At 34.9% G+C, this 72,089-nt stretch overlaps 2 protein-coding genes across 2 annotated transcripts; one reads left to right on the forward strand and one right to left on the reverse strand.

The window, feature by feature from the left end:
• The first annotated feature begins 11,370 nt into the window (after nucleotides 1–11,370).
• Nucleotides 11,371–35,186, forward strand: LOC128998970 (protein tyrosine phosphatase domain-containing protein 1-like). Its single transcript, XM_054425327.1, has 12 exons — nucleotides 11,371–11,439; nucleotides 11,653–11,852; nucleotides 12,912–12,992; nucleotides 14,749–14,864; nucleotides 16,975–17,097; nucleotides 17,893–18,040; nucleotides 20,512–20,623; nucleotides 21,359–21,536; nucleotides 22,546–22,619; nucleotides 23,955–24,233; nucleotides 24,909–25,056; nucleotides 35,068–35,186. Exons 1-12 carry the CDS (start codon nucleotides 11,371–11,373, stop codon nucleotides 35,184–35,186), a joined length of 1,647 nt encoding a protein of 548 aa, XP_054281302.1.
• Nucleotides 35,187–43,259: 8,073 nt separating this feature from the next.
• LOC128997852 (uncharacterized) lies at nucleotides 43,260–57,136 on the reverse strand. The gene is made up of 7 exons (XM_054423614.1): nucleotides 57,005–57,136; nucleotides 54,468–54,643; nucleotides 53,552–53,658; nucleotides 52,309–52,515; nucleotides 49,325–49,466; nucleotides 44,618–44,723; nucleotides 43,260–43,559 (listed from the first exon to the last, which is right to left on the reverse strand). Exons 1-7 carry the CDS (start codon nucleotides 57,073–57,075, stop codon nucleotides 43,556–43,558), a joined length of 813 nt encoding a protein of 270 aa, XP_054279589.1. The 5' UTR covers nucleotides 57,076–57,136; the 3' UTR covers nucleotides 43,260–43,555.
• Between the last annotated feature and the right edge of the window lie 14,953 nt (nucleotides 57,137–72,089).

Raw genomic sequence — 72,089 nt, forward strand, 5'->3', positions numbered from 1 at the left:
GGGGTCTCCTTCATTGACCAAACACAGAACAGCACAGCACACTGCCGATGCCGCAGAGAGCGAGGCGACGACCAACTAAACGGCTGGCCTGTTATATTGGTATGTTGTTTGTTACGAATATTAAATATAATTATTTACATAGCGTTATCGCATTGATACAATTAATGAATGAGCAGGTTTTAAATTAAATTATACTCCTATAATCCATCTCAGCCACTTTTTTATTCAAGAAATTTTGATAAACTTAATGGAATGAAGTTTTGTTTATCACCATTGCTAGTTCCATCAAAACGAATTTTTAAATAAAATATGGTTCCAATTGATCTATTGAAGGGAACTTTTACTTTGGAACTATTTTGCTTTTGAAATCGAGAAATCATTTTAAGATTTAAAAGTTGAATCTATTTGGAATAATATAAGTTCCTATCATTATTTTCAATGCTTACGATTTACTATTACTGTACCGTAGCACTGTTTAATACATGTTTTTAAATCAAAAGCACTGCGTGAATAAAAACCATTATTTATTAATTTGTCAGGACCCTTAAATTTGTTGTGTAAATAACCTACTAAAAAAATAACCTACTAGTGGCTGAACAACAACATAGGTTAGAGAATACATCGTATATTTCTCGATCACTCATCATTAAAACCCATGTTATTCGTCACCTGCATTTAAAACATTGGTTAGTTAACATTTGTTAGCTTAACATAAATATCAACTATTTGACTACCACATCAATCACATTAAATTACTATGTTTAAATTCAGCAATCCTGCATGGTAAATAACAAATACTATTGTTGTAGTCATTTTGTGGTTTTGGACGCAACGGACACGAGTAAATTTACTAATAGATGTATTATTATATTATATTATTGTCGAACTATATTACTTTCTTTTGTAACTTCCCAAAAATAATAAGAATACATATTATTAGATGAACCGTATTAAAAATGTTCCTGGCCGATCAAGTGTAGGCCATTTTACTCATCGTAGATCCCTGTTCTCGAGAATCAAAATTGGTTTAACTTAGATATAATGGAGTTCAGATGGTTCAAATATACCCAATATAATAGAGCTATTAATAAATCATTCACGTCCAAGGTTCTGAGAGCCATTTGAAGCACTCCTCGATTTGAAGATTCTTAACTACTGTATTTGCTCTTTATGATCATGGCGTGGTGGAACAGACGTTTGTTATAAGCACAAAAATAGAAGTTTCCCTGTTTAAAGCTATATTGTCTGCAAGTAACACGACAAACGTAGACTCTTGCGTGCTCTCGACTCGTCTCTGAATAAATTAGCACTCTAATGAACCATTACTCCAATACTCCCCTACAGATGCAAAAGCTATTACATAATACGAAAAGGAACTTTGTGGATTTAATACTTGAAAATGTAAAGACATAATGTCCGTTGTTCACTTTACAATAAAAATAAGGAAAGATAAATATAAAGTAGAAAAGCATTATTGTTAAATATTAATTTTCATTTGGGAATTTGCATCTCAAAGTTTAACATTGCTCGACTGTTCAGTAAACTTGTAAACGTTTATTTAAAACTCTGCGTTTTACTTACTGTACACCTCTCTAACATGTGCTATAATTACATTTATTAACACACTGTTAAACACATATTTTACATTAAAGCTCAAATAAAACAGTTAGTTTTCTTGTAAACATTAGTTTATTTCTTTCTCTCTCACATATTCTTTCAATTTTAACTTTACCCCTCTGGTCCTTCAAACTATTTCTCATAACCTTTTCTAATTTAACTCTCTTATATCTCGATCATTAACTTTATTTTCTTAAAATAATATTTCATTTCCATACCAAACATTGGTACTTCGAACCCAGGTACTGAATATCAGTCTTTCCTTTAAACATTGCTTAACAAAGAACCGGAATTTATTGTAATTCTCACATAATCTTACACCAGTCCAAACCAGGCAAAATATACAACTTAAATCACAGGTATTCTCAATGGATAATATTGATAAATTTAGTAAATCTGAAAACATAATTTTCACCACGATTCAGGATCTGAAATCTGGTCCAATCTACAAGTTGCCTGGTTTGTTAAGTCATCTTCCGATATCCGGAAATACTACTTAGAAACCGGGTCATATCAGAAACGCCGAGAAACTTCTGTTTTAATATACAGTGATACAATATAAACGTTGATGGTCATTTTAACAATACAAACCCAACATGACCAGTATTTAACTTGGTACAAAAAGAATATTACAGGGTTGAAATAAGGGGTGAATCCTAGTGATATTCAAGTGGGAGCGGGATAGGCCGAAAGTCACATCCTCACTAGGTTGAAAAACAATATGCATCACTAAATATTACGTAGCGTATATGAACGCTATGATAAAATAATCCTGCAGTATTTAGGATTTGATTCAATCTTAAATTGTAAGGAGCACAAATTTGCTTTCGTTTTCTGGCACAACTATTTTCTGCGTTACTTATGCTACATTACATTCACACGCATTTCAGACACCTAAGATTTAACCAAACGACGCTCCACCACCGGGTACTTTATGAAGGTAATAAACCTAAGCTTGTTAGAAGTTTGGTATGTGATATTTTGAAAGAGTTACACAATAAAGAGTCAAACTAAACCTAACATTAATTTATCTATTTCCATCGGCATAGTTAACTCTTAATCGAAGAAACAACCATGCATTATTCGCTTTCTAGTGACTAGTGAGATCCACAGCCCTATGTACCCCTTGCTTACCACACTATCCTGATTAGCCTATAGGATACGCCCTAATTACTGGCATGCCAAATCCAGGCGACAGTAACTCTAATCTCTAGGGATCGCCTTCCTTCGGACTTGAACGATTAAGTATGTCCTACTTCTCTACATTTGACGATCTATTGAATCTATAGATTCGGGGTATCTATTCGGGGATCTATTTCAATAGATTTGATCTATAGATCAGATAAATAAATCGCATTGCTTTAGGTTTGGTCCCGATTATTGAGTATTAGAAACAGATGATTAAATAAGAATAAGCAAATTGTGATTGATCTCTTTTAGGGAACTACCCCATATAACGCAATTAAATAATTAATTGTTAGTAACTACAAATATATATATATATATATAATACTATTCTAAAGGTTGTGAGAATAAGTTCCTTAGTTTTGATATAGCCTAGGGCAGATTCATAATTATCGCTGAAGTAGAACCAAAGAACACTATAACCTCACTAACTCGTCACACGACAGTCAACAGAGGGAGCACGCAAAAATAAGAAATTTAAACACACGCTGTAATTAATACATTTGTTTGAAATTTCTTCAATTTGTTTTGATTTTCTGTTTATATTTTGTTGTTATTTCGTCACCAGCATAGCAACCCCTTAAGGCCCATGTTAATTTTTTAAAATTTTATATTCATTTTTTGTTGTTATTTTTGAGCCTATTTTAATTTCTAAAGGTATTCTGCACATCTGCAGGAAAATATCTTTTTAACATTATGCGTAAATTCTCCCTGCAATGCACACAAGCTGAGAATAAAGGTTTTAAAAAAACATGCTTGCCTATAGGCCTATAGATATACATTCAACATGTAATATTCAACATTTCTTTAAAGATTGTTTACACAATATGTGAAAATACCCTTGTAAGTAATAAATTTAAATGTAAAAATTAGTCTGTTATGGATTTATTTATTAAAACATGTTAGAAATTTAAATGTTCTGGATAACTTGACAACCTCCGAATCTAGTAGGTTACTCGCTATTGAGGTTTTACTAATCAAAATATCAGAATTACTTTAAATCAGTAATGATAAATAAGTTTTTTTATAAGGTGTATATGTTAATAAAACCGCTTTGCAACTTAAGTTTGCAAAATTATGTTTCATAAAATTAAGAGTAAAAGTAAGAGGTAATATGGGTGGTTGAGATTGATTTGTACCAGAGTGTGCGATTGCGATATCTTATAGCCTATATTAAACCGTAACAGGGTTTGTTTTTTAATTCAAGATTCTGACTCAACCACATAACGGATTCTCGTGATTTTTTGTTGTAAGATTATTTCGAAAGCAAGGGAATGTTAATGCCGATTCTAGTTTAGGATTTCAGTTTTTTCGAAATTTAAGTAAAATATTTTTAAAGTCTAGCAGCCGACACTAACAATTTAAAACCGTTTCGGTGCTGTTTTAACAAACATATAATTTCAAACTGCCATTGCAATTTTTTATGTTACTTGTCTGCAAAAATATTGGTGTTTGCCTACATACTATTTCACTTTAAAATGTTGTTTTTTTCTATCGTAATGGATCTGCGTTGTCAGGTAATGTGTAGATTATAACTATACATGTTTTAACTAACACTTCAACACTTGGGTAAAATCAAAATAAATGAAATCATAAAATCAAGTATTGTCTTACTTAGATACAATCTATGTTAGTATACGTTTATGCCATCACATTTTTAACTCATGTTTGGGAAATATATTTTCAGTAAACTGTAGCATAATCGTTTAAGATATAAGTGGTTTACGTGTCGATCCTTCTTTTTCTTGACTTTTGAATGTTTGTAGTCTATGTCTGCATACCAACATTTTGATGGTTATAAAAATGTGAACCGGTGTAGTAGGTCTCTAGAAGACACTGTAGCAAAGCCCCTACCGTATTTTGAGCTTATTATTAGCGAATTTCCCATATAGGGAATAAACTATTACAACAGGTGTCATGGTAAGACCTGAACCCGGGACCGATTTACTTTTTGGTTTTGATGTCCCCATAGGCCAAAAACACAATCCGTTCAAATTAATATATATGTGTGTGCGTGGGTGTGTGTGTGTGTGTGTCCATTAGCACGATAACTTGAGCAAAAATGATCCGATTTTGATGACATTTGGTACAAACGTGTAAACCTACGAAATGGTGTATTCGAACCACCATACACCAACTAATGAACCAGACTCCCCATGTGGAGTTGGTTAATGGTTGTTTGTGGTGTACGTGGTGTATTCGAACGAGTTCGCGAACCAGCATGATCGACCATGGGAACCGGGTTTTATGGGGAGATGTATGTGGTAAAAATAGGTTTTTCTAAATTTTAACTTTCAAAAAATAACATTTCCTAATTTTTCTATAGAACATTTTGAAGAGCTTAGAAAAAAATAATTTAGAATACTGACATGTTTTTGTATGGTTATTGGTTTTGGATTAAGTGCAAACATTGTTAATTTAAAATTCCCATTTTATTCTTATGGAGAATAAGTACACTGTTGTAGTTTACTTGTTTATGTATATATTTTTATGAAACTTGGCAAATCTATTTCTTTTATACTTAACTATTTATGTTTTATTAAAAAAAAAACACTTTATTGCCTTCCCCCTGTAGCAGCAAACCTAGGTAATCGTTATGCCTAATGTTATTGAAATAGATTTAATTGAAAATCAAATCAGGCAAATGGAAATTCGCTTAGTCTGCAGGTTTGCTGCGGCGGGGGTATCCTATACTCTAATACGAGCAATGTTTGCTTGTATGTATGTATGTATGTTTGCAAAAAGATTTCAAAAACGGCTTCGACGATTTTCTTCAAATGTTGTACATAGTTTATTTCTGGCCTAAAAACGAGTTTACTGCAGTTAGAAATTCCAATTAGTCTTATGGGTTGCTAAGTAACCATGTTGGTTGAATTAAATAACAAGGAAAAAGTAAACAAAAGACTTGTAAGTTGTAACACGTGTTCATAATAAGCCATCTACCCACAGTATACTAGCAAATTACAAAATACAGAACAAAAGGGAAAACATCACTTCTTAGCCTACTATTGAGCAAAGATTATACCATTATACTGAAGATTACTCGATACATTGTTGAGTAGGCTAGCAGTGCGGAGTGTGGAATCTGTTTCTGACAATTAGATTAAGGTATCTGCAACCTTAAAATGCTATGGGAAGGGAGGGAAGCAGGTCCGAGACGTAGGAATTGGTGAAGGAAGTAGTCGAGGCGAGCTTTCCGGAGTGTGGGAACTGTTTATGACGATTAGATTAAGGTATCTGCAATCCTAAAATGATATGGGAAGGTAGGGAAACAGGTCCGAGACGTAGGAAGTGGTGAAGGAATTAGTCAAGGCGAGCTGTCCAGAGTGTGGGAACTGTTTATGACGATTATATTAAGGTATCTACAACCCTCAAATGCTATGGGAAGGGAGGGAAAGGGATGCTATGGGAAAGACTGCTTTCAGAGTAAACTAATGATTTCCCCCGAGCAAAGCTTGGTCACCAGGTACTATTGTTAGTATGACGAGTATCCCTTTTAAAATGATACCAAAATCTTAAAAATCGGTTCATAACTTGAGGAGGAGTTTTGTTCACAAAATAACCCCTTCCAAATTAATTATGTATAGGCTAGATAATACTGATGATGACAAATTATGTAGGCCTACATTTACAAATTATGTAAAACTTTAAGCCGACTGAAAGATAATTACTATTGGCAGATCACATTTCAGTTAGATTTATTATTTATTATCATGGGCCAGGCTTACAAGTGACCATGAGATTGCATCGCAGCTGGAACAGTTTATTGTGCACCCTCATTCTCCGTCAAATCCCAGGTCCTTAGTGAACCATGGGAACCTTTTGACTATGGTTACCTGTTCTTCCCATTTATCTCTCGTCAATAGGCCAAGGGATCTCATACGCAGACCTTGTAGGGCTGGGCACATATTATCTTGCCGTCTTTGCCACGAATGGCCCACCTGGACAGCTAACCCTTGATTTTGTTGGCTTCAGCCTCCGTTCGTTTCCTGTCCGGGTGTTAAGTTCTGGCGATGCCATCTTCTCCACGGACAGTGTCTCCGAATAGGTGGGTGCCGGTGCTCTCCGTGAAACACCCGAGCCCTCTCCCTCTTTCGTCCTCGTCTTCCTTTTCTCGCCCCAGACAGAATTGAGTCAGCTTTGGGGGTGCCGCCCTCGCCGTGACTGGCTTAGCAGGGAGCAGAGTTCGAGTGCTTGGAAGCCCACACCAGCCTCCTCTCACTTCTCGATAGCACCTTTTCGCCTTTGGCTAAAGCATCCGCAATCCTCCGTCTTCACCTCTGGAACTCGCAACTCGCCCCTGGAAAGTCGTTTTTTCGTTCCTTTCCGGTTTCCGCAAGCTTGTCGTCATCGTCAGATTTCAGTAGACTTTCCTCCTCCATTGGGGTCAGATCGTGTACGTTGTTCCCATCCCAAGGATACCGGGTATCTAAGGTCCAACTCCCCAGTGACCCGATTAGAGAGGTAAGGGGTACATACGACTGGGTTCCCCCTGGTTCCCAGAAGGCTCCGTTAAGACACTGAACATTATTTCCCCAGTGCCACGAGACTCTCAGCATGGATCGCATAACACCTTAGTCTAGGGCCCCCTCACTTGGTTCTGTGGGTTCTGTAGGTGGACCAACACCCAGGGGCAGAAGGTAGCTCTCCGCAGCTAACTTGGAGTTTAGGTGCAGCCAGTCTGTCGGAACGGCGCGAAAGGTTCTCCTACTCACTAAACCCCCATATTCCTGTTCCTAGTATGTAATTTCAAAACATGTGTTTTAATATTAAAATGTTTGTTATTTTTTTATATTCAAATATCTTTCTCGCTGGATTTGGTACCATACGAGTACGGTAATCACATTTTGGACAATAACGGACGATATTCTTTCATATTTTAGAATTAAGTTTAGTGTACATTTTGTTAAGTTGATAATTATTTATGTTACGAAATATATGAGGTTTTCAATAACTAAAAACAATCATTATCAGGTGGCGTCCGGCAAAATTCCTTACCATACACTTGTACGTATGAAATCCTATTTGATTATAAGCAGACGGTAAACAGCTGTTTTCCGGACTAAACTCGTGAGTGGAAAAAAAAACATAGTAGTGTGGAAAAAGGATTTTATTTTAGAAAGTTAGGATGACATTAGATATGGTAGACATTGAGGCTTTGTAAATAAACCATAATCAATCGATATCAATTACGGTAAGTGATCTGTCAATACCTTGAATGACAAGGTTATACTGACAATTTCCTTAAGACGTCATGCTTAGGTTCATCCCTAATCAATACAGCGTAGGGTTGATTAATTTATACATTCATATGGATTCGACAAATTATAATTTTTTATGGAATATGTAATGCAGATTCTAAAAATAAAAAAATAAAAAAACATTATATGTTGGGTAAAAGTTGAAAACATTAAGTTTTAATAGGCCGTCGCAACAAATTTTTGAATAAAATATAATACCCCGCCGGAACAAACCTGCAGACTAAGCGAATTTCCATTTGCCTGACTGGATTTACACTAAAATTTATCCTTAAAAATATCACATTTATTCCCTATTTAAATAACATTATTTTAACGAGTACTTAGGTTTGCTGCAACAGGGAGGGTAAAAAGGTATTTTTTTTTTATGTAATAGTCTAGTATGAAATGAATCCATTTTCCAAATTTGATCAAAATATGTTCATAAACAAGCAAACTACAACAGTTGACTTAACATGGGAATTTTAAATTTACAGATTTTTAAAATTTGTTTCGTAACCATTAGGTGCATAATAACGCTTCAATATACTAAATTATTTGTTTTTTTAAGCTCTACAAGATGGTTTGGATTGCTAAATTTTAAGTTTTAAGGGTCAAAAATGGGAAAAAACAATTTTTACCCCATAAAACCCTCATAAACCCCTGTTCCCATAGTTGGATCATAATGGTTCGCGAACTCGTTCGAATAAACGTAGGTTTACACGTTTGTACCAAATTTCATCAAAATCGGATGATTTTTACTCGAGTTATCGCGCTAACGGACACATATATAAATATATATACATATATATATATATATATATTTATATATATATGAATTTCAACGGATGGTATTTTTGGTCTCTAGGGACCTCAAAACGAAAAAGTAAATCGGTCCCGGGTCCAGGTCTTACCATGAGTACTACGGTAATAGCTTATTTAGGGGAAATTCGCTAAAAAATACTCTTATTTAAGGAGGAGTCAAGGGACTTCTGTCCCTGAGGCTTTGTAAATAAACCATAATCAATCGATATAAATTACGGTCCAAAATATATGTAAAAATGTGAATGTCGTATTCTTATCACTATTTGCGTGCATAAATAATGCTTGATATCTTTGACACTGACTACCAAACACCATGTATGTATATATTAAGCCTACATCAAAACATTCTGCTTGTCCCTGACATTATTGACGAGAAGGTAAAAAATACTGCGAATTGTATTATATTCTTCCACTAAAATATTCATTTGGGTAACTAGCGCACAAAGTGGCATTTTGTTGCATTCTAGTAAAGATGAATAGCACATTCATGAACACTCTGGCATGAATAGCACATTAACTTTTTCCTACAGTTGCCAAACATAATAAGCCATATTGTGGTAGTGTTTTAGGTTTTTTTACGCACCAACAAAATGCTCTTTCTTATTCTATGCATTGCTCATCGTTGATATATTATCGATGTAGGTCCTTTTATAAGGTTTGAAGAAACATTATTTTATATTTTCATGAACTTTTCTGGTTTTATCACTCTAACCAATGTCACAACTATTATTATTTGAACTTATTTACATAAACTTCAAAAGTAATAAATGATTTTTACCCTTTAGGCCAATAAATACTTGCGTCGGGTTGAAGTCGCGCTCAAAACGCCCGGCAACAATTATAGTGAACAGATGAGTCACAGACAATATAATCTGAGTATTCAGTCATTGTTGCGAAAGCGAAGTGGTTTCCATGCGTACCCGCATGAAATAAGCTATCCCCGTATTATAATCTGTCGGAAAATACCTCTTTGTCCACATGTGTTAAATTAGACATCTAAACAGAGTAACACTTACACTTGCACTTCCATTGCAACCACTATTAACATGTTATTGGGAGCGAGCTGGGGGGTTAAAACGCGGGACTTCAGTCCCTGAGGTCTCGGGTTCAAATCCCGCCAAGTCACCAATGGATTTTATCTAAGTGATAATGCCGCAACCCCTAGGTCTAGCCTGAACTAATGTGAAAAACAATCCCGGGCTTTAAACTATCACTCACTTTTTAGTACTTCGCGAGTAGTTAGAAATTAACCAAGATGGTACCTACCTATAAGAAAATATAAGTGATTTTTTAGCACAACTGTTACTATGATATCTATGTATGGGAAAATCAATGACTCATTTTTGCCTGACAACAAGTTTCTTCGCATGAAGCGTCTCATTAAGGCTCATCAGCATCACGATCAATCGCCCACATCTTTTAATTGACGTGTTTATCTTTTAATCTTAATCAATGTTTTGGCACAAGGGGAACCTCCGATCACATGTTATAACTCGCTATCACAACATGTACTTCATAAAACTCCATCCATGTCCATATGTACTCCATTGATTTAGTTTTTATTTTTTTATTTCCCTGTTTTTGTAGGCTACAGGTTAATTGACCAAGCAACCCGAAATATGTTGTGTTTGTTTTCAATTCTGCCTGCAATTTTTATTTTTTTAATTGATATAATATAAATGCTCATTCTGTAAATATGTTTATAGTTGCGATTTACTGTCATGCAAATGCAATTTAGTTTGGTGTTAATGTTGCCGATCATGTGTTAAAGATATGATGGTGAAAACGTCTATGATTTTTTTCAAAATGATAAAGATAGGTTTTCCTCTTTTCCAGTTACCCATCAGGCACAGTTAAGTACTCAGAAAAGGGAAGGGGGCTCAAGAATAAAACCCCCTAAAATGAACAGCCTAAGTGTGTTTTATATAATTTTTTTCTAATAGAGTGTCTACAAAAATTGGATATCAGTTTTTTGGTAGATCCATTGATCGATCGTGGAAAGATAAGAAAGTGCCTTGCCTGATTCCAAGGCTTAGTTGAACGTGGTTAAACAGACCAATGCAGATTTTTTGCAATAGATTTGGGATGTTCAAAACCCCCTGTGGCTGGATTTCCTAACCCCCTGTGGCTGGATATCCTAACCCCCGGTGGCTGGAATTTTCTAACCCCATGTGATTGGGATGTTCTAACCCCCTGTGGCTGGATTTCCTAACCCCCTGTGGCTGGATATCCTAACCCCCGGTGGCTGGAATTTTCTAACCCCATGTGACTGGAATGCTCTAACCCCCTGTGACTGGAATGTTCTAACCCCCTGTGGCTGGAATGTTCTAACCCCCTGTGGCTGGAATGTTCTAACCGCCTGTGGCTGGAATGTTCTAACCCCCCTGTGCCTGGAATGTTCTAACCCCCTGTGGCTGTAATTTTCTAACCCCCCTGTGGCTGGAATGTTCTAACCCCCTGTGGCTGGAATGTTCTAACCCCCTGTGGCTGGAATGCTCTAGCCCCCATGTGGCTGGAATGTTCAAACCCCCCTGTGGCTGGAATGTCCAGCTCTAGACCAGAGAAGGCTGGGAAGGTGATGTTGAGGCCAGAGGAAATCAAATAAAAGGGTGTCCTTCAGCTATTAGGACTTAATGAGATCCTAATTTTATGGAAATATTAGAGAGCTGCTACAAAAATCCACAAGGTTGAAGTAGCCAAGGGTAGCTATAGTCCCCATCATTAAAATGTGTGTGTTTGTTCTGTTAGATGATTTCTTCTATTCAAATAATTGTAATTTATTTTCCAGAGGGCAATGAGGGTCGAGGAAGAGGAGTGTGGAGAGGAGGATGTGGAGCCTCAGTACAACTTGTTATCAGACAACCTGCGTCGCAGAGCCCCTGCGGTGCTGCAGTGTTCTATGTTCTGCGGAGGGCGACGCTGCAAGTATGAGACTCCAGAGAACTGGGACTCATCTCACATGGCTATCAGGGGCATTTACTCACATTGGTAAACCTCACTGATTGGCCCTAAACATACGATGCACAGTATATAAAGAATTGGTAGCTCTATAAGACTGTTTGGGGGGAATGAGTTTTTATTGAACATGGACAAGATAAGTAAAAAAAGAGTAAATTTGTCATCAGATTATATAAATATTTTAAAATCGATCACTTTTTTAAATTATCAGTTAATTCCCGAGCAGACAGTCATTTTTTACTTTCTCCTCCCATAGATATTATAGTGTTATAGGACAGAATCTGGTATCTGACCCTGTCCTCTGGTGAGAAATTACCCAAAACCAGCCAAAGGCGGGAAATAACATTAGATAAACCACACCAAGAACTGTTCAGTCAAACAAGGAACAACAACAACAAACATGAAAACCCACCAATGACCTCTCAAATAACTACTCAATAACTTACCATCACCATCACCCAAGTGCCAAGGTCCAAAAATGAACTTACTAATAACAGACATACGTACTTTAAATTTTAAACAGTTTAAAATTACAAGTAATTAGCAGCTGTTATGAGCATAGATAACAAAATTTATAGCCTAACTGGCACCATTGGCTTCGTAAGCCAGGTTAACCCCCCTTCTCAGAAAAATCAGACTAATATTGTGCGTAAATAACTTATGTTAGACTTAAAAAATTACATGAAGCTTATAATATCTATAATTAATATTAACGATAGACCAGCAATATTGATTTAGAACCAAAATAATCACGAGTGTTTCATGAAACATTTGTAAGTCATATGGGCTTTAATTATTCAAAGCCGTAATTTAAAAGCCACTATCCACGATTGATCGTCATTCATTCAAGAGTCTGTTATGACAATCATCAGAATATATTGTTTAGATCGGAAAAGTATAATTTTCTTGCAACTTAATATCTCAGTTTCATATTGATAATATTATTTTTTTATTGATTATCTTAAGGTTACAAGATAACTGGTGTAATATTTAGAGTAAATACAGTATTGTTTTTTTAGTCATTGTGTGTGGTATAATCATTGTAAAATTTTTTTGAGAGATAAATTTGAATAATTATTTCGATGTTAGGATAACTGATGATATACTAGCCATGGCTCGACCTTGTACTGAAATCATCATGAAGAAGAATGTCATCAGACAATTTCAAAGGTTAGTTTGTCCCTTACAGTAAGTACTTCAATAGGGTCAAACTCGAGTAAACCAATATGTGTTAAATTTTAACGGGTAATAAAAAAAATGGTTTCATTTTATGATATAACTAGTCATTGCCCGTCGGCTTCAAACTACTCTTTCAGGAACAACAACGTAATGTGTTTTCCAAGTTACAGCCATTCTATCTCATTGCAGTAACAGTTATTAAGGATTAAATCCAAGCTTATATAGCTATATGTTACAAAGATAAATAAATAGAAACATTTGTTTTGACAGGAGCAACCATTTAAACATGGCATCTGCTCCAGCTGTCATCTCTTTTTTTTATCAAAATCTGTTGGGAGTCGGGTTAGTACTCATGCTTGATTTAATTTCACTCTGTATACATTTGTTTAACGGAAACTATCACTATTTTACTTTAGGTTGGCTAGTGGTAACATCAAGAACTAAAAAAGGTTATTATTGGAAATTGTTCAATGTTTTTATGAAGTTTACAGGTTTTATTCGGTATATCTGATGTACCCGTGCTTTGCAACAGGGAAAACAAAACAAAAATAATAGTGCTGCATTCTGTTGGTAAACCTTGTAACTTTTTAACGCTATTGAACATCATAGAACCCAACTTGTTGGTTTATTTGAATCAGCTGTCAGTAATATTCTTCGGTTCTTTTTAAATATTCTTTCAAAATCCCTGACAAGGGTACCTTTAAGATGGTCCCAGGGCTAAGCTCTGAACGTTATCACGAAATTTATGGTGTATAAACCTATTCCATGAAATTATACATGTATGTACCAAGTTTTGTGGCCATCGGTCCAGTGGTGTCTGAGTTTATCACTGCCAAATATAAATACAAACAAATATACAAACAAACATCCTCTTTTATATTAATAGATAATGTGCAACCCAAATCTTTTTATCTGAAAAGACAAATCTGATAATTGCACTCGGATGCTTTGTATTCGCCATACTCCAATTCTTTACAAACACATGTTTAAGATGAATTTATTCACGAATATGCTGTTGTTATAAATATGCAACAAAACGATAAATATCTACTTGCCGGGTTGTTGAAAAGTAAATCACATTTTTGTATAACATAAACGCACACTGTGCAGGGAATAAGAAACTGGACAGAGACAAACTGAAGGTAGAGAACAAGAAAACGTAACTAATGGGCTTACTATTAAACAAGATACAGTATATCCTTAAGGGAAAACAAAACCATTTAGTTTAAAATAACTCGTATACAGTACAAAAATATTACTTTTTAACCATGAGCCGTTATTACCAAGGAAAGATAAATTATTAACAAGTGATATTTTTTTTTGTTATTTAGAATACAAATTTATCTGAACATTTTGGTTATTTTTACTAACTTTTAGTTATTAAATTTCAATATTTAATATTCAATCCATACAAAGGTCTTCTACTTTTTTAACTGTATTAAATGTGTAAATTATGATTGATCACTAAGAAAGTACTCTGAGCCCATGTATAATTATTTGACATAATTATTTGTTGCTAACACTACAATATTTTTAATAATTTACTGGGAAATCCTAAACCATACACGAAATCCTAACCATGCACTTTCTAGGCAACTTGTGTTTCACATTCACATGAAAATGTAATAATTGTTAATCAACATAAATGGGAAATTTCAGCATTAAACTTATCATAACTTATAATAAAACTAGAGTAATTGTAAAATTAAATGAATATTGAAGAAACTGAAAATGCAGTATTGGCCAGTTTAGGAGTAAAGTCTCTGATAAATCTTCAAGAGCCAGGAGAGCATAAGAACTGTGGATGTCCACTTGAACCCAGCGGCTTTACCTACGAGCCCACAACCTTCATGGACTATGGCAGTAAGTTTGTTAACTATACTCATTACATCACTATCGAAGTCATTTTTATAATATCTTTTATTTGTTAGCCAGCCTGACCATGATCTTGAACCTAAACTCGATCCTAAAAAACACATTGTTAATGGGGATATGAAGGAAAAATAGACAGTAGTATCCGTCTATTACTTTTCCCCTTTTTGAAAAATTGCAAGATGTGAAAATAAATTTACTTTGGCATGCTTTATTGAAATAATTTAATGCAACATTGTCCTTTAAATTGTGTTTGAGGGATTGAAGCGGAAATTTTCCACTACAGTTAGTAAAAACAAGTTTTCACAACATTTCAGGATCTGCAATGGGGTAGCGGATTTCTATCCCCCTGGAATCTTACCCCCTGGGCAAAACTGACGTCACAAACCAGGGGGTAAAATTCCGGCCGCGAACTTTTGAGCTGCACAACATCTGTTTGATGGATTAAAGGGGGAGTTAAACGTATGTTTTTTTCAAGGTTGTGAATTTAATCAGAACACATCAGATTATAAAACCCTAGAGTGTACGGCCCGGATATTTACCCCCGGAAATTTAGCTCCTGGCTAGACATAGAAATAAGTGAGAATGATTAATTTTATTCTTTCAGTTTTAATTTAATACTATATACACATTTTATTATTAAGTAGCTTATCTTAATTTATTTTTAACCTTAACCAATCAATCAGGGTTTGAATTTTAATTTTAATATTCGAGTTTCGGGATTCGTTTTTGTGGCCAACTGTTGGTTAATATATGTATACAAATATTTGGGTTTCCTTGCAGTAGTCAACACAAAAATTGGTCGACTACTTTGTACCGGATGCCCACAACTACATTTTACAACAGGTATTTCGATTTCTTTTCTCCCTACAAACCCTCATGGTTTGTGCCTGATGAAACGAAAAGGCATATATTGTGTTATTGTAGGACTACAACAGAAACTAAATACATTTTTTCCACGGCGGTATAATAAATTGTTAAAGAAATGTTCACCCTATTATCATTTAAATTTGATAAGTTACTCAGTTTATTATACATAATTAGGTAATATTAATCAACAGTTGGCCCCAAACCCATATCCCGAATTTCAAAATTAAATAGCGAAACCTGTTTACTTAGTTAAGGGTACAAATAAATTAAGATAGACTACTTAATAATAAAATGTTTACTATTAAATTAAAACTGAAAGAAGAAACTTATCATTCTCAATAATTTCTATATTTGGCCAAGAGTAAAATTCAGGGGGTAAAAATCCGGTGGTAAAATTCTGGGGGTAAAAATCTGGACCGTACATCTACAGTTGTCTAAACGCTGGTTATATGGACAGGGGGTAAAATTCCGTTTTTTATTGCTAATCTAATTTATCACGCTCTGTTTGTTTTCATTAGACTTCCAAATACGCGGGTAAAATTAAGCCCGCGAACAAACTTTGGAGCGCTCAGGTTACTACGTCATAGTGACATTAGCTTTGCCCAGGGGGTAAAATTCCAGGGGATAAAATTCAGGCGACCCTCTGCAATCTGGTCCTGTCCTCAAAGTGAGGAAGAATCTAAAACATGACAAGTTTCTTACCAAAATCATGTAGACCTCCTCACACCTCACACCCTCACAGAACCTCACAGACCTCACAGAAAACTATAAAGTAGTCAGAAAAACATGCAAAAACAAAAACGATTATGATGGAAAATGTCAATGCAATAATCCCTCAAACACCATAAACCCGCCATCACAAAAAATGATTTTCAGGCACCTGTAATTACGATCGTACGCTGTGAGATATATCAGTCATTGAATGTGTCACAGAGTGTAGTTTGAATTAAATTGTTGAGGTCAGTACGTGGGAAGATTGACTGTAAGAAGTAGAGGGGAAAATACCACCCAGAATATATAGGGTCATATTAGGCATAAATATAACATTAATTTACCGATGTATTGTTCATATTCCTCTAAGAGTGGAAGTGGGCAAATGCCCCTCGATGGTTACTGGCCGAAGGTAACCCTGTTGAAGGAGAGGCTGAAAATTGTTACATTTAACATACATTGTAGATTATTCTTTATTATTGATCATTGTGTGACTAATATTCTAATATTGCTTGTCCAGTCTACTATTACAACTACTCGTGGGCTGACTATGGTGATGTCAAGGTTACATGGCTCTTGGATATGGTAAAGACTATGAACCACACCCTAACTGAGGGCAAGGTCGCCATCCATTGTCACGCAGGTTTGTGCTATACCAGTCACTAAATATTCTCAACCTGACCATTCTATCTGCAACTTTAAAAGATAATGTATTTTAAAAGGAAAATAGATTTATGTTTAGTTTCTGATATGATATATAAGGGTTGTCCGTTAATTAAGATCTCCGTTTAGCTCCTGTTGTTGCTCCCCATCGAGTTAGTTCAAACCTGAGACGTTGAATTCTTCACTTCATCCACTATTTTTATAGCCGCTTCTCACACACTGTGCAAAAATAGCTCTTGTCATAGTAGCCCAAAACTGTGTAGAGGAAAATGTATTCTCCCGCCGAATATGAATCGCGTTCCCTAATTAGATTTTCGAGGGAATAGGCTAAACCTCTATTAAAATCTGTTTACAGTTGACAGATGTGTATGCAGAAAATGTGCATATGTGGCTTAGGGAGTTTGCGAATGGCTATATACACCTTGAAAATATTCTCCACGTTCAAACACGTTTCTCCATTCTCATCTGTCATTATACAACAGACTTAAACAACAATTGACGCTTTAGGTCATATAGAAATCTAATCACTGAACATGATTCATACTTGGCGGGAACAGCGATTTTCCTTCACATCGCATTCTGGTATGATTATCCTAATCCTCCGATTACAATAGTAGGCCTATAGTGGATAAAGTAAACAACACAGCACCATCCCAGATTTGAACTAGCTTGCATATCGGGAAGTTGGTCGAGACCTTATTTTACGGATGGCCCACTTAAGTTGTAATTCAAATATAATTGTAATTCAATTTGACAATTAATACTTTTATTGCAGGGCTTGGTAGGACTGGAGTGCTGATTTCTTGTTATCTCGTCTACAGTATGAAGTTTCGTGCCAATGATGCAATTAAATTTGTTCGGTTAAAGAGGCCAAACTCCGTCCAGTCAAGAGGCCAGATATTTTGTGTTCAAGCATTTGAACGGTATTATAGGCATTTCAACGTAGTGTTTAGTAAAAAGTAAGCATGTTCATTTAATATTTATAGTTCCTGGGATAAGGTTTGGAAAAATCGTAAGAGAAATATTTTTCTCTACCAAAGTTTTAAGTATGACTTACTTTATTATTGGCTTTGAATGATATTAGGCATTTAGTTTCTTACGATTAGCAGATAGATTGCATTAATTAGAGGTTAACTGTAAGAAAGGACCGTGAAGTCCTAAGTTCGCCTCAATAAAGAAGGATTTTCATTTCATTTCATTTAATTAATTCTTCTTAGGATTTGCCAACTTTTTAAATGTTACTGTTGGGTTTTTGTAAAAAAAAATGTTGCTACCTACATTTACACAAAATACCCCCGGCGCAGCAAACCTGCCAACTAAGCAAATTTCCAAAAACTTTTTTGCCTGAATTGTTTTTCAATCAAATCTATTTAAATAACATTAGGTTTAACGAGTACCTAGGTTTGCTGCTACAATGAAACTAATAAAGTGTGTTTTAGCGAATTTCCCTATAGGGAAGTAGCTATTACCGTAGGTGGCACGGTAAGACCTAGACCCGGGACCGATATAGTTTTTCATTTTGATGTCCCCAGAGGCCAAAAACACCATTCGTTCAAATTTTTATATATATATATTACGTCCGTGAACGCGATAACTTGAGTAATTTTTGTCCGATTTTGATGAAATTTGGTTTAAAGGTGTAAAGCGGGATAAACTTGAATGGGTTCGCGAACCAGCATGATCGGACCATGGGAACGGGGCTTTACGGGGGGTTTTACGGGGTAAAAATTGGTTTTTCTCACTTTTGACCCTCAAAACACAAAATTTCCCGATTTCTCTTTAGACCTTTTTAAAGAGCTTAAAAAACAAATAATTTAGTATATAAAAGTATTTTTGTTCGATTATTAGTAACGGAGAAAATTAAAAAAATTGTAAATTTAAAATTCCCATGTTATTCTTATGGAGAATATTGTCAAATGTTGTAGTTTGCTTGTTTATGGATATATTTTGATCAAACTTGGCAAATTTATTTATTTTGTACTAAGCTATCAATATTTTACTCAAAAACACACTTTATTAGTTTCCTTGTAGCAGCAAACCTAGGTACTCGTTAAACCTAATGTTATTAAAATATATTTAACTGAAAATCAATTCAGACAAATGGAAATTCGCTTAGTCGGCAGGTTTGCTGCGGCGGGAGTATTTTATTAAAATATTAACAGCTTTTAGTATAAAATAAATAAATTTGCCAAGTTTGTTCAAAATATATCCACAAACAAACAAACTACCGGTACAACATTTTACTATATTCTCCGTAAGAATAACATGTGAATTTTAAATTAACAATTTTTTGAATTTTCTCCATTACCAATAACCGTCCGAAAACACTTTGATATACTAAATTTATTTGTTTTTAAGCTCTTTTAAAAGGTCTAGAAAGAAATTGGAAAATTTTGTATGTTGAGGGTCAAAAATGAGGAAACCCATTTTCGCCCCATAAAACTCCCCGTAAACCCCGTTCCCAAGGTCCAATCATGCTGGTTCGCGAACTCATTCAAGTTTATCCAGCCCTACACCTTCAAGCCAAATTTCATCCGGACAAAAATAACTCAAGTTTTTGGCCTCTGGGGACATCAGAATGAAAAAGTAAATCGGTCCTCCTGGGCCTAGGTCTTACCGTGCCACCTACGGTAATAGCTACTTCCCTATAGGGAAATTCGCTAAAACTTGACATAGATGTTCAGTTTCCAAATATCATCATGTTTGCAATGGCTAATGTTGTTTGCAAAACTCTAAAAATGTCCTGTGTATACTTACAAAATGTAGCACAGTATTTTTGTATAGTTTTTTTAAGATAAGCTGTTTTTTTATATAGCTGGCTCCTAATTTTACGGTAGAATTATGTTGGTTATTTATTGTTTTTAGTAGTGACTGTAAATACTTAGTTGTAGATCCTATACTATATTAATAAATTTACGGTACAGCTATACATTTTAGTGATTTCTAGTACTATCCACAAGCATATACCAGCTAGTATAGGCCTATAGCCTAATATACAACTACCATGCTTGTTTTTCCAAATACTATTAATTGTAGAACAGTATAAAACATAATAGACCTTATCAACAGTATTCTTAATAACTATGTGAGTAATATACATTAAAATACTAACAATCAACTAATCACATTATAATATACATGATAGAGCTTTGAAAAGATTGTAAATAGAAACTACCTACTATTTGGCCTATTTAAGTAAGGAAAACATTAAGAGTTTCTTATCGCATAATGTTGATATGAACTAACTTTTAAAATGTGTCGATGTTAAAAAATGTGTTAAACTCAAAATAAAAAAAACTACTTCCAATTAGTATTGTATTTATAAATCCCATGGCTATATACGTATTGACATTTATACATTATGTTGTTAATATTAATGTATTTACGATTGCAGATTACTTTTAAAGCAACCCAGAGTGCCAGAAATAACGCTTCCTACCTACATATTAACTCAAAAGATAATGTTACATGGGTATGAAGCAAGATGTATACAGCATATACCTAAGGTTAGTATAATTGTTTATGATGTATTGTGCAATTTTAATAAAGGCTTATGAACAGTATATTATTAAAACAGCTATTTTTAAAACAATATCTTTGTTTTTATCAAAAGAACCAAGTTTTTGAGGGATTAAATGAAGTAATTGCATTGACATGGTTTGCTAGTGCTAGTGCCTAATACCGGTTAGTTCTTTTAAGCAGTTGTAAAGTCAAGATTCATATTTTACTATCTTCTGTAATACCATGGGGATATGTAAAATGCCATTAAATAGTATATGAGAAAAACATCTGAAGCCACTATGGCATTGGAAATGTTAATGCATATTTTACTGTAAGCAACACTAATATAAATGTGCTTTATATAAAAAAAATCCTTTTAATCAATTTACCAAACCAAGCAAATCTCAGTAGATTTACTCACGTTTTCTTCTAAGCAAAAAGCAATACCTTAACTAGAAAACTTAGGAGGGGCTTTAGCAACCCCTGTGCATCAGAATCTGATGTTGGTTTCTGGCATCTCGGCAAGCAAATCTCAGTAGATTTACTCACATTTTCTTCTAAGCAAAAAGCAATACCTTAACTAGAAAACTTAGAAGAGGCTTTAGCAACCCCTGTTGATTTCTGGCATCTCGGTATGCAGTAAAATGTAGATAGTTATATATTAATAGATTGTTTGCAAGTACAAAATAAAATGATACTATTTGAATCAGTTAAAACTAATCAATGATGTGTGTTTCAAGATCATTTACGTGATATGCGAGAGGCTGCTGGAGCTATGTGACTGTGCTCCGGTAGCCACTATTCCTGATGATCATCACGCACCCACAACTTTGTATTTCTTCACCGCCAGGCAAAACCCTTCCCATTATCACTACATCAGTAGTTTGCTCAATCTACATCCAAACAATAGTGACGAGGGTTAGTAAATATATATTTTTTTCTTAGAATACTTTTAATTTTAGCAGTTCCAAATAAAATTCTTTATGATATCATCAAGAAACATTTTAGGTAAATCTAATACTCCCATATGACCTTGTGATGCTCAACCAATGGACACCCAACCAGAAAATCTTAACTTTCTCTAGACTCAACATCCTATCTTGAAGCTGTAGCTCGTTTTCTTAGAAGCAATTGTCTTCCTACTATCTTACGGTAGTGTGGTAGTGTGTCTACCTCGTGAGTGTGATAATAAGCATTGGAGTTTCCTCGTGAGTGTGATAATAAGCAGTGGCGGGGATAAGATATAGTGGCCTCCCCACTTTTAGAGGAATATATTGGTAAGTTAATGTGATTTTAGTCCCACGCCCTCAGGGTAGTCCCCTTCCCTTCTCAACGGTAAACTTTGGAATTCGTTAAAACAATAATAGAAAAATCTACAAACAATTATGGTTCAAATGCTAAATTAGTTATTGCACTAACCTCTAACATGGATAACTGTCTTATTCTTCACAGCGAGATGATTTCGTAGATGTTTTCTATTGTTAAATAGCCTAGTGAAAAAATGATTAAACTTCATTGTCACAATACTAAAATGCTTTTTAAAGAATTTAACTGTAAAGATGTTGCTAATGGTAGGCTGATATAAAACTAGTTTGGGAAACTTTACAGTATTACAATTTTACAAACTCTTTGGAGGGTTGGAAATCTTTTAATCGTAGAGTTTCAATACAAAATTTAATGTTATGGTCACTTAATTAAGTCTTAAGAGTTTTAGAGCATTATAAACTGAATGAATATCATTGGTAACTAGGGCTTCATGAATAATTATTCTTCTTCAGTCTTACATTTACCTACGATAGGTTGTTGCCTGGAAAACGTTTAAGATCCCAATCGTAACTTTTTAATGTTATGCTGAAGTACATGTTTACACATGATAAATTCAGGCGGGGAAAGTACGTTATTATAGCCTATATTATTTTAATTTCAGAGGCTGAAAGTGAAAATCAAAATGAAAAGGCTGAGAGTGATATAAACATTGACAATGAAATTGAGAATGAAGTGGTAAGCAACACACTTACATTGTTGGTAAACAATTAGTTTCAGTCCCAGGAGTATACTATTTTATGATGTTAACTTTTTAGCCATATTAAAGTGGAGTCCCCTTGTTGATTCCTCTAATGTTTAGCTTGACCTTACAAATGTAACACTGCACAATTTTGCCGTCTTTCTGAGTAAAAGAAATTTACCACACGGAAATAGCATAAGCCGTATTTCATATTTACAGTGTATACATTTTGATAAGTCATTCTAGAATTAATAAATGCATACAAAAAAATACGAGCAACCTCACTCGCATATTAACGTCACGCTTCACTCAGCACTAAACTCGCTAAGTTGCACTCCTGAATACTTAGACTATTGGGGAAACTAATGTTCTAACATGGAAACTAAAGAAATTCTAAATAAGAATGAAAAGATAACGTGGGAAGAAACGGCAGTAGTAGCAGTAAAGAATGTTGACTGCAATAAAACAATCTAAGATACAAATAACAAATCGTCTGCATTATACATCGATGGCTCATACTGACACTTATTTTAGGGTTGTAAAATATTTAATGATCAGACTAGTCTAAAACCAATAATTACAAAGATAAAATTATAGACCCTAAAAATCAGCAATCTTGATAATACGTTTTGTGTGTTTATAGTAAATGGTTTAGGCTTTGGATATTATTAAGAAAAAGAATAATTAAATTACCGATAGCCACGTTATGTTTGCTATTCCAATTGTGTTCTTTGCGTTTCGTTTCAAGTATAACTCAAAATAAGGAAAATGTATAGCACTTGATATAAATGTACTGAAATAAAATAAAATAATGTCTAAGAACAATATACATTCGCCTATTAAATGTTTTGGATTACCACTTACCATATTTTTTTGTATTTACCATCCTTTAAATAGATAGTACCTACAATTGTAGATTTATGTTTCAAGTGTTATTAGACGTATTTGTATTTCATTTCCATTAGTAAAACTCCTTAAATCAACAATAAATAGGGTTTTAATGCCGTTTAATCCTAGACGATAATCCAGATATCGAAAACCGACCGAGATCCCGGGATTGAGACCCCCTATAAAAAATACAAACATGAGTCTTTTACAATACTGCATGATATGTGTAGTACTCTTTATCATTGCAGATTAAGTTAAAATGTTGACTGAACTTCACAATCAATATCAATAAAAGTTGTTTATTATAATTTCAATTTATGTTGTGATTATGTCTTAAAATATTTGAGTAAAGTCAATCATTAAATGAAAGTATATTTGAAATAGCTAATATAAATTCAATTCAAAATTATACAATCTTACTGAGTGGAGTGAAATGTTTTCAGCATTTCTTCTCTCCCCAAGATGTTGTTGAAGCAATACTGGTCGATCAAGAAGACATGAGAGACAGTCAACGAAGAAATATCGCACAGTATGAGATGATTTTAAACTACAACGAGTCTTGCTGGCAAAAACTGCAGAACGAACGATCCTTAGTTGTTCTCACAGGATTACTAACAGACTGGCTGGAACAACTCAAAACTCCTATCATTGACTGTGAACTGCTTTGCCAGATCATCATACATGCTGAGACACCCTTAAAGTGTCTACAAAAGTTTGATTATGTGAGTCAGTGTCTTTGATTTGTATAATGATCACAGTTTTAACACTTACCAGTACTTTACTTATAAAGATTTACCAGGGTTTGGATAAATTTAGTTTATCAAAAGCTATAGTACAAACATTGTATATCTGTTTATGCAACATCATATTTCTGCAACAACAATGCATTACCAGTGGGGTAGTTATATTAACATATTTTTGGTGTCTTTTTTTCTTTCAATTTAGCTCTTTCTTAACTCTTTTTTAGCTTTCTTTTCAGCTGAAATCATATTTTAAATATAAATTTCATTGTTTCTTATACTTTTGATAGTTTGCTTTTATTTTGGCAATGCAACTCAAAACTACAGAAAATATTAAACCTGAGAACGAGCTTTGAGAATAACAGTTTCAGACAACTAAACAACAACAAAGTCAAGAAAATCAGTTAAACATCAACTGAACTCTTTTGATTCTGTAAAAGAAAACTCTGTGGGGAGATAATAACTTCCAGATAATTATTTTTCCCAGGGAACAATAATCTATCTCATTGGTAGGGATCTGAAGCTTCTTGTAAATCTTTGAAGGTAAAATATGAAATGGCAAGGAACTATAACAAGGTCACTCAATTTACCTGAATACAGAAACAAAACAAAGCGTTGGAGTTTCATATTTGATCTAAATAAAGTATTATTTTCTAGGTTTCTCAATTTACAATAGAATATCTGTTCAGGTTCACAGCACATTTAGAAGGTCTCAATGATGAAGAAGTAACTTGTTTAATTCAAAGACTAATAGTTGCTCTGACTCAACAAAGCGTTGTTATAAGAGATACTCTTACACCCAAAGGTAACAAATTTATCTATTATATTTCAGAAATATTATCTAATCTCATGATATTCATAATAAATAACAACTGATTTATACAGGGGTGGTGAAACCCGGGACAGCGTTATATATTTTAAACCATTACAGATGGAGCTATACAAGTTGGTACACTGTTACTGGGCATAAAACACTATTTTACCACAACTTCAAAGAGCCACTGCCACTTCAGGAGTCGGAAAAAAATCTTCAATAGAAGAATAGATCGATATGCACATCAAATTAAAAATATTAATTAGTAGAATACAATGCCAAAAATTTTAGCTCAATAGAACAACTGGGTAAAAAATGGCAGCCATTCAAAGATTCAAAAAGGCAGATTCAAGATATCTTTGAACGGCTGCCATTTTTGACTCGGTTGTTCGTTTGAGTTAAAATTTGCGGCATTGTATTCTACTAATAGTTTAGTTAGAACCATTTGATGTGCATATCAACCTATGCTTCTATTTAAGATTTTCTTCCGACTCCTTGTGGGCCGCCCCTGAAGTGGCAGTGGCTCTTTGAATTTGTAGTAAAATAGTGTTTTGTGCCCAGTATTAGTTTACCAACTTGTATATCTCCATCTGTAACGGTTAAAAAATATCAAGCCATCCCGGGACTTTTCACCACCACTGTATATGTTTTAACATTAATCCTCACTCTCAGTTATTAACTGTTGGTTATGAGGTAAAAAAAAAAACACTCAATAGGCCAAAAGGTTTAAAATCATGTATTAATACCTATTGATCCATTGTTACTTTATTGGGGGGGAGCGAGCTGGCGAAGTGGTTAGGCGTGGGACTTCAGTCCCTAAGGTCCTGGGTTCGATCCCCGCCAAGTCACCAATGGATTTTATCTAAGTGATAATGCCGCAACCCCTAGGTCTAGCCTGAAGTAATGTAAAAAACAATCACAGACTCGTGCCTAGCGTCCTATGAAAAAAAAATTGTCACTTTATTAACCTACAGATGTTAACCTATAAAAATTTGAGCACATCAGAGGTAACTGAAGCAGTAGCCCAGGCACTTTAGGTAAAAAAATAGAACAAATTAATAACTAGCTGATTTTTGGTGTGGTGTTAGTATGTTATTAGGTAAGTATTTTCTGAAAGTTCCCCTGACTTCCTCCGCTTGCTTCACCCGGTACAGGGCTAGAAAGGGTCTAAGTGACGTAAAAATACAAAAATCATTATTGAATGACACTTATGTCACCGATTTTAGTGGTTTTAGTCTTAAATCATTCAGAATGAAAGTAGCCATGCTAAATAATTGCTGCAACAATAATTCGTAGCAATTTAAGGTGTTTTATTTGATATATTTTAATTTTTTAAATTTTTTTATAATAAAATATTTAAAAAATAAATAAAACTCTTGCATCATTTGTAAGACATGTAATATTGGACTTTGTTAATCTAATTCTTTTTAATCTTATTTACAGCTAATACTCACATATTAACAAATTAAAAAATATATCTAAGATAAGTTAATAATCTTTCCTGCACATATCAGAAAAGTACGGATCAGTTTCTTGGGGCGAATTTCGACCAGTCCAAAATAAAGCATATTCTTTACCTACATACAACCATTCTTGCAACTACAATCCCACATCAACATCTTCATCATCCTGCAGAGATGTGGGAAGTCCATTGGCGCAGTCTCCAAAACAGCGGCTACACATGGCAGAACAAGGTAACCCTGCTCGGGCGCAGTCACAGTTTCTCTCACATTGGCCTTTACAATTACATGTAATTAAATGTAAAAGCTTGTCAGGTGCTGGGGGTATTGTGCTTGGTGTTGGAGTTAGTTGACCATCAGATAACCGCCATCCCCATTCAGTGGGTGTCAAGCTGTTTCCAAGCCAATGTTGCACCTGAAGATACACACGCTGAGAATGTAGAGATCCTGCGTCGGACGTTGGAGGAAGAACGGACAAGTCAAATTCAGCTGACACTTTCTGACGAGCGACGGTGTTGTGCAGCGCAATGTATCGTAACTCGTTTAGAGATGAGAACTTTCCTCCCCCGTACACAGCTAGTAAAAATTTTTCACCTGCAGAAATAATCTGCGATTTAGTGGCGGACGGATCGTTAAAAATTTTTACTTCACGGCGAAGCGCTGCTGAATCGTTCAACAATTTCCAAACCGTCTTCTTTCCTTTTCTATACAAAGACGAGGTCGTGTCGCATCCCGATGCTGCATGTAAAAAGAGCAAATTCTCTTTTATGTCACCAATTTTGCTTTGGACGTCTTGTATGTTAAAAACCTTTGTTTCTTTAGGAGATGGTTTCACGAAAAACATTTTTGATGAGCTTTCTACTCGGGCTATCATAAGCGCAAGTAAATCTGTATCCGTTCCAACCACAGCAACCTCTTGACCTAAAGTTGCGGCTTCAATTGCTGTTGTCACAATCAAGGTGTCGGCATCACTTACAGCTTGATTTACCTGCAGACCATTATCTCTCATTAATTGCATGAGTGATGCTATCAAACGTGTCTTGTTTCGACTATTAGCCAAAAATTGCTCCTGTTTGACGGTAGCTACCATATTCAGATCAAATACTGCATCAGCTGCAACACAGCGGGATCTTCTGCTTTGCTCACAGACTTTCGTGCTTGTTGATGAGTCATAACCATCAAAAACTACCTCTGTGGATTCTCCGTAATGTGTCATTACGTATTTGACATAGGAACGACAAATCTCCTGCTAAGTAGCTGGTCGTGGCCAAACTACTTTTCGGAGAAGATATCCTCCGTCGATGACATATTTTACTTGGTCTGTCGGAAGATTTTCAGTGCATTGGGCATTCTTCTCCATAGTTTCAGCTAACGCTGATTTTGTTGTTTTTCTCATGTAAGGCCCATCAAACAACGATGGTGGCTTTGGAGCGAGCTCATAAGAGAGATATTCCTTGAAGTCCTCTGGGCATTTCAAAATGCAAGTGATTCTCATAAATAGTTGATGAGGGTTTACTGGTATCTCTTCGCCTCTGATTTTGATTGTGCCATTTACGACGCTCAGTGGTTTAATTCGGTTTTTCCGTTTCATTGTAACGTCACAGAAATTACCACCGACGATTTCTTGCATGGCTATCAAACCATTGTGCTCGGCTTCATCACAATTCACTGTGTTGTCTGCTACAACTCCGAACGCAATGGAGATAAGTTGGCCCCTTCGATCAACAAAAGGCGGATGTTCCTCAAACCATTTCAATATTTTACCGAGATCTTTGTTATCTCTGCTAACTCGGGAGTCTCGTAGCTCTACGTGTTGCTCAGAGGTCCCTGGTGCAATGCCACACATGGTTTCATATGCAGTTATTACTTTCCAGCTGCTGGGATGGGCCAGCACAAATTTGGCTAAAGATGACTCTGTTATTCCTCTGCCCCGAGTGAGGCCTCCAGTTGCTTTCAACGTCCGCATCAAATCTTGTTCAATTATGAGATCTGTAGATATTCCACTCCAGAACTTTTCAGATCTACGTATTGTAAAATAACCATCCTTTGTAAATTTCAAAAACTCCTCTTCCGGCATGAGGGTGTGCAAGTTTCTCATTTGTTGTAGATAGAAATGTCCGTATTTTGCATAAGACAAGTGTCCGGCAGAGTGGAAGAAAGGTAACATATTTTGCACACACTCCAAATGCAGTGGCCAGTCTCCTGTTCTTTCGGCTCTTAAAAACAAACGTAGAAGACTTACTTGGTGATAGTATTGGAGCCAAAGTGCTGGCGTTCTTTGCAAACGTAAAGTATTCTGGACAGTCAAAAATATCTCCTCCAACTTCTTAAGGGAAGGAGATTCTATTATATCAAGGGGACTGACTTCACCAGATTGAAGATTATCTATCAAAGATATGAGCTCATTCTTAAAATGTTCCTCAAAATCAGGTGTATCAGCAAAAATTGCAATTCCTATAGCTGTTTGAGTAATGAAGTGTGCTTTGAGGGCGCGAGAAAAGGCGTGTCCGGTTAACATATGGGTGATGGAAGCTTTTGCATACAACTCTGACCAAACGTCTTCGAGGCCACTACCCTGCATAATATATCCAATTGACCCCATAAACGACATTAGCATATGAAAACCACCTAATCTAACAATGATTTTGGCACGATCACTTTCTGGTTCACATGCGGCCACTATTTCTACGGCTTTAGCATACAAAGGTTGGTCAAATGTTACAAAACATACGTTTTGGCCATTCTTTTTGCACTGATCTGCGGCAAATGTCAAGGCTGTGTTAATTGTACTTAGATTGCCAGGATCTAAGTTAATAAATGGTACAGGCTCAACACTTGACCTTTCCCTAGCTTCAAAATGTCCATACACCGTACGCATGAAACCGTTCCAGTGAGGACGAGGAATGGACGTCGGATCGCTAACAGAAACTAGCCACAACAGATCTAGTTTCTCGTGTGGGGTCATAGTAACCCTTTCGGGAGTTGGACGTGACAAATCTTCGATGATAATCTTCTTCAAACCTGGCTTCAGTGGTTTCTTGTACCATGAAATAGGGAAATGTCCTTTCGCAGCAATATCACCAGCTGATGCTACCTCCATTATTCTTGGGACATCACTATTAACACGAGAAACATGTGGAGTAGTACATTTAATACCACCCATTGCATGGAAGGTTCCATGTCCATCAATTGTTCGCACATTGAAATCTGCGTTGTCAAACACGTATTGAATGAATCCTTTCTCCTTACATTCCACAACACTTTGTTCCTCAATGAGAGAATACTCGTATCTCTGTACTTCTTTATAACTACAACAAAATGCTAAATTGTGCAGAGTTTCGATCAGCTGCCTGGATCCGTGCTGTCGATGTACATGCAAACCAAGTGCAGTCAAAATAGGGGACACAAAAGACCTTGGTCTACAAACGGAAATAATAGCATGAGCAAGAGAGGTTTTTTTTAGTTCAATAGTTTCTAAATTTTCAGCTTTGGATTGTAACACAACATCAAATAAATTGCGCAACGTTTCGGGGATGAGTCTAGATGCCTCTTCTCTTGATAAACAATCTGTCAATGGATAAACAGATGAGTCATATAATAATTTTCTAATGTCTTCCCTAATAATCTGGGCAGCCTCTTCAACTATTTTCTTGCGCTTCGTCTCCAAATCCGTCATTCTATCAGTGTTCCATGACCCCCTTAATAGTTTGTGAGAAGTATCACTCAACGTTACAACTGTTACATTTCCCCTTCCCACCGAAGTCGAAAATGTAATTTTCTCCCCAAAATGCTCTGACAGCTTCCTAATTAAGTATTTTGAGCTGTAAGTTTCCTTTTCCGGTAAAAATTCTTCCATTTTAGCGAATTTCCCTATAGGGAAGTAGCTATTACCGTAGGTCTCATGGTAAGTCTTAGGCCCGGGACCGATTTACTTTTTCATTTTAATGTCCCCAGAGGCCAAAAACACCATTCGTTCAAATTTTTATATATGTAGTCTTACCATATACAGGGTGTCACAAAAAAGTGTGATGGGCTATACAGGACCTAATTCTACATGCAAAAATAAGTCAAAAATGAAGAATAAATTTTTTTGGATTTCGGCTTAGTTTAGCCGTAATCCGCCATTTTGTTTTTTGGGGATAATATTTATTATTTCAAAATCCCTTTGAGATATTTTTACGAAACTTGGCAAAATTGTTTAGACTATAGTAAGTAACATTTATAAAAAAAATTATTATTTTAACTTTCCAAATTTCAAAATGGCGGCCGTTTGAATTTTTTAATGCCAAATTTCATGAAAACCGGTACCTAAATCAAAATTTTGTAAGACACAAAAGTTTTAGTATTTATTATGACAAATCCAACAAAACAAAAATGAATAAAATCGGTTCATAAATAAAAAACCTGTGTTTATTTTAGTAATTTAGACTGAAATTATTAATATTGAAATGTATTAAATGTAATGTAATAGTTTATGTAACGTATTAAGTAATTTCAGTGTAAATTACTAAAATAAACACAACTTCTTTATTTATGAACCGATTTTATTCATTTTTGTTTTGTTGGATTTGCCATAATAAATACTAAAACTTTTGTGTCTTACAAAATGTTGATTTAGGTACCGGTTTTCATTAAATTTGGCATTAAAAAGTTCAAACGGCCGCCATTTTGAAATTTGGAAAGTTAAAATAATAATTTTTTTTATAAATGTTACTTACTATAGTGTAAACAATTTTGCCAAGTTTCGTAAAAATATCTCAAAAGGATTTTGAAATAATAAATATTTTCCCCAAAAAACAAAATGGCGGATAACGGCTAAACTAAGCCGAAATCCAAAAAAATTTATTCTTCATTTTTGACTTATTTTTGCATGTAGAATTAGGTCCTGTATAGCCCATCACACTTTTTTGTGACACCCTGTATACTGTGCGCTCTTAATATATATGTGTCCATGAACACGATAACTTGAGTAATTTTTATCCGATTTTGATGAAATTTGGTTTGAAGGTGTAAGGCGGGATAAACTTGAATGAGTTCGCGATCCAGTATGATCGGACCATGGGAACAGGGTTTTATGGGGGGTTTTATGGGGTAAAAATTGGTTTTTCTCACTTCTTACCCTCAAAACACAAAATTTCCCAATTTTTCTCTAAACCTTCTTAAAGAGCTTAAAAAAACAAACAATTCAGTATATCAAAGTGTTTTTGTACGGTTATTGGTTACGGAGAAAACTAAAAAAATGGTAAATTTAAAATTCCCATGTTATTCTTATGGAGAATATTGTAAAATGTTGTAGTTTGCTTGTTTATGGATATATTTTGATCAAACTTGGCAAATTTATTTATTTTATAGTAAGCTATCAATATTCTACTAAAAACACACTACTTTATTAGTTTCCTTGTAGCAGCAAACCTAGGTACTCGTTAAACCTAATGTTATTTAAATAGATCAATTGAAAATCAATTCGGCCAAATGGAAATTCGCTTAGACGGCAGGTTTGCTGCGGCGGGGGTATTTTCTAATAGCTCAGTGACGCTAAACTGGGATTCGTCGTTATTTTCAATGTAACAACACAATTTAAAAAATGCATCTCTTGTTGCGACGTCTTCCGGTCTACCTACACCTTTTTCTGATGGGTTTCTAATGTTGAATAACAGTCACGGCAATACTTTGCTTGGGCGGCTACTAAGTCTCCAACACCGGCTATTCGGAATAAAATCAACTGACCCCATTCATCTTTACGTTCTATAGCACGTTTCTTGTTGGAGTTAAATATTGGTAGGGTACGCACTTGATGTACAACCTTCCTATATTTTTGTGGGAGTTTTGTACTGGCACGGTTCAAGGCATCTTTGCCACAAAACAAACAGTGAACTTTAATGTCAAACACTGAATCGATACTTGAACGAGAGAGACGACTGGGGCCCTCCTCTGTGTCCGAAAAGGATGAATCAGATGACTGACGCTGCGCTGCAATAGCTGCAGCAATGGATGATGGTCGTGTATACAATTTTCGACACTTTTCATGGACCTTTATGGATGTTTTACCTTTCAAAATATGTCGAACGTTGTCCCCACGCTCTTCACTCGCATGTAAAAGAGCAGGAATACCTCGGGTGACGACATTTGTCGGGTTCCCTGCTTCGAGAAGGCTCTGTCCACACAAGATGCAGCTTTCCATGACACCAAGTGAAATATGCGTAGCCTCAAAACGGTATTTTAATTCAAGTCCATTTATTATGAAGTTTGTATGAAACAATAAACTTAAGTGATGATCCACGCCATTTTCCACTTTTCAACAATCACAACACCTAATATATCAGGTAAAAAAAAAATGTTCTATTACTTATTCACATCACATAGGTATTGTAAATGAACAAAATTGTACCACGAGTCTTCTAAAACAACTTCAAACACAATTCTGTTTTGTTTACGTATAAAGCTGTTTACATACATAATAACAGGTGTGAAAGTATTGTTGGGCAGAAATTGTTATTCAGAGCTGCCAACCCAAAATAACCAAACTTTAATTTCTCTATAAAAACTTGTTTAAAAAAAAAAATGTAGCTTTTATGATTTATTTATTCGTATCCATGGATATGAGTTTTTTAAAATTGTTATTTACTAGCATTCTTTATGTGAGTTTATTTATTAATTGGACCATTTTAAGTAATAAATGAGAAACTAAATAGTCTAAAATGCGTGAAGGAGTCATACGCTTCGGTTCGGTGCTCTTAAATTACATCCATATTTTGGTCTAACTATGAACATCCAAAATCACATCAATGATTTTTATCAGTGTTTCCTTGATTTTAAAACTTTCTTGAATATATATAATTAGGACAAATAAAAGATAATAAGTAGGGGTTTTAGCTGTCAAAAACTGAAATTCTCAGCAAAAACGCTTAAAATAACCTAAAATTTACTATAAAAATTAAAATATATCAAATAAAACACCTTAAATTGCTACCAATTATTGTTGCAGCAATTATTTAGCATGGCTACTTTCATTCTGAATGATTTAAGACTAAAACCACTAAAATCGGTGACATAGGAGTCTTTCAATAATGATTTTTGTATTTTTACGTCACTTAGACCCTTTCTAGCCCTGTACCGGGTGAAGCAAGCGGAGGAAGTCAGGGGAACTTTCAGAAAATACTTACCTATTAACATACTAACACCACACCAAAAATCAGCTAGTTATTAATTTTTTCTATTTTAGGGCATTATTTTGTCTAAAATTCCTGGGCTACAGTGGCAGTCCCAGGATTTCATTTCAGAAGGGATGACCATTGGGGGGTATGGAATATCCCCCAGAAAAAGGGCCTTTATTTCCAGTTCAGAGGTAGGCCTACTGTAAATTCATTCTGAGTTTTTTACTAAATTTACCATAAAGGATTAATATTAATAGGCCAGTAAAAATAGGGGTTTGCCCGGAAATAATTCCTGGAAAGCTGGAAATCTTTTTAATCCTTTTGTTTTATATAGAAGTAAAAGGATTTGAAGTTTGTCCCATTTCACCAGGTGAGCTTCTGACTTGGGAGGGACCACAAAAACCTTGAAATTTAGGATTAGTTTTTTGGTTTTTGCTAAAACGTCAAAATAACCGTCCAGCCTACAGAAAAACACATTGTAAAGGAATTGACATTGTAGAGCATAAAATTCCGCATCCATTGAAAATCTAGTGATGAAAATGGAACCAATAATAATTGATTTATAGTAATATTTATAACTGCTGTAATATTTATTAATAATTATTTAACTGCTTGTTCTTTCGCCACTAGATTTAAAGAACATGTACCCAAAAAGAACTCAAAATCAGCATTTGCCAACCACATAATTAACGCAAACCAGAACTACACAGACATACATAGTAATTTAGAAATCATGCATTTGTGTAATATAGGCAGATACATGGACACAATAGAGGAATTCAAAAATTTACAAGGCATCTAAAGAACAGCCCGACCATATATAGAACGAACAAATTCATGATGCAAAATCTACGAGCGCCTGTCTCGTGTGTTCATCACTTGGCCGAGTTTGTAAATTTGTGTCATTTAAATGTAGTTTTTTGTGTATTTTGTGTCTGATAACACATATTTATCTCCACAAATTCATCTATAAATGAATGCGTTTTTTATCTAACGTTCTTCTGACAACCTAAAGATGTGCCCTAGGTGCATGAAACAGCTGTAGTTGTACTAACTACACACAGATCGTTTGACGCAAAAAGGTAACATAAACCATTTTTATATTGCAAGTTACGATTCGTAGGCTTACTCACCATGAAACTTTACTTTATTTTTGTGAAACTCAGTAAAAGAATATTTAACAAGTTCACAACAAAATTATCTGTCGACATGCAATTTTTTTTTATAAACAAATTCATAAAATCAATGCCTTTAACAGCAAAATAAACAGTAATGTATTGGTATTTTTATAAAACATCGGCCATTTTCTATTTCTGTGGATTTAACTGATCATTTGAGATTCTAAAAAGTGCAACAATGCTTGTATTTATTAAATGTTTTTATTTCAGAAAAAGAATTTAACAAACTTAGAAAAGGAACCTATAAAAAAGTTATGGAGTTTTCAATGAACCTACTAGCACAAGTCAAGAGGCACGTAGAATGGAGGAAACAAAATAAAAGAATTTAATGAAATTTTCATAAAACCCAGTATTTAAAATAAAAAATATCCAAAAAATCTTGATTTGTTGTAATTTTTCTAGACTTCCTACATGAGGTTTTTTTTTATCTATTACCAGTGCTCCCTATTAGTAGACTATCAATTCTGCCAATTAAAAGTAAGTAGTAAGATATCAAATATTCGTTATTCAAGAAAAAAAAAACTGTATAAGATTTAATTTAGGTTACTCTATATGAAAATTAAATTTCAATTAAATGAGGTAATCTGAATAAAAAGAACTATTAATGGGTAACTTTAACATTTATTCAGAAAGCAAGGTTCAGAATAAAAAAACCAATGGTTTACACATATTTGAAAAGCAAATTACATTTTATGCACACTCAACAATAGTTCTTACACTAAATAGTAGCTGAGTTATAAAATTAACCACATTTTTACTATACGGATTGATATGTCAGATAACCATGGCTTGGACATTTATACAAAAATTCAACCGGGTGAAATAAAAACTAAAATTGGTGCAGTATATTAAGAACTCTGAAACCATTTGCCTTCTACTATTTCCAAGCCAGTATCATTTCTTTGGATAGAAAGCTGTAGTTTGAGTTTCCAGTTTATGATAAACTACTTTGGTCATTTCCACATTTGACAAATTGTTGACACAAATTCTTATCCAAATACCATAATATGTGTGCCTACATGGCTATCATTTTGAATGTATTATTGTAAGGATAAAAGCATTGTTTAATTTTCCAAGTTTTTCCTTTTAACACTTAACACTAAAAAAAGTATTTGTTTTACATAAAGCAGTATTACCAAAATTAAATACAGAGTGTTAATACAGTAAAGCATAGTAATCCTAACCCCTCTAATACAGACTTTGTGTAATCCAAATCCACACAGCCATTTGACAGCATTTTACATAAATTTCATATAGTTAAATTAGGCATGCACAGTTTTGTTGCGCAGCATGCTGTTTAGTGGACAAGGAGTGGGTTTATATTGCTAAGTTGACAAATGTTGTGTATTTTTATACATTGTTCAATCTTTTTTAGGTTAAGGTGTGTAATTATTTTAGAAGGATACCCAAACAGTCCTGGTATTGAGATTATTTCATAAAACTGGACAACTTAGAACCCAACATTTGACTGAACTGATGAGGTTTTACTGTTCACAAATTTACATGTTCTCAGGCCAATAAGTTGATTGGGCAGGTTATGCTAATATACAAAAGTATAAAAGACATATAGCATGAAGACTCCTTGCGATTTGTTAGGCAGTTCAACCTAACTTATATTAACATTGACTTGACATCTGAAGTAGTTTGCTGAAATATACATCCCATTTATATGAATGAACCAGTTGTTTCTAATAACGCAAGAATATCAACAATAACAATATTTACATGAAACCTTTAAAATAAGCAGTGAGGATGGTTAACCTTTACTACTTATAGATATTTCTGGATTAAAAACAACTATTTACATGAGATCTAACTTTTTATGAGTAAAAATAAGTTTGTGAAAGAAAACTAAAGTAAAAGTTGCCAAGTAAGTTGTGCAAAATATTTTAAGACACAATGTAATACTTGAACACTATAAAGCTTATTACCTACACAAACATTAAGCTTGGCTCAATGAACACACTTGCAATCTAACAAACAAATAAACTTATTGTATGAAAAAAACTTTTATTGTTTGTGAACTTTTTAACTCATAATAAGGATTTCCAGGATCTTCAGCCAAATAAATGACAATCTTTCACACATTTTGGAGCCACGTCACATTGAGGTGTTTTAAAAGATGATAATTTAAAATGACGTTTCTCAGGACATCCTATAATTTAGATAGAATAGAACCTCTATATCCAAGACAAGACCTTTGCTAGCAACAATACTTAGAATATTTTAATTTAGAGTAAGTATTTTATATAATATATTTGATCTCTTGGTGTATTATAAAAAAAATATAATTTTAAATGCTATCCACACGCTGAATAAAAAAGTCAGATACAAGTAGCATGATGTTTATAACAGTAACCATAAGAACAATAAAAAAAAAACATAATAATCTCTAAGCATAAAAACAGTACAGTATTGTTAACATGTATTAGTAAGATAACGTGAAAATCTTTCCCCAGTTAGTAACAGGAGGGTTTTCTATGCAGAAAGAGGTTTTGTCTCATAGCATTATTTATTTTTGTTACAACCCTAACAGGTAAAACAAACCATGATAGGGTTGTGCTACAAAAGAGTCCTTAAAGTTTGGTTTGAATAAATGACTAAATCCTGTCCAGAACGGAAGGAGTGTACACAGAGAACTTACCGAGTATTTAAGTCGGCTATTACAGGAAAAAGTGTGTGTTTTTGGTGTAGTTAAAAATACCATGAAATAAAAAACAAAGTTGAAATGATAAAACTGAGTGGTCAGAAATAAAATTAATACTTACATAGTCCAACACAAAGAACTTGAAAAAACTAAACTATACCCACATAGCACAGAATATTTATTTGATATCAAATAAACGTTCAATATATCAAACTATGTCAAATCAAAAATTTGATATTTATTTGATATTCATTTAATGTTCAAAATGTCAAAGTCAAACAATGTCAAACTTTGAATATTTATTGTATCTTCATAATATCAAAGTCAAATAACATCAAATTTAGAATATTATCTGAATATTCTAAATGTTAAAAATTTGATTTTCTCTTAAAAAATTTCAAAATATACTTAAGTTTTAAAAGTTTTTAGATTTAACTTTTCAAATTTTTTAGAATAAAGAATTAGTCCCCAGCCTACAGTTTGTAGCATGGTTTGTAACATGGAGGTCGGAGGTCAATTATCTCAAAATAATTAATAATAGGAAGGAACCGAAGGAACACTGAACACTGTAATTTTTAATTAATTTGATGATGGATTTTAACTTTTCGTGGGGGGGGGGAGTTGTTGCAACATCTGATATTTTTCTGAATGTAGGCTTACTACACATTTCAAGAAGAGTGAATATAGGAAACACAGCTTTTTTAAAAGATTTGTTTATTAATAAAAAAGTCAAACTCTTAAAGATTGGCCTTATCATTTCATTTTTACTAGTAAATTAAACCAAACATAAATTAAAAATTTTTTAAGTGTAATATAACTCTAAAAATATGTTAAGTATCTTGTTTAAGCTTGACTTGGCCCATTCATACGCAAGGAAGAGAGGAAGACTGAAGACAAAACACCAACTTAATTCTAACCTAACTCAGCAAACAAAACAAAACCTTACAAATTACAAAATCCGTCGCGCGACCAGTGGTGGCCAGTTTACTCACTGTGTTGATTTATTTATTAACCAATAAATTGCCCATTTTGAGGGAAAGTACGCGATTTATGTAAAATGTACCTATGACAACTAACTTGTTGAGAAGGCTACACAGGTAGTGAAAATAAACTATGGAAGCAACAAGAGTATCAAGAACAAGACATAACCTCAAATCAGTTAACTTAAGTGTTTTGATCTTTTGTTTAGTGTGTGTCACTGTTATGAGTTGTTATTTTTGTGACTGGGTATTGGCATAACCTACACCGAACATCTTTTCACGTTTTGATCCTTGGAGCATGTAAGTATAAAAGTCACTATACCTAGTAACATAGACGTATTTTAGGCATTGGCCTTACCTAGATCTAAGTTACTGTACAAATTAAATTGGCCAACTTATCATTCCTAATGCCTTAAGTATAAATAAATAAATCTGAAACCTCAAAATAGGCAATCTGTTTTAGAGGAACCAAGTATTTTTCTGCATACAAATTAGGCCTAGGCATAAGCTACTAAGTTAGGCGGCTTGCTTAGTTCTTACTGAACCAGTAGTTTATTTAGCTTAGGGCAACTTCCGGATGAAAATAGTGTTCAATATATAGGCTAGTAAGTAGGACTAACTTACTGGTTTACAAGGCAAATGAAATACCATACTGTGTTGTAATACCTTGTTAATTTTGAAATATTACTAAGTTATGTGGCTTATATTTTACGTCAGTCACTAACTTAAGGTAAATTCACCATCAAGAATAAGTTAACTTAATTTAGGCTAGTCTAGGCCTAACTTATTCTACCTACACCAGGTTACAATTACCGGTATTATAAAAGAAATAGCCTAGCCTATTTGAAATCCATTTTCATTTTAAACTGAATTGGGGTACATTTCCGTATCTGTTGTCAAAAACAACTGAATGAATATATAACGATCGATATTTTCATTCGGTTGTTTTTGACAACAGATACGAAAGTCTACCCCTGTATTGTCTCTTAGTCTTTTGTATTTTAGTTGTTGTCTGCTTCGTTTACCAACCAAAGATTAGGCCTAACTAATCTTGATACATATTTAGGCCAGAGAAAGGTATGCATGAATTTAACTAAAAGTAGTTTTCTCTCCATTGTTTCAGTTGATAACTCTGCAGCTTTGGTGGAAGTTATTATTTGGTAGCAGTGAATAATTTACCTACCAATTCTCCCGAGTGACAAAGTATGGCTGTCTAGCAGCCTGTAGGCTGGGAAGGAGGAATAGATTTTTCTTTTGCAATCTGCATCTGAAGCCAGCTAAGTTATCTTGCGTAAGTTTTTTTTGTTTATTTACAATCAAGACATTAATAATAGGTAGGCTTACATATATTTCAATTAGGTTTTCTCAAAGTTAAAATAAGTTATACCTACAGTAGGTATTACAAAGTTTCAATCTTAGGTGTTTTTATTTCAATTTTTCTGTTTGATTTGCCATAAAATTTCTTGCTGTGACCTTGTATTATGTGATGTTGGGGATTTTTAAGTATTTCTTTTTTGCCATAACGGGTACAGTTCCGCAGAGAACCTGCGATATATTATCGGATGAATAACATTATATATCAATAATTATCCGATTCAATACATCGTTCCCTATGTTTTTTCACTATGTAAACATCAAATTGAGTTATGATTTGCAGATTTGGTGATCTGGTTTTGCAATATTAATATCGAATCGGATATATATGCCGTCCGATAATATATCGCAGGTTCTCTTAGGAACTGTAGGCAAGTTAGGCCCTACCGCCAAAACACAACCTAATTCATGATAGGTACCTATTGGGTATTAACGTAGCCTAAGGTTCATCACACAGTTAAGAGAGTTTCTCTTTTTTGTGACCCACTTATATAGGAAGTATTTGATTTACACTATATAAATATTCCGGCAGTGCTAACTTATGTAAAAGAAAACTGTATTAGTTGAATTTTTTTAAACGCACACAGGCGGCCTATACACACACCAAACTACATCCGACCGTTGCACTCATTTCAGTCAGTGCTCACCCCAATATTTGTCCGTTTAAGTGACTGAGGATTACTTTTACCACTACCTAGGTCAAAATTTTAAATTTTCAGATTTAGATTTAGCTCAAGGCTACTCAAAAGAAGCAAAGACCATCAAAATATAAAATTGATTTCACTAACAATTTAATATGTGTACCTAGTTGTAGGCTATCCTGGGTGTTGATCAGGAAAATGAAAATATACAAATTCTAGTGCTAATACTAATCTCTTATTATACAGAGGCAGTACCGTTACGCAAGAACACTAGGATCGTGGTGTAATGGAAATATATGTTGTTGCTATTATAATCAAGAATTGGCTTCGCCCAGCAAAGTTTAGGATTGATGCAAGGTAAATTTATTGTGTTATTTATAATTTAGGTTAAAGAAAAGATTGCTTATCTAATTACCAACATCTAATTATAGAACTTAAATTTTATTATAATTAACAGAGTAGGCCTACATCTAACTACTGTGATGTTTTCTTTTCCAATTGTGAATTTTCAGTGACAGGCTATGCAAATGAGCAAAATTTAATTTGCGGTTTTATCCATCTCTTTTTTCTTTATTGTCAAGAACTCAATGCCTTATCGACAAATTTAATTATAAAGTACAGTTATAGTAAAAAAATACGTCTTAAAAGTGTCTAACCAAGGGGTCTCCAACCTACAGCCTGCGGGCTACATCCGGCCCTCGTGCAGTTTTATTCCAACCAGCAGAAAGCCAGCATACGCTTTTGAAAATTATTATTTTTTATAGCAAACACCAATGATATTCTCCCACGATTGCGTAAACACGTGTGGTCAGGTGGTCTCAGCTATACCGTGATCATCTCCCGTGATCTCGCCAAGACTCATGAGCATATTATACTGCAGTCTCGACGGTGCCGTGATTGTCTTTTGCAATCCCAGCAACACCCGTCATTGTTGACCGTGATTTCCTTGAGGTGTAAAAAGAGAACGTTGTCAATGAATGCAGGCTCAGCCATGGGATATTTATTTACCTCGCGGCTCATACCATAATTAAGAGCAATTATCTGTCTTTTCCCCATTTAACAAAATTTGTGTACAATTCCCTGTCTCCAAGTTGGCAGGCTAACGTATTTAAATAGGAACATAGTAAATGTCTCTCACTTGCTAATTTTTTCTCAATAGGCCTAGGGGAATATTAGCAGTAGTCAAGTAGCGGCAGATTAATTTAAATATATATATTTTAAATTGATCCTAATTGGCAGAACTACAAATTGAAATCTTAAACTAGCTGACATTTTAAGGGTCAAATTATATAGCCTATTCTCGCTAAAATATAATTGCACTTTTTGTCAAAGATTTAGCTTAGAATGCGATTACTTCTTAACTGCACATCTTTCGTTAGAATTAGAGGCATTTATAATTTTATTTTATGAACAGAACTATATTTTAGATTATAAAAAAAAGGAAACTGATGTAGTTTACTTGTTTATGGATAGATTTTGATAAAATTTGGCAAACTTATTTACTTTATCCTATACTATTGACGTCTGCTCAAAAAAACTTTTTACATTCTCCATAGCAGCAAACCTAAGCTCTTGTTAAATCTAATCTTCATTCGATTTTTATCTTGTATATTTTTTATATTATCAGCAAGTTAGGTTAGCTTACGACAGTTAAATTTTATAATAGAATGCTCTCATTTTGTCCGTAGTAGCAAGTTTGGTTAATTAGGTTAGGTTATGACAGTTTAATTTTATAATAGAATGCTCTCATTTCGTCCGTATCACAAAAAGCCTTTACCTTGTGACAAACGACAACTACAATCGCATCGATAGTAGATGATGTTGTGATTTGATAGAGTAACGAACAATTAACGTTAGTCGCTAAATCGGTGGCGTTTTTAGACGAGAAAGTGCTCACCGAGGAAAAAAAGGTTGGAGACCCCTTGTCTAACATATTATATTTTATCTATAGCTGTCTTAGAAAATAACTCTGTTGAACCTCTTTTACAGGAACAATAGAAAAATCAAGAAGGCCATTTGGGAGATGAAGAAGACCAGAATTATTTTTTTTGTAAATTGTACATATCTTTTTTATATTTGTGTTTAAATAATTTTTAATTAAACTTATTTTATCATACAAACAACGTTTTTTCTTTAAAATGTTTTCCTTGAATGCAATTTTGTTTTAAACAAATATGTTTTGTGATACTTTTATTAATGCTTTGTCAAATAAGAAATATATATATATATATTTACATTTTTGGGTAACCCAAGAACTTTAACAAACTACCTATAACTTCAGAATAATAAGTCAAATCAAGGTAAGAACAGTATAGAGGTCTGAACTGCTATTATTTTAATCGCCATGAAATTTGAAATGTGAAAAAATGCAACCTAATTCTTCTAAACATATTTTTTACCAATAAATTTATGAGACATTTATTTGATATTCAATTTAATATTTTTTTAATGTCAAATTAATTGAGGTTGAACCTAAATTGACCATTTATTTTATATCAAATGAATGTTCGCGAATATCAATTTAATATTCGAATGTCAAAAATGTTATATATCAATATTTATCACCATCATATTTAAAATGTGAATGTAAATTCAATCATATTCTCTTAATCATATTTTACCAATAAATTTATGAATGTCAAATTTGATATTTATTTTATATTCAATTTGAATATTCATTTGATGTAAAATTGAGTGACGTTTGAACCTAAATTGAACGTTTATTTGATATCAAATGAATGTTCGTGAATATCAATTTGATATTCAAATGTCAAAAATTTGATAGCTATTTGATATCAAATAAATATTCGGTGCTATGTGGGTAACTGTTAAAACAATCAAATACCTACTGTGTTAGTAGGTAAGGTTTTCAACACTGTTAAGAGTGTTAACACAAACAATGGTTGAACACCCACTGATGGGTGAAAATATTATGACTGAACAGAACAAGTAATTTTGGAAACCATACAAGATTTCGGGCTTAAAGTACAATCTTTGAGTTTTAACTGCAATCCACAGACATGGACGGCTGAAGTATTGTTGGCTTCATAACAGCATCAGCTGAAACAATGAAAAATTACTTCTCCTGTGACAAATAAATTAAGAAGTTTATGTTTGGCTTCTTTACAAAAATATGTTACCCTATTTGGAGAGCTCAAACTGTATGAAAGACATTAGTTCATGAAAATAACTCAAATATTTAAAAAAATGATTAAAAGGGTATACCGTTTAAAATGGTTCTAATAGGATAATATCGATGACTTTATACCTGGGATCAACAAAGTAGGCCTACCTAATAGGTTTTACCAGTGCTCGATTTATATAAATTGAGGTGCCGGAACTGTAACCTATTTAATGATATCTGTACCTATTTATGCCAATATTTTTCTCTTTCTGAAAGAGAGGTGCCAGAACTCCATTCCGCCGTGTTCCCCCGCAAATCGAGCACTGGGTTTTACTATTGACTATACACACAATAAAATTCCCATGTATGTAATGTAAAAATTTGTGGCCAAAAAACGTGGTGCAATCTGTTGTGATTGTCTAACAAACTAATTACAATATTCTGTGTCAAGCGATAAATTAATCAGCTGTTTGCTATGATACTGCATTGATTTTAATTAAAATTTAACCAAATTCACTAGTACCCTCTGGTGAGATGGTCCTGAACTTCATATATTTTCTTGACTTCAAATTTTTACAGTAAATGGGAAGTCTATTTTGTGTATGGTCAACGATAACATAATCCAACGTTTAAGATTGCTCAGTGGCTTACATGTTTTACTGCTAAGAAAAGAACGTAGTTGTGTGTGTTAGTCACAGAATGCGCTAGTGTCCTCAAATCCATTTTCTACCTTATTTTTTGTTGCTGACCAAGTTTATGAGTCATAACCGTTGCTTTCGCTCACAAGAAGTCATTTAATTATTTTTGACATGGTAAAAAAGTTTGTGTATTCGACAGATAATTGTAATTTAGATCAGAACAATCTGTTGGTGACTCACATCAACTACGATGATTTTGATCTTGAAAAACTGGCGACAAATTTAACATAGGGATGGATTGTTTGGTTGTATAAAAATAGTCAGAGGTACTAAAATAATATAATTACTGATCCTACCTGATTCCAAGGAACTCGGACAAGAGCACGGCAGGAGCAGTGAAGGTGTCTTTAGAGTTGGTCACCTTGGTACAGCGATGATCACAGCTCAATTCAGAGTTAAAGCCTGAAACAAGGTTTGATAGTAACATTTTGACTCAGTAATATTTCTTCACACTATTATGTAGATTTGTTTGGAAATCGAATAATTGAAAAGTATTAAATATAAGCAAAAATAATACTTAAATGTGTTTCAGAGGGTGAGATAGAGGCTGGTTGGTAGCAGTTTACTTGTTAGCGCAAGTTTCTAAAAGAAATATGAAAACACAACAAAATGAAAATCCTTTATTAGATTTGTTAGATTTATTAAATTTTAATATGAGTTTTGAATATCTTAGAGTAGCTTACTTTGCTTTTTGTCAGTCCTATGTTCCCTATGGCATTACTCTTTGGGGCCATTCGAGTTTTGTGCATGACATACTTACAATATAGAAAAAAATCATTAGAACAACTTTTAGAACTAGTGACACTGAACATTGCAAACCACTTTTTATAAAACTCAAAGTAATGACTGTTATTAATCTTTACATTTATTTATCGCATTCTTATTTAGACCAAATTACATATTACAGATTTCAATGATAGAAAAACATTCCATAGCCACAACACAATTATATGCATAACTATCTAGAATAATAATCAGCTCGAAAATATTTTTACTATAACTTATAATATTTAGACTAAGAATTGTTAATCTGTTCTTTATATCTACATTAAATTCACAAAAAAAATAAATTCTGATATGTCGTCATATATCTGTGCATTAACATTTTGGTGAGAAATTATGTCATCAAATAAATATCTCCTCCATGAAAGGGGAAAATCAATGTAGGCCTACACAAAAAAGAAAAGATTTCTGATAACAAAAAGTTTTGAACCCTACCCTCGTGTAAAATATTGATTAAGAAATAACAAATTTATAAAGTACTGAGAAACAAACTTTTATTTATTAATTACGAAAATACAACTATGAACACATGACTCATTCTGTATCCTAAATAGTAAACACTAATAGAAATACTATTACTTATCGGTACAACGGTAAGAGTTTACGAAATTGCCTATCTGTTCTTATAGGCTAGGCATATTAGGAATATAAATGACAGTTAGCGGAAAGTTTAGGTACAGTCCTAATCATCACTTTTCTTTATGTTTTTTGGGTCGCTGAACACGAATATGAGGTTTGCTGACAGATATTTTTCCCGGAACATTGGTTGTTTTGTGAAAAACCTTAAAATTTGGGCACTTTTTTGGGTTTTTCGGGCAAATCTCGGTAAGTATGGGTTTTTGAGAAAATCCTGCGTTGTAAATTTAAAGATGACAAAATTTACTAAAAGTTTCCTATATAATGTTTGTTTCTACGACGAACCGTTTCGCCACTAGAGCACACTAAAAAAGGCTAGAAGTACAAAAAATTAAAAACATTGCTAAATGCTGCCGTTTTACATTAGGTTTCCATGGAAACAACCCATGTTACGATAATTTTAACTATTTATTCATGATAACAAACCGAAACACACTTAAAAATACCCCCACCACAGCAAACCTGCAGACTAAGCGAATTTCCATTTCCCTGATTGGATTTACACTAAAATGTCTCCTTAGAAATATCACATTTATTCCCTATTTAAATAAAAGTTTAACGAGTACTTAGGTTTGCTGCAACAGGGAGGGTAAAAAGGTGTTTTTTGTAAAATGTAATAATTTGGTATGAAATGAATGCACTTTCCAAATTTGATAAGAATAACATGGGCATTTTAAATTTACAGATCTTTTGGATTTTCTCAGTAACCATTAGGCGCATAACAACGCTTTATTATACTAAATTATTTGTTTTTTTTTAAGCTCTACAAAATGGTATGGAAAGAAATCGCAAAATTTTAAGTTTATAGGGTCAAAAATAGGAAAAACCAATTTTTACCCCATAAAACCCCCCATAAATCCCTGTTCCCATAGTCCGATCATGCTGGTTCGCGAACTCGTTCGAATAGACGTAGGTTTACACGTTTGTCCCAATTTTCATCAAAATCGGATGATTTTTGTCGAGTTCTCACCCTAACGGACACATATATGAATTTTCTCTAGGGGCCTCAAAACGAAAAAATAAATCGGTCCTGGGTCCAGGTCTTACCATGAGTTATACGGTAATAGCTTATTCCCTATAGGGAAATTCACTAATAAACTAACTAGTGTGTCTTCTGACCACAATGTTTTGGGGTATACGGGTAAGAATTCTCTACTTTCATCGCGTTATTCACTATGGCAAGTGGCTGGACACGGTCTACTAGTCTGAATTTGACGTTACCAAAGTTAAAAGTTATCTACAACTCTTTTATTGTATTTCATCCTTTTTTACTCAATCACTATAGCAGTCAACCCGGTGGCCAGCAACATCCCTGTGCTGAGAAAATAAATGGGGATTTTGTGGGAACGGGAAATGTTCCAGCAGTCAGTCATACATCTTGGCATAGATTTTCAAGAGTGTTTCAGTTCATTATCATAAATAAATAGTTCTAATTATCGTAACATGGGTTGTTTCCATGGAAACCCAATGTAAAACCTTTGTAAAACGGTTAAGGTTTATTTTCATTTTTGGGTTTGCCCAGCATGATCGGACTATGGGAAAAGGGATTTATGGGGGTTTTTATGGGGTAAAAATTGGTTTTTCCTATTTTTGACCCTATAAACATAAAATTTAGCGATTTCTTTCCATACCATTTTGTAGAGCTTAAAAAACAAATAATTTAGTATATTAAAGCGTTGTTATGCACCTAATGGTTACGGAGAAAATTCAAAAATCTGTAAATTTAAAATGCTCATTTTATTCTTATGGAGACTAAGTAAACTGTTGTAGTTTGCTTGTTTATGAACATATTTTGATCAAATTTGGAAAATGCATTCATTTCATACCAAATTATTACATTATACAAAAAACACCTTTTTACCCTCCCTGTTGCAGCAAACCTAGGTACTCGTTAAACTTTTATTTAAATAGGGAATAAATGTGATATTTCTAAGGAGACATTTTAGTGTAAATCCAATCAGGGAAATGGAAATTCGCTTAGTCTGCAGGTTTGCTGTGGTGGGGGTATTTTTAAGTGTGTTTCAGTTTGTTATCATGAAATAATAGTTAAAATTATCGTAACATGGGTTGTTTCCATGGAAACCTAATGTAAAACGGCAGCATTTAGCAATGTTTTTAATTTTTTGTACTTCTGGCCTTTTTTGGTGTGCTCTAGTGGCGAAACGGTTCGTCGTAGAAACAAACATTATATAGGAAACTTTTAGTAAATTTTGTCATCTTTAATTTTACAAAGCAGAATTTTCTCAAAAACCCATACTTACCGAGATTTGCCCGAAAAACCCAAAAAAGTGCCCAAATTTTAAGGTTTTTCACAAAATAACCAATGTTCCGGGCAAAATATCTGTCAGCAAACCTCATATTCGTGTTCAGCGACCCAAAAAAACATAAATAAAAGTGATGATTAGGACTGTACCTAAACTTTCTGCTAACTTTCCTAATATGCCTAGACTATTATAACTGTGATCTTATCTGATTTACATGAATAAAAACAATCCTTAAAAATATATATTTTACGATTGAAAGCCCAAAACTAAAGATTTATACTGAGTGAAATGAAATTGTTTTGACCTAGACATTACTTTACACAATGGCCACTTTAAATGCATGAAATTTTGTTCGGCGTGATTCTTGATTGGGATTCTATATTTATTTATACCTATAAGAACAATAAGAATAAGAATATTATTTATTTCCAAAGTTCAGAGGTTACAATCTTGGTTAAAGAATAAATAGTAGGCTACAAAAGAAAAATCCTCACAAAGACTGTACATCTGCATATGGGGAGAGTCTTCTTTGACGCTCACCACTTCACAGATGAAAGAGCACAATAAACAAATAATTAAAATAATATTGTGAGTATTGTGTGAGCGAACACAGTTTCTGGGTCATTTTTACATTTCTCAAGGTACTCCCTCATATCTGCCTCAACCAGAGCAATGTTGTTAGAATTCTCTAGCTCTTCAGTCAGAGAGGTTGGCTTGAGTCCGTTACTGGATTGTAAGGGAAGTGGTGGGAATTTCTTCAGCGACTTTGCAGCAGGTGTTGTCCTCGCTGACACACTCTCCTCAACATTAACCACTGTACTTTGCCTGAACACTATTTACAATGGATTCAACACGCTTTTGTTTACCTCCATAGTTGAGTTGAGATGAAGTCCATGACTTCTGAAGCAACTTCTATGCAATTGAGTTATGTCAATGAAGGAGGGATCTGTATTTCCGAGTAATTTTTTAATGTTTTTGTTCATGATGTCAATTTTTTTATTCAATCTGTTGCAATCAAACCTATGTGAGATTATATTTCTCTAAAAATAAAACTGACTCTACCACTTTTGCGAGAGGTAAAACATATTGCAAATAGATTAAAAATATAATTACATTTGGTTAAAAACTACAGAAGCGGACAAGAAACCAAAACCAGGAACTAATTTAAAAACAATATAACTTGACTTTGTTGGATTACCAACGTATCCTCAATGTCTCTATCAAGCATCCAAAGTTTCAGATTATAGAGGGCCAACTGTATACTTAGAGCTTGCTAAGTAATACATTTAACTGTTACAAACAAACATTATTAGTACTCACTCTGAGAATTGAGATCCATATATTGAGCAAGCCCATGAAGGACTTTCCTGTCATCATTCCCAAGGGGATCACTGATGTATTGTCCAGTGGGTTCCGCAAGGAAGAACTCAAGAATGCAAGGTTCCAAACTCAGCAATGTCCCCTAAACAGGAGCAGTTAATTAAACTATGTGTCACAACAGGTCTCCAAGTGCACCCCCAGCTTTTACAATTGACATTATGTAACCAACCAATCCTGCTTGTGGGGAATTTATGTTAATTTATAGGTAAGCAATGTGGACTGAATTAAAGTTATTTTAAAGTTGGAGACACTAATCTTTTCACATAAAACTGATGTGTAGACTGGGGGACCCCCTTTGATGTTTCCTGAAATGCTTATAATGTTGATAAGTTCACTTTTTCACACAATTAGTTATAAGCCAGCGGTATTTAGTTATGTTGGTATGGAGCGGTTTATGGTATTTGAAAATGTATTAATATGGGAGAAGGCGTCTTAAGTCCTCATAGCAACAGGACTTGCCCAAGAGTGTCCCTACACTACAGAAGGAAGGAGTTGGTCATGTGATACATCAGTGACCAATCAGAGAGCTAGTTTTGAAACTATTGGGATTAGAAGATACTGATGCACTCTATGAGGAAAACATTTAACATTTGAAATGGTATTTAAATAGAGATTATGGTGAAAATATTAGAGTGCATTTAAATTGAAATCAATATAAGAATACTTAGAAGAAAATAGTTTATATATTTGACAAACTGCTGTCTTCACTGCAGCCAAAATGTTCAAAACTACTACACCCTAAAGGTTCTTTAAAAAGTCAATCCAACCCAAAACTAAAAATTAAATTCTAAAATGGCCTACAAAGTGGTTAAAAGTATGTTTACTTCTATTACAGGGTGTCCAGGAAATTCACCAGGCCAACCAGAAAATTCATGAGTAATTCCAGGTAGTTCAGGTCTTACTTTTCATACTCAACTTCTCAACCTCGAGGTTATATCGTGATCATCTACCACTGTCGTAATAACACCATCATCGTTTTCCACAATAACTGCAAAATCCTGAATATCTCCCTCAGTAACAGAAACCTTATAATAATCTCCAACGATCACAGAAAAGTTATCATCATCTTCCGCGATCGTAGCTTAATTATAATAATTTCCCGCAGTCATCATCGTCAAACAATAATTTTAGGACATCATCACACGGAAACGTGAACGTCTTCTCCCGCGGTCACGGAATCGCGACAAAATCACTAAAAAATCCCACGGCCATTTGCAGTATGTCTTCGTTAACGTCTCCTGCGGTCACGGAAACGTCATCGTAGTTTCCCGCGATCACAGGATCGTCATCATCGTCTCCCACGGTCACGGTAACGTCATCGTCATCTCCCGCGGTTACGGAAACGTCATCGTTGTCTCCTGCGATCACAGATTCTTCATCGTCGTCTCCCGCTGTCACGGATATGTCATCGTCATTTCCCGCGGTCACGGAAACACCATAGTCGTCTCCCGAGTCACAGAAACGCCATCATCGTCATGAGCAATCGCGGCAAAATCACTAAAAAATCCCATGGCCGTTTGAAGTTTAGACATCATCATCGTCTCCCGCGGAAACGTCATGAAACATCTTTTTATTCCCTGGAAGAGTACTTTTTCACCTTTACCTAGCTTTAGCTAAAATTGTTTTAGTTTTGTAAAATTTTTTGGCCTATTTATTTATTTATTTATTAGTTTATTTATTAATTGAGTTACTTGTCAGTACATCATAATAACAGGACATATTGTCAATGGTTAAATAAAGACTTAAAACTAATACATCTGTATTTACACAAAATCAACAGAATCTTCCCAAAATACAACATTGTTACATGACAAAAAATTGAGCTAGAAGGAATCAATTCTTTCAGAATCAATTTAATAATTTATCTTATTAATCAATTAGGAAAAGTTTTGGTTTTGAGATTCACAGAGTTTTGAGATTCAAAAGTTTTGAAATTGAAGAATTTGACAGTTTTATCTTTGAAACTGCTGACATTTTTTTGTGCCATTATTATTGTTTTCAACACTGTTTCCAAATAAGCTGGTAGCAATCGAGCAAACATATCACCATTAACAGTAATGAAACAAGTAAATTTTATTCTGAACTTCAAAAGGTGTCTTAAATACTATAACTGGTACGATTCAGTTTCACATCAATATTTACTAAACACAATGAAATGCGACCACTGTTCTAATTAATCTAATATTCATGTTTAGGTTGGTGTTAGTAGGTCTTTGTTTGTAGATTGTGTAGCTAGAAGTTTAATTTTTTTTTTATTTATAAAAAATTATGTTGCATTGGGTTTTAAGATTATCAGTCACATATTTATGCTATGTCAGGGTCAGGAGTCGATCTCTTTCAGTTTTGATTGCATTCTTAACATTTTATGATTACGTGTACTGTATTTTTTTAACCTTGACCTTTGTAACCAGCTAAGTAAAAAGTTTTGCGTTTAGGTTTTGAGATTCAAGATTCGGGATTCGATTTTTTTAAGTTTTGGTTTCGGTTTTGAGATTTGAAATTTCTGGATTTGACCATCACTACAGCTTAGCATTAAGTCCTCATAAATTGCACCTTTTTGAAAAGAAACCCAAATCCGCTGGGACAAAATTCTACTATTAGAATGTAACGATTCTCTTATTTACTATAAGCATGTATATTTTATTATAACTTTATTTTAAATGTGACACTATTCATGTATATATTTCTAATGTACTTGATGAATGAAGATAATTTGAATTGAATTGAATTGAATGATAGAAAATACAGGTCTTGTCACACTCTAGTAAAAACGTACTTAGATTATTATTTTGGGCCCTTGACTTACCACATCAACTAGTAAAATAAATAATTAGTTCAAAGAAATGCAGAGTTTAAGCAGGTTGCGTGAACTGGTTTTGTTATAAATAACCTTTACCACTCAGTCCGAAATATTTTGCACTTACCTTAGGCAACTCTTCACTGTTCAAGAACTTCTGAACCAGGGGACAAATTCTCTTAAAGTATTTTCTGCCTTCGTCAGGTCTTCCATCAGGCTGCTTCTCAGACATCTCTTGGGCACATCTCGCCTTAGCCTCTCGCACTTTAGCGAACTGCTTTGTCAGGAAAGCGTGCTGTTCTTCTTCTGGTTGACACATAAAATTCTCCCACGCCTAAAATGATCAGTTATTGGTAATAAATCAAATAGAAAATGAACAAAATTAATTTATAGGCTATGAGTTAAATACATTTTTTTGAAAGTTGTAACGTTAACATTTGATAATATAACATATTCTTGCTGTTAAATATATTGGCTTCATTACATACAAGTTTAAGTTAAGTGTCTCATTTCATGATTCATGGGTGTATTTTTTATTGCAATTTATGAGTTGGAAGAAGGTAATTTAAAAAAGAAATGAGTAGACAATTTTTGCCGTTTCCATTTAGATATTAAACCCAAAACCAAGTCAAATGACCAAAATAACAGCATAATATATTACTCGCAAGTATTGCAGTTTGTAAACTGTATATTAAATTATTCATACGGAAGACCAGGAAACCGAGAACATACATACACATGATATTTTCATGATCGAAAAAGAGTCTGTTAATAGCTTAAAGTTTATGGTATAGTCTATTTTAATTTAAAATAAATAAATTCTTTAGATAGCCGATAGCCTCTTAACTATTCATTAATGGCGTTCTTTTGGTTCCATTTTCTCATTACAGTGTTATCAGAAAACACAATGAAAGACAAATAATCGTGATAGCGTGAAATAAAGACGATGTCACTGAGATTGCGTGGGATATTAATTTATTTTATTGTGATCGAATTCAATTATTGCAATGTAACTGTGATCACTAATTTTGTTTTATTTTTTTCAAATATCTAACTTTTTTATAAAAAGAAGGAAATCAGGTTGGTGGTCTTTTAGATCTCTGCGTGGAACGTATCTAGTAAAGCATGGGGTGAGCCTGTAAAGCACTGAAAGGGTGAACTGAACTGATAAAAAGTAGGCCTAGTGGCAGGTACCAGGATCCGAACCCACGACATCGCTGCCTGGGGCCCGAAGTCTTTGGCACTACCGACTGAGCCACTGACTCAACAATTTTACCTTCCTGCGATTAAGCTGTTATCTGGATGGTGTGAAGGTTTACTGATTGGACACTTTCTTTTATTGTTATGTATGAATATGAGGATTTTCTTACCTTCATAGCATCCTCATTACACATAAGTCTCTCAAACACTGTTGGTTCTTGTTCGATTATATCATCATGTAGTTCTTCACCCTTGAGCAGATTTTGAAGGAATGCATCTAAAAATTAAAAAATAGCAGTGCGCGCACTAGTGTAACTGTAACTACTGAAAAGGTTTATTGAGGCTCATAGTAATACAGATTGAAACATCTGATTCATTTCTAAAAACACAGATAGCAGTTTATAAACTGAATTATAAATAACATCACAGTCCTTTGAGCGTTTGACAGATTTTTGCAATTAATTGAAAATTCTTATCCTAATAAAATCTTGGACTCTGATAGTGTAAATGCTGCTAATAGAAGTGAGACTGATCTTGTAATGAACGTAGATTCTAACATTTCCACAGTTCTAACCTCTCAGTCTAAACACTATCAGGATAAAGAAGGTACTTGTATTAGGCCTATTGCTAGAAATACTCCACAACTTCTTTAAGTAGTGTAAGTAAGGGGATTTACTAAATATACTGGAAGAATAGAGTAAATACCCCCCTGCCACTGCAACAGACCAGTGTAAGACAACTAATAATCCTGAGACCGTATCAGTAGCCTACTAATCAACATGGCCAAGCTCAGTCTGCTTCCAGTTCTACCCATAGCAATGTACACGATCAGCCTACCTGTAAATAATGTTTGTGGGTTAACTTATACTGACGACTCCTTAAGAATCGGATTTTTTTCCAGCCTGATGCTTGAGGAGTTTTAAATGACCGTCAAAACATGAGTAGCAGGAGCAGGTTTATTACACACTTGCATATCAAGGAATGTTTGGCGAGGAAGTTATGTTTCAGCCATTGTTTGTTGCCGGTATAGAACACAATCCTTGGGCTATAATATTTATTAAATTATACTATAATAAAATTACATACTGTTATCAATTCTACGAGACCATCTGCGGCCCACTTTGCAGTTCCTGCAGGAGATCCCATCCTGCAATGCTTGCAACACAAGTTTGCGTCTTGGCTGGGCAGGTCTACGAGGCTGATGCTCAGGCAGTCGAATTGGTTCAATCACTTCCTCCTCATCACTACTGGATGAAGGTTCACTGAATATACAACCAGAAAATTAGTTTAACAAACACATATGAATAGGATGGGGTTAAAACTACAGACAAAACCTTACAACTTACTACTAAAGACAAACCTTACAACTTACTACTGTTTAGTAGTAAGTTGTAAGGTTTTGTCTGTAGTCAAATTGGTTTAGATTTGAAATATTTAGGTAGGATTATAGGGACCAACATAGAGAAGATTGATTTTACTTACGTGAGCTCTTAGTTTCGTAAATCAGAACTTAGGTCTGTTAACAAACTAGATGAGCTTGATGAAAGCAATTAACTGCTGTCTGTCCAAACTTGTAAGCAAGAAATGTCTACACCCCTTAGTTATTTTAAACTCATTAAACATGTAATATAGGTACTAGGTAGACATATCAATAAAAATGTAATAGGCCTACAGTAGAATAATTAAAACAATATTGTAAATTTTACTGAATAAATTTATTCTGAGCACTTTTATATCTAATCCACACAATGCAGCTATAGTATTTTTTCCTCAGTTTTTTTTTGCCACTTGCCTAAGTAGTAACAGTAGCCTACAGTTTGGTGTTGCTCAAGATTAATTACCGGTACTGTACTTACTATACAATGTTATGGTTATTACAGTAATTAATGTACCTAATGTAAGCTATTAAATTTCATATCTAGTTGGTATTTTTTGTACTGCGAGCTTTAATATAAAATTAAGTTACACACATTATTTCTATTTTTAAGGAGGGCTTATCAAGCCAGAATACTTGATACTTGTCTTCTTTATCTTTACCGTGATTACGGATAGATAGCGTCAAATTTATTATAATATTTTAAACCATAATTACATATATTTACAACACATAAAAATAACTGCGGCTGTGGCCAAAATTCATCCCAGCATGAGAGGTTCCTCAAATAACTCTTGCAAGGCCTACTTTAAAGTGGTCTTTGCAAAAGAGAATTGCTCAGTGTTCATTTGAAGACCTTTAGGTCTAGGTTTCTTAGGACTCTTTTGGGCAAAGTGTTATTTAAAGGTCTTTATAGCAGAGTGCGGGTAGCGCTTTTGCATTAGACTTGGGCGGCAGCGAGGCATGTCCAAGTCATGAGCTCTACGTGTTCCGTGGTTGTGAGGGATACTTCTGTTATTGAAGCTGGTCAGGTTCTCTTTTAACAAGACAAGGCTGTTCAGGACATAAACTGGCTGACAACAGTGAGCTATTCAATTCTTTAAAAAGGGGTCGGCAGTGTTCTATTGGGCTGGAAGATGTAAACTTGATGACTCTCAAGTCTTTCTTCTGCAGCAATAGTATGTCCTGGACTGAAGGAGATTAACCCCAAAGTTCTATTCCATACAGTGGTTATGGAACAAGGAATGAGAAGGTCTAGGACACTTGACAACTTAACACAAACCTTAAGTCGGCTCTGTGTGGATATTCCAGCCTAACCTAGGATCAATCCAGAAACCTAACAGCTTTACAGCCTCGTCCTGTTCTATCCTCGATCGCAGAGTGCAGATCAGGGATTGGGTTTTTGCCTAGTTGATTTTTAAGCGGTTTGCTATAATCCAATCCTTGGTAATTTCCAGCAGATTGTCTGCTACTGCCCTCAATCGCTCAATGTTCTTTTCCTATTGTACAAGGTGGTATCGTCAGCAAACAATAAGGTTTAAATCCATTTAGATGCAGATCGTTGATCGAATAAGAAGTCCAACCACCGATCCTTTGGGCACTCCAAGAGGGATAATCTGCACTTTTGAAGAGGTTCCGGTCAGTGACATGAGCGTGTTGCTAGCCTAATGGTTAGCGTCCCGTAATTTGATGCGAGAGGAACAGGTTTGATTCCCGGCATAACCACAAAATGGGTTTAGACCACTTTGGGTTTAGGGCCAAATACCAAAGAACTACTGAAATTGTATTACTAGGCCTATGAGTTCATGATAGAATAACTTAGGTCCGTATTTTTTTTTTATATGCCTGATTTCTAAGGGCAAATTTCAATAACTAAGGTACAGTAATTAACCTGAATCAATGCAATATTTTTATTTCAGCACAGAATAGTAAAAAGTTGAGTTTATTTCTGTGTCAAGGTCATTGACTTTCAGAATAGACTAAGTAGTACATTACATCAATGTAGATAACCAAGTTAGTCTACAGATAAGTAAGGCTAAGTTTGACTTGGAGGCTAACTTAAATGCTCTAATTTAAGGTAATTAAAAAAACTAGGTTAGTATCCTTTACAGTATTTTCTAAAATACATAAATTTGTATGATAAGTAAAAAATGATAAGCAACGTAAACAATTTACGAGTTGGCCTATTAACTTATCCAAGTAAATTATCCTTCTAGTAAGTTAACTTACTTACAGAAAAACTACTTACATTATAGCAACGGGCACCTGATTAGGGTCGGGTAAGATTTTATTTTCATTGGGCGTCCTTAGAAATCCCATTTCAAATGGAAAGAATCCAGATGTCAACTAATACTGATAAGGATTAACCTAAATATGAGTATGAGAGACTATAGTGTTTGCAATAAACAAACATCTATCAGCCAGCAACCAGCAGCAACTTCAAGCAGAGCAGAGTTGGGGCTGGGTGGTTCCGTACCGACAGACCGCCACCGCCCACCACCATGCCGTGCAGAACGCATCATACCGTGCATAGCCGAACAGTTCGTGGAAAATTGTTATCTCTATCACTGTCGCTGTCAAAACGTGTCGTTTGTAGGTTAAATTTAAAATAATTTAACTGTCATAACCTAACCAACCAAACATGCTGATAACGAAAATTTCGAATGAGGGTTTACTAATAACAAAAATAGTTGTTCTTAAAATAAAACTATAAATGTCTCAAAATCAATTATATAATTTTTTAATTATAAAATTAAACTATCATAACCTAACCAAACCAACCAAACTTGCTAATAATGAAAAAATCTAGTCAAAAAGTTAATGCCTCCGGTGAGTTTCAAACGTGCTACCTCCGGATTATCAGCCCGGTGCTCTATTCTCTACACCACCGAGATATACCATATACGGCTGATCAACGTATCTTTGCGGTAGTGGTGTTCCCTCGAGCAGTGGTGGGCGGTGGTGGTCTGTCGGCAAGGGTTTATGTTTGGATTCACCAACCAATCACAATACAATCACAATCACACACAACAAACACAACAGACATTCGGGATTCGGATCGGACCACTGAGCTATAATTCTAACTGGAGGTAGCACTGAACGTCAAAGATGCGTGTCGCCAGCCGCCATGTTTGCGTGAGGTGTGAGTTAAAATGAACCATGTTATTGGATGAAAAAACTCACTGCTATGCAAACCTAGTTATAGAAGCCATGTTATTGGATGAAAAAACCTGCTGCTATACCAACCTAACAAAATCAGCGACATGCTTTTGACAGACTTCTGCCATGGCAGTGCTACCTCCAGTTATAATTTTAGCTCAGTGGATCGGATGGATAGTTCGGTTGTGGTTCGATGAATATCGAACATATTGTAAGTCGCATATCAAATCGCATTTCGCTCGCATCGCATCCACATCATTCATTCATCACTATCACTGGTCTATTTGTATTGTTTTTTTTTATATTTCACTATCTATTTATTATTTATGTTATTTGTATATGTTATTTATTGTATATGTTATTTATTATGTTATTTATTGTATATGTTATTTATAATGTTATTTATTGTATATGTTATTTATTGTATGTGTTATTTATTTACACTTGAATCATTATGTACATTCATCTAAATGCATGTATTTTCACGATTTTCACTAAGGCCAGAGCTAATGCTATATTATTGTAATATTTTTTTCATCTTGTTTTGTTGCATGATTGCATGAATGTAAAAACGGAGTTTGTCCGTTGATATGTAAAATAAATAAATAAATCACAAGACGCAGCCGGAAGCAGCGTTGGAGCTGGAGTTGTCGTCTGCCGCTTATGTTTTAATTTAGGTTACACAGGCTGTTATTGTCTATGTTAAGGAATTTCAATAAAGTTTGGTTACTTATTACTTAAGTTACTTATTCCCAATTTTTACAATACGCAATGAGTTTGAAAACAAATTACCCCCTTATTAGAGCTAAAACTATTAATTGAATTATTAAAATAAAAATGTCAATTCAGTTATGTTTTTTTACAAATCAATCATAGATCAAATATGATGGATTCTAGAAAACTAATTTTACGCTTTAACTGTTTCTGTAGTTCAAACAGTGTGCAAATTAACAAATTAAGTATTGAAACAAATCAGTATTTTTTAAATCAAAATAGATAGAAATATTCTGTTTGTAGCATTGGTTGAACAAAGGTTCCGGAATGTTTTACATCAAAAATATTTTTTAACCCCCTTAATAAGGTAAGGGGTGGGGGTGACTTTTTTTTTCAAATAACAACCTCTATTGAGTGAACCCTCATTTTGAAGGGGTTGCCAAGACATAAGCAATGATGCAAATCTGAAGTCGATGATATGTCACCCCTAGCCAAAATGGCAGGTATTTAAAATTTTGAATTGGTGAAATGGGTGCTTTTTCACCCAATCAAATGTTTAAATACCTGTCATTTTCGCTAGGGGTGACATATCTACTTCAAGTTTGCACCATTGCTTATGTATTGTCAAACCCTTCAAAATGAGGGGTCACTTAATAGTGGTTGCGATTTGAAAAAAATAAGTCACCCCCTACCTACCAACCCTGTCAGGGGGGTTAAAAAATATTTTTGATGTATAAAGTTGCGGATCCTTTGTTAAAAATCATAACGTCACAAACGGAATATATCTATCTATTTCGGTAAAAAAAAAACATATTTGTTTCAATACTTAATTTACACACTGTATATTTTGGAGGGGTTTATTTACACACTATTTTCTTATTGATAGTTATGATGCTTGATATACTTGATCTGTTTGTTTTCAATTTTTTAAAGTTTCTCAAATGCTTATTCTCTCCATTTTTGCTTCGTTCGGACTTATAACACAACACAAATTCACTCTTGAAACGGACACTATACTAAAACAAGGCATGTTTGTATTTTGTACTCGTATCTTTACCTTACTCTTGCACGTATCTTACTAGGAGGATTAACTTACAACAACAACATCGGTTTGATTCTACACGACGAATACGATACGAAATCTACATTCAGTTGATAACAATCGAAACACAGCCGAATTACCCGAATGTCTGTTGTGAGTTGTGAACCTAGCCATATCCATAGATTAAACATCCCAAACAACAACAGAGGGTGAAAACTTAAGCAGACTGAAAACGTTTTACAGTGTGGCCAGCCAACACTAGTTACCAATTAAAACACCGTTTTCGTATATGCATATAAAAATAAACATATATCAATAAAAAATTAATATAACAATTGAAACAATAATATTGTAAATTGAAATGACTAAATTTAAGGGGGCAATGTACCCAAAAATACTTTTTCTTTATAAATGGCCTAAAATTTTTTATTTATTGATTAAAATGTATCCTAGTGTATAAATAAAAGGAAAATATGGTATGAGCCCCCCCCCTTTCTCTTTCGGGCGAAGGGGGGGGGGGATAAAAAAACATACGTTTACGTTTTACAGTATAATTCCTTTTGTATAGCACGTATTCCAATTTTTTAAACTTTGTTTCAAAGCTAATAAATAGCCTTACAAACTGTAGCATGGCTTTTGATATGCTTTTAAAAATAGATATTGGACATTTTATTTTAACTTTTTGACGAAATCCCATTTATTTTTTTTATTTAAAAAAATATGTAAGGAATATGGTTAACAATACGTAAATTTCCATGCTACTGCTTGTGCACAATATATTGAAGAGCATATGTACAAAATTTGACTTCTCTAGCTAAAAAAAAATAAAAAAGTTATGCTGTAAAACGTGAAGGAAAACACTAAACAAGAAATATGCGGGAAATGACAAAAACACTTTGCTTCCAATAGGCGCCTGAAGCAGAAAAACCAGCTGTGGATGCTTATGATATTTAGTCTAAAAAACTATTTTCAATATTAAAAATACAAAACGAATGCTTCATAGTAGTTCTTAAATAGTTTAAGGAAAAAAATAGAAAAAAAATGTTTTAGGAAGTTTTTTGGTGACATTGCTTCCAAAATAGGTGCCTGAAGCAGAAAAGCCAGGTGTGCGCGCTTATGAAATTTAATCCAAAAAACACATTTTGAATATTAAAAAACCAAAACCAATGCTTGATTTGTTCCTAAATTGTTTAAGAAACAAAAATTAAATAAAATACTTTTTTTTAATTCAAATTTTTTGGTACATTGCCCCCTTAAAAACATAAATGGCTTGAACTTTTCAAATCTTAGATTCTAAGAAGCAGTAAAAATCTCTCATTCCAAGTTACACTATTTAAATTGATTATAAATTTATACATTTCTACATAATAAAATCAAACTAATCTTTGCATTTAAGATGTTAGACATTATGTGTTTGCAATTAACTTTGAAAGTACCATATGACATGGTATATCATAAACTAAAACATCGTCCTGGCGTATTTTCTTGAACATCTGGGTGGAGTACCTGTATGGTGTCTCGACGAATATTCTTAACCGATACCTCTGGCCAGCTAAATCTTATGCGTGGGCACAGTGGGTCACCGTCAAGGTGCCACCACGACAACCCGCCACCTCGGTGTTTCTGTTCGAGGCGGGACCGCGTCTCGTTGTATCACCCGTCTAGTTGTACATGATGAGTGAAAATTTTGAAACGACCATCACGGACATAAAACTGAATATTAAAAATAGTTAATATTATTTTTATAACTGTATTTTGCTATAAAATAATTTACTTTAAGGGCCATTATACAATAAACAGCTCACTAAGCTTTTGGTATATTTGGTCTTTCTTGGTATTTTTTTAAGTTTGTATATTAAAAAAAAAAAAAAAACTTACCTGAGACCCAAAAAATCACTATGTTTTTATAGAGGTGTGCTTCTTTTGTGTATAAAACATTGAAATATGATGATATTTTAATTTTTGAAATTTATATGATAGAAATCATAAACGTGATGGTCAGGGACAAGCGGTACAGTCGTGAATGGTCTAGAATAATCTAAATCTTTCCAAACAATCATTCAATTATACTGTTGATTATAATAAAAATATGTGTTTCAATTGAACTAAACTTTTCAATTTACAATGATATTTAAGTTATTGTCAGACCAAACACAGTATAATCCATAAGGCTGGCATGGTCGTGAAAAAAAACGCGCGATGGTCGTGAAACTTTGATCGTGACATTACGTGTTATTTGGCTCTGTTGTGGCGGTAGCCCTGCACCTCATGTTCAAGGATACAAAGTTGACTTCTAGTTTAATCTAGCAATTGAAATATCTTATAAACAAAAATTAACCACATGTCTACTTCATCAAATGACTACGTACGATCATGGGCACACCAAAATTACAAAAAACACAAACTTGCCTTTATTAATCTTCTAATTCATCCTTTCAACTCGAAACGACCGGCACTACAATCCTGACGTACACCCCGAACTAGTCTCTAAAACCAACTGACTCCATCGACGCCAGGCTTGCCACTGTCGTGCTCCAAAGCTGCAAATTTTTCCCTAAAGGTCGTGACGTCAAATCGAGGGACAGGCCTATTTAGTCATGGTAGTCAGTTTACAATGAAAACAAAATTATCATATGCTCCTGTTTTCTAAGTTTAATAACTATTGATGTAATAAAAATATGATATTATATATTTTGGCATTAATAATTATTCTAAAAACAGCATGAAAGTTGCAAAATATACCCTAGGGACAAGTGACGGTCGTGAGTTTCGAGACTTTAAAAATACGAAAAAATACCTAGAACCTATTTAAAGCCAAATAATTGTGTGTAAAATGTTGCCCCCGTCCCAAAAATATTAAAACACATAATGATAAACTACATATTCAGTATCTACGAAATAAAAGGCCAGGGACATAAAAACGTACGTTTCAAAATTTTCACTCGCCTACGTCTACTTGTACCTCGAGACCTAGGGACAACTAGTCGCAGGTACAATTAGACGCAAACGTATGAGGTACAAGTAGACGGTGGCGTACCCTACACGTTGTACCTGCAGATTTTTAAGAGGTACAACTAGACGTAGAGACAACTAGACGTAGGTACAACTAGACGCCTGTCGCCAAAATGCAGCAGGTACAACAACAACTAGACGCCGGTACAAGTAGACATCGACCCTTAGGCTACGACCCGCCACCACAAAAAAACCGAGGTGGTGGGTTGGCGTATACGTGTACCTGACAACGTGGCACCACGTTACCCGCCATCACCAGTTTTTATCATAGGTGGTCGGTTGTCGTGAAGTTTCATGAACGATGCCGTCTATCCGCCACTATGCACGCAGACGACAAAGTGCCACCCCGACAACCCGCCACCATGCATACTGGCAGTCAACCCGTTCGATTGCTACTCGCTGTACAATTAAATATATTGTACTTTTATTCAGTTATTTTAGAGAAAGAAATTAAGCCGGCAAAGCTAACATTATCTCTTGTACTGTACCCCGAAATCACCTTTACAGTCCTTTTCCTCGTAGTTCTGGGTTTGTCCCTTCTTCTAAGGCCTTTGGATTGTGTTAGATAGCTTGTGTCAACCCGGAGGCGAGTTAGCGTAGCCCATTAACATGGGCATGGGGGATGCCATGCTAGTAACGAAGTAACAACAAAATATAAACAGAAAACCAAAACAAATGGAAGAAATTCCAATCACATGTTTAATTTACAGTGTGCAGTTAAAAGTGTGTACATTACATATTTGTTGACTCTTCAACCACTGGGCGACCTCTATAGTTTGTATTAAATCCTGAAAGTGATTTGAACAATGTTGTTTCAATGTTGAATTCTACATAGCATAATAAATTGACAACGATGTATGTCCTAAAAATATGTTGTACTCAAGGTGAAAAAATCTAATGGGGTTTTTTTAAAATCGTATGTGCTTCGTTTCATGATCCGTGTTTTTTGTATTATATAAAGTTTCTAACAAACCCAACTTCTCTGAGGATGTCACAGGATTCATGTGCCCGACCCCCATTTTTCATCCACACTTTTTCTCTTCATCTGTATTTTGGTAGGTTCTAGATTACAGTTATTCATTGGGGATTACATCAGCCAACTATGTGTTTAATATATAGTTCAGAGACACTTGTTGGAAAAAATTTACTCATGGCTGTAATTGTCGAATTGCTCGTTTACAGCCATGGAAGATGATAAAATTATTCAATATACGGAGTTGGTATATTGAATTGGTATAATGATATATTGGTATATTGAATTGGTATATTATGGAGTTGGACGGAGTTAGTGACTCAGTCGGTAGCGCGTCAGATTTCGGACCCTTGCCAGCAATGTCGCGTGGGTTCGGATCCTGATACCTGCTACTACATTTTATCAGCTCAGTTCAATTCTTATACTGTACCGGCTCAGGCCTTGCTTTGCTGGATATAATCCACGCACATCACAGGCCAGATGCCTACCCTAACAGCACACAACCTTTATTAAACGTTTAAGAAACATTTACTTAAATTATGTCCAATGTTTATAAAATATTTAGGTTTTAAACCTAAACCTCAAATAAACATTGATCAAACATTCAAATGTCCCGGTTCTAACCAAATACAAACATTTGAGACCAAATGTCCATACAATGTTAGTCAAATTTTAGGGTTAGAATATTCAATGTAAATAGTCCAAACATGATTCAAAATAGTTTATTTGTTTAACGTCTGTCAAACGTTTAGTAAGGTTCAAATATGTTGAAAAATATCCAATAACATTTGATATATCTGTTTAATAAACAAACCTCTATACCTAAATGTCCAGACAATATCCATTAAATGTTTGAAGATGGTTTAACCCTAGGACTGGCAATATGACGATTGTCGTCATATGTGGACAAATTTAAGGTTATAAGATGCCGCCAACCTCTTTAAACTATTCTTAATTAATTTGGATGATCAATTGTGAGCTTAGTTATTATATTCTTTCCTCGTGTTTGGTAAAATATGAAAAATAGATGTAACTTAGGATGAAATTAATCAGTCTTAATTAGGCTACTTCTTAAAAAGTGCAAAAGAATGTTGAATCACTGTCACAGACCTTAGTGAAGCAGAAGAGGAGATTTTATGTTTGGTTTGGGGTACTCCACCTGACTTGATGCACTGCGCAATGGCGGCGTCGGCGACTGTCCATGTACACGTTGAACTACTTGCACTATTTCAAATAATTGTCCGGTTATATGAACAAAAAATAATTTCTTCTTGGAAAAAAATTAGTGTCACTTCTACTAGCACTGTACAGACTGATTAATTTAAAAGTTGTAATATGAAGAGTGAATTTTAATTGCGGGATGATGGAAAGATGATGCGGATAGACGATAGACATAGAAATGTATGGTGATAATTCAGCGGCGGACGACAGTTGACTTTGCCGTTTGGAAGGATATCAGCGCTGAGGCCAAAGGTCGCTTACCTTCGTTACCGCTGAATAGAGGAAAAATATTACTTGGGCTAGGTTTTGTTTGAAACGGAAAAATATAAATAAGGAATTTTTTGATTTAAAATCATAAAACTTAAATATATCCAACACCTCGGAATTCATCCAAACCGACTTCATCAGAGCGAATGCTGATATGCATTTTTTAGTCGATTTGTTATGACCATCGATACGACTTGATGGGGAGCTCCACTGTATCTTACAACCACGCTATCCAGGTAGATGGCAGAGTTCATTGGTTCTTTCGGTAGTATCATCCTCTATAGCTTCAACATGTACTTCTCAATTAATATAGTGGAAGGGATGTTCCCCTCTAGGAGTTTTGATTGAAACCCCTTTTCATAGCATCACTCCAGTATAAATTTTGTAATAAAAAAAACGCTTTATAAAAAAAAAATATAAAAAACTACTAAAATAAAGTACTAAAACCACCTTACCAAAGTCTATTTCAAGGTCTGCCAAATTAAAGCAACCAAAGGGTAAGAGCTCAAATGAGCAAGAAAAGACGTTGGAAGTGGAGCGGAACCCTTTTTTCATAGCTCCAAGGTTCAGAGGTCACCACCACCAAATAAACATGAGGACATCTCCACCACCTGCACCTTTCAAATGCACTAAGGAGTTCCCCCATTTAGGATCTCATTCGGCAAGTGGAGCTGGGAACGGTACAGAAAACGTTGGAGATGTAGACGACGAACTGTCGTTGCCAGCAACTCTCCTGCCGATCAGTTCTGCTGTAGGGATGCCATAGGAACCCTTCACAGCCACATTGCGGTCGGAAGGGCCTTGAGGAGAAGAGGCAATTGAGACGGGTGGAGGTTGCCTCCATGAAGAATGTGGCAGTGAAGGCACAGCCAACCAGCGTGGCCCTAACTGGGCCCGGCACGGTCCCTGCTTTGAAAAGGTCGTGGACAAAAAAGCCCAGGACGGAGGCAATCCTGGTCAAACCCTCAGAAGGGAGATCTTTTGCCGAGGTCTTGGGTGCATTTAAGGCCAAGGCTAAGGCCAGACTGATACGGTTGTACGGTCGATTAGCCAAACCCGGGACGGGGACATTCTCCTTGACCTGGGTAAGTAGAAAGACAAAGCCGCTTTTACTGCCGAGCTGAAGGCAGCTGTTGAAGGCAAGGCACCGGCCGTGCTCTTGAGCCTAAGAAATCAGCCAAGGTTCGAGACATTGATTGTGTGTCGACGGAGGTTAATGTTGTTGAGGCCCTGAAGAAAGCTATCCCCGAGCTTGCCGGACAAACGGCTATTCTTAAGGTGTGGCTCACAAAACCGAATAGGATAGGAGTCAACAGTGGATGGCATTCACCGAAATGGCGGACGCACATGCCAGTTAAGGTGTTGGCACTCCAGCATCTGAGAGTCGGCTGGGCCAACCGCAGGCTCAGATGGAGGGTGGAAGTGAAGAGGTGTTTTAAATGCCCCGGTTTCGGCAATTCCTCCCGAAACTGCGAGGGGCCCGGCAGAAGCAAGAACTGCCGTCGGTGCGGAGAGGCTGGTCACATCCGTAAGGACTACCAAGTCGAGTCCTGTTTCCTTTGCTAAGAAAATGGGCTATCTGACAAACACTTAAAGCATTTATCTGGGTCTGGACAGTGCAGTGTATTTAAGCCCTCCCATGAAGATAAAAATTCTGCAGTGCAATCTTAGCGATCCAGGACGGCTGAAGTACTTCAGCTTGCCCTCGAATACGATGTCGACGCGGTCTTAGTCAGCAAACAGTACCCATAGTTTTGGTTCCCTCATAGTCTTGGTACTTCTGCATTCTGGGCGCGTAATGCAGCTGAAGAACAAGTGCGAGGTCACGCGAAGGGCCGAGGTTTCGTTTGGGTTCGATGCAGGGATGACACTTACTTCAGTGTCTACCTCACTCCCAACGAGGCTAGCCGTGACTTTCCTGAGAAGATAGGACGCTTGGAAGAGAGCGTGCGCGATATCACAGGACACGTCGTAGTAAGTGGGGATTTTTATGCTATGGTTGCGGAATGACCCTGACCAATTCCTGGGGCAAGTCATTCTGGATTTTGCTGCCAGAACTGGACTCGTTGTCTTCATCGAGTGCAACACGCCAACGTTCCGGCACCCTGGAATATGTATGCAGATGATGCAAGTTTCAAAATTAGTACCAAAGTTCGTATCGTAGTAAAAATTATACCTCATGCGCATCATAGAGGATATCTCCGGTTCCGCCTCCTCATGTATGACACTACGGAAGGCCCGCGGACGATGAGTGTCACTTCCGGTGCTGCTCAAGGTTCCATACTCGGCCCAGACCTCTGGAATGTCGCTTATGACAGCCTTCTCAGGTCTGAATATCTGAGGAAACTGTTTTGGTTGGGTACGTAGACGACGTTGCAGCTTTGATAGCTGCACGTAGCTCAGCTAAAGCTGAACCGAGTTATGCGTACCATAAACGCATGGATGGCAGACCATGGTCTCTCACTCGCCTTGAGAAAACCCGAGATCGTAGTTTAAAAAACAACGGATTGACACCATCGTGCAGTTGAGGGTGGGGGCCGTGGAAGACCAGACCGTTCGTACTGCCAAGTACCTTGGGTACGCTTGCGGGATGAGATCTTCCGTACGGCGGACAAAGCCGTTGGAGGGCCTCGGTCCGGTTGTAGAAGGCTGTTAATGTCTTCGGTCCAGACCGTACTCTTGTACGGTGCGGAGGTGTGGGCACACGCCCTCAATAAGAAGGCATATAGGATGCGGTTCGCCCGAGTGCAGCGTCAGGCAGCACTAGGGGTAGCATCTGCCTACCGAACAGTGCCCGAACTCGCCATCCTGGTGGTTGTTGGAGTCATCCCCGTCAAACTTTTGGCAGCGGAGGGAAAGCAATTTATCTGCTTCCTGGGAAGGACCAGGCACGAACAGAGGAACTTGCCCGCACCTACCAGCTGTGGCAGGAGAGCTATAAGATTCGGTTTTGTTGTAAACAGAAACCTGATTTATAGCCATGTGCTCACTGTACTAGTGTTTTAGTAAAAAGCGTTCTACAAAACAGAACATTATGAGGTAAATAGTTTTGGTGAAGCTGGAGAGGTCTGTTATACGATGTTAGCCTCGAAAATACTAATTTATTCCTACTCTTTCGAGATTTTTGTCACTGCATAATTCACTATTCACATAATTCGTATCAGAACAATATTTTAAACGACAGTATCAGTGTGTCTCCGTAACATTAATGTCTTAACATAAATGGTCTGTGTTAAACCTTAAAAGTTAAATATCTCTATATTAATAGGCAAACATGTTTTTTAAAACCTTTTTTGTCAGCTGTTGTGCATCGCAGGGAGAATCTACTCATGCTGTTAGAAAGATATTTTCTCGTAGATGAGTTGAGTTTTCGACCACTGGACGACCTCTAGTTAAAAAAATAAAATGAAAAAATCCATATTAATTCGATTACATTTGTGATAATTGATGACGTTATTATAAGCTCCGTCGTATTCTTTTGTTAAATCAAAAAGTAGTAATTTTGTACTCTTTGCAGTTATATTTATGTTGTCAAGAATCTTATTACAGTACAAATACAATTATAATTTAAGTAAATACAAATAACTATTCGTCTGTTTTGAATAAGTTTGACCTAAATTTGAGTTGAGTTTTGAGAATCAGTAAGAAAAAATATTACTGTAAACGTAAATAACAGATTTTTGAAATGCATCAATACGGAATGGCACAATCAGGAAACCATATCTTATCCAGTTCATTAGCTTTAAAGTCTGAGCTAAAAACAAACTGCAGGTGTCGTAAATCTAGGATTGAACATTAATTAACATAAATTAAACATTAACGTTTAATCCTCCTAGTGTAAGACCTATCATGGTGTTTTATGTCGCTTTACGTTGACACAACATTTTTTGACATTTCATATTCCTATTCATAAAAGAGTGTGTTACATTCCATACAACGATTCATCATAAAAGTCTTGACAACGAAATTTGTATGTAAGTTTTCACCTAACTATCTTTAAATGCATTCGATAAAAATGTTGATACGTCTTTAGCGTTTATCTTGCAACAAAGATTATTTCAACTGAAACCCCCAGACAGCATACCTCTCAAATACACGTAAAAAACACTGACAATTACAATTAGTCAATTAATGACGTCTGTCAACTATTTAAGTATTGGTAGAAAGGCAAACCGCTTTGAACAATTCTTAAGCAGAAAGAATTTAACTTCGCCTCATTTTAAGAGCGTTCTTAAACGATCTGTTTTCATAGAATTGATTAATTATTTATGCAAGAGACAGCAATACATTCAGGACGGAAGCGGCCGCCTCGCCAGAACAAATTCTGATGGGGGAGCCATCTGCAGACATGCCGTGATTCAGCCATATTAAACGCATTAAGTCGCACCCCACCCATTGTCATGCTAATAGATTTGTTAATAATTGCTGATATTTCCAAGGAAGTAACACTTGCGCGATATTTTATTTTTCTGGGGTTCGCCGATCGCCAGTTGACGATTCGTAGCTAAATTTGCTATATTGGAAGAGGGGCAATCCAATTTCAACTGTTAATCAAAATTGATCTTCGTTTGTTATTAAAGATTAAAGTTGACTGGTTTTACACTCACATGCAATGCTCTATGTGGGTTAGTTGTGAATGTACACTACTGCAGTTTTGATGTCAAATATATGAAAATGGTCTGATTATTGAAAATGTTGATTCCAGTTTCAGGGAAGATTTGGTGTGCTTTCAAACACTTATCTTTCTTCTTTTTAAACCCAGACTCTCAAAACAGATGATTTGGAGAGTGCACCAACTGCGCCTTGTGATAAAAAATATCCAACTCCTTTATACCAACTGCGCCTTTCGATAAAATATTCTAATCTCCCACACAACTGTGAATTGTGGTCAAAAATATCCAAATCCTCTATACGAACAGGACCTAGCAGTAAAATAAGCCATCCTTTCTTCACTCTCCAGCTACCTAGCATGTGTATGTGATTGGTTTGAATTACTTTACCATAAATCCTACATTAATTTAAATAATTATAATAGCATGCAATTTAATATAATTTTATATAGTAAATATGAATAATGTTATAGTGGAAGTACAGCGTTAAATTCCCAATGTACCATATGCGAATTGGAAAATAGATTAATTAATTACAATCATACCTTGTTGATATGCTAGGGGCTTAATATACTATCTACAAATACATAATGTAATTTGTCATCACATTAAGAACACGAATGAGATTTTTCTGTTGACACCAGCAATGGTTAAATGTGTTACACAATTAATTATTGGTGTTTTTTTTTTAGGTAATAGTAAATTATATCTATTCAACACATTGGAAATAAGCCATTTTAATACCTGAAGCTGTGAACAAAACACAAACGTGATAACTCTCAAAATTTGCAATATACTATTTTCGATGTACCTAAGTCTCTCACGGGTCTTCAGTTATGTTACCTTTTACTTGCATAAACAAATTAAAATGTAATTAAAATGCTTCTAGTAACCAAATACATTTTTCACCACACTATGATGTTTTTGGCTGTATTACATACGTTAATTGGTGGCTGAAAGTTACGTTTTGCTGGCCATGCCAGCTGTCATCGTAATTTGGGGACCGAGCAGGATTTTACAGCCCGGGGCCACAAAATCAGCTGTCCGCTTACTTACTTAAAACATGAATGCATTTTAAATACACAATCAAAATCCATAGCATGCAATATAATTGTGTTATTGTCACCGTTGACTAGCAACTATTTATTTTTATTTTTGCTGATTCCACAAATTATTTCTTCACATAACCTTAAAGTTGTAGTTGTGTTGACTATCAGTATGCATTATTATAGTGGTGAATAGTGGTAATATGGTATAGTGTGGTGAAAAATAGCGTTCGTACCACGCACCAAAATGGTTTTGCAGCTCTCGATCTAAGTTCTCAACTTCGTCTCAAACTTAAAAACTATCTCGAACCGGCAAAACCTCATTTTCGGCCCTAGGTACGTAATATTCTATATTTTTTGGTTTATTATATTTTTGCTATTTTCAATTAAACTACTTAGATTTCATTCAAGCAACAATTTCATATTACGCAGTAGATTTTAATAAAGCTATTAAGATTAGTTCACAGACATCAGTCCAGTCACAGTTCTGTCACAGTTCTGTCACAGTTCTGTCACAGTTCAGTCTCAGTTACACCCGGTTCTCCTCAGTAAACTAAATGGTTTCAGTCAGATTTGCGTCACCTTATTACATTGATGTAACAGTCAAGAATTGTTTGTATTAATGATGATTGTTACAATCGTTACTCGGAATATGAATACAATTATTTAAAACACAAGCACTATTATTAATGGTAAAACATACATATCACATGTGGGAGGAAATCTGAAAATGACTGACGGAACTGGATGAGTGTAGATAGCGGGAAAATACGTCGATTAAAGAATACATTTTTTACTGTGAAGTGACTGATGTGTCTGAACTGTGACCTGTCGGAACTGATATGTGTGAATAGTCCTTTATTTAGCAAACCATACCCAAATGGAAGAATGTTAATGATCGCGAATACCAAAGATAAGATAAAACTGGGTTCTACTGCATTCATTTAATATCCTGTTTGCTCTGTTAGTTTGAAGATACTTGTTGATGTGCGTGCATTTTATTGTAATGTGTCGAGTTTCGAGTTATATTTGGTGCGGTTAAGTGTATTGTGTGCAGTTCGTGTTAAAGTTAAAGTGTTTTGTATGGCCTGTTGTGTGTGTGAGTACCTGTTTGTGTCAAGTGTTCAGTGCCAACGTATGCATCCTTCTTTTACTAATTTAAGGTATTACTTTCACACACTTTCGCTCTCTTTCGATCAATCCATTCGTTTCACACCCACATAATATGTGGGCGTGAAACGAATGTGGGTGTGAAACACATATGCTCATTCAAATAATATTTGAACTCT

This window comes from Macrosteles quadrilineatus, unplaced genomic scaffold, assembly GCF_028750875.1.
Source record: "Macrosteles quadrilineatus isolate MER2022 unplaced genomic scaffold, UCM_ALF_1.0 Scaffold_7__1_contigs__length_78375512, whole genome shotgun sequence".
NCBI lineage: Eukaryota > Metazoa > Arthropoda > Insecta > Hemiptera > Cicadellidae > Macrosteles > Macrosteles quadrilineatus.

Bases quoted from the DNA above. Each gene is read 5' to 3' on its own strand.
- LOC128997852 (XM_054423614.1), bottom strand. From the start codon at position 57,075: ATGGGATTTCTAAGGACGCCCAATGAAAATAAAATCTTACCCGACCCT. The intron at 54,644-57,004 runs GTAAGTAGTTTT...TTGTATATTCAG, and splicing joins CAGGTGCCCGTTGCTATAAT to TGAACCTTCATCCAGTAGTG. The intron at 52,516-53,551 runs GTAAGAAAATCC...TGATCATTTTAG, and splicing joins GTAATGAGGATGCTATGAAG to GCGTGGGAGAATTTTATGTG.
- LOC128998970 (XM_054425327.1), top strand. From the start codon at position 11,371: ATGTGGCTGGAATGTTCAAACCCCCCTGTGGCTGGAATGTCCAGCTCT. The intron at 12,993-14,748 runs GTTAGTTTGTCC...AGTATTGGCCAG, and splicing joins GTCATCAGACAATTTCAAAG to TTTAGGAGTAAAGTCTCTGA. The intron at 25,057-35,067 runs GTAACAAATTTA...TTTTTATTTCAG, and splicing joins AGATACTCTTACACCCAAAG to AAAAAGAATTTAACAAACTT.